Source organism: Schistocerca cancellata, chromosome 6 (genome assembly GCF_023864275.1).
Source record: "Schistocerca cancellata isolate TAMUIC-IGC-003103 chromosome 6, iqSchCanc2.1, whole genome shotgun sequence".
In the NCBI taxonomy this organism is placed as follows: domain Eukaryota; kingdom Metazoa; phylum Arthropoda; class Insecta; order Orthoptera; family Acrididae; genus Schistocerca; species Schistocerca cancellata.
The window spans coordinates 230,887,034-230,959,122 of NC_064631.1; the positions used below are offsets into that span (position 1 = coordinate 230,887,034).

The window sequence follows — 72,089 nt, forward strand, 5'->3', positions numbered from 1 at the left end:
AATACTTTTGTTGGGCATATTCAATCTTATAAGCTATATAATCCTTATAATACCGGTAGATCATGAACACAACATAAGAATAACCGTAGAACCTTTTTTTTCCTGTGCAAGGCATCCTTGCCTACGATTTATTTGATTAATATCCATCGCAAATTATTTTTAAACACCAACATAAGCAAAGTAGATCTCATGGCCATAACTTAAACTCATTACAATTTCCCAGCTGACGCCCATCTGGTACAATATCACAGTATTTTTAACACGTCTTTCGTTTGTTGTACATCGAGACATGGTGCAAGGGTCCTATCACTTACTTCCTCCTTAGTTTCAACTGGGCTATCACAGACCACTAACTCCGTGTAACTCCACAGGAAAAAATTTACTGTGGACATATATAAATGATTCTGTATTCTATATCTACATCTGTATTTACATTCCGCAGTCCACCTTCCGGTGTGTGACGGAGAGTACCTCTGGTGCCACTATCTGTCCCCCTTTTCCTGTTGCATTCACGAATGGTAAGTGCGAAAAATGACTGTCGGTAAAGCTTCGTATGACGTCTAATTTCTCTAAGTTTCTCACCAGGATCATTGTGCGAGAAGAACGTGTGACGAAGTGATATATTTCACAAATGTTCTTGGAACGCAAGCTCTCGGAACTTCAACAGTAAACCTCTCCGTGAAGTACAATATCTTTCTTGTAGTGTCTGCCGCTGGACTTTGTTGAACATCTCGATAATGCCCTCCCGCCGAGTAGACAATTCTCTGACGAAACTCTCCGCTCTTCTTTCGATCCTCTCTATCTCTTTTATTACTCCTATTTGGTGAGCGTCGCAGACTCATAAATATTACAGTGGGATTGGCGGGACGAATGTTTTGTAAGGTACTTCTTTCGTGGATGAATTACATTCACTTAAGACTCTCCAGACGAATCTCAATCAGTGAAGTGTACTGCTCTACGAATCAGTCACCAAGAGATCCTGCCCACATATTGATACTATAGCGAAACTGCTGCCCTGATGCCTTGATTCCGTCATCGCCCATGTATTTGCATCTGTCCACACGTAGTTGTTGTGATAATTTATTACCCCACTTTGTGTGATTAGACTTCATCCGTAAATAAAATAAAAGCTGTGAACTGCTGATCTTCGGCGATCTGTCTTAGAATCATATGGATGAACTGTGTGTGGCATGGTGGCCTTTCGGCTGAGAATTGCCCCCCCCCCCCCTCGATGTAAGAAAGATGAGTCAAATAACTGACCATGCAGACTTGGGCATAAAACAGTGTTCAATGCCTTCAGCAACTCCAGTTTTCCACACACGTTTCAGGATCATTTTTTTACTCGCTCCTCCACATCCGTCGCTCAAACTGAGCAAGCTCTACCGCCATCCTTTGTCCTTGCTAATGATGCACGTCTCAAAGACGTAGAAACAATTTGCTGAACGTTTTTTACGATGGAATTTGATTTCAAAGATGTTCAACATACATGACAAGCTTGTGTCTTTTAACAGTGGTGGCTAAACAATACTGAATACCACGTCTGATACTTTCCTCGAGGAATAGTACAACTCCATATTACAGCTTGCGTTGTTCACACTCCACGGAATAATTAATCTTGTTCTGATGCCAGTAAAACCGCATAATGAAACGTACATGGCGACTGATGTAGCAGACAGCTATTAAGTGCTACGACTAGCAACACCATTAGTATGGTTATGCGGGTTCCGGCTCACTTTGCACTGAAATGCGATATTGAACCTTGTAGTGCCTCTGTCTCAAAGTGCAAGGGATAGTGCGGTTTGTTTACATGCAGGGACAATGACTGAGCTGGTTTGAAGCCTCGCCAACTTATCAATGCCATAATCACTATCATGCGGAAAACCACTCCTCTTCACCCCTCTCCCCTCCACCCTCCCCCTCCACTTCCCCTTGCCCCCCTCTCACTTATCAACCTAATCTCACCATAGAATTATAATGAGGCAGCCATTCATAGCATTGTATATGAATGTAGCTGTGAAGTTACGAAAGCTTCATCTGAACTGCGAAAAAATGGCGCCAAGTTCAAAGCTGTGCAGAATATCCAAAAACTACTTATGTTTCACATAAATTGGCATGTTATGTTCGGAGACATTTGCTTCTGAATTATGTACACACGCACACACGCACACACACACACACACACACACACACACACACACACACACTCATTTCGTTCCAACTCTGTATATATTTTACTGTCTTGACATTCTACATCTACACCTACATGGATACTCTGCAAATCACATTTAAGTAACTGGCAGAGGGTTCATCGAACCACCTTCACACCTCTCTATTATTCCAATCTCGTATAGAGCGCAGAAAGAATGAACACATATATCTTTCCGTACGAGCTCTGATTTCCCTTAGTTTATCGTGCCGACCGGTCTTCCCTATGTAGGTCGGCGTCAACAAAATATTTTCGCATTCGGAGGAGAAAGTTGGTGACTGGAACTTCGTGAGAAGATTAAATTTTTCCCATCTGTCTAATCACTGTTTTCTAATTTATACACCACATTGAATTTTGTATCCCACTCTCTCTACATCAACTTCCTCATTAAATATCATCTCATATGTGTGCTCCATCAAGTTCAAAAATTTATAATACTGGATCTTCGTCGTTAGTAGCACACACGTACACATCGGGGAAACATGTTGTAAGCGTTAATGCAGCAACTTGCTGCTGAGAGACAACTCAGTGTCTAGTGTAAGAGAAAGAGATACACGATTTGCGACATAGTTGCAGTAGCGTTAACCAGTGATGCAAGAATTATTTATTTTATTACATATTCACCCGAGAATATTTTATTACAAATCTAGTTATGGCACAAATGGTTATTAATCAGGTTATTCATTTTGGTCAACGATGATCATCTTAAGATCTAAAAATAAGTATATGGAGGAGGTTTGATGTACAATGTTTCCAAATTACACAAAATGAACATTGAGAAATTACTATAATTAAAAATAAGACACAGCTTCTAACTTCTCAGTGGTGAAGGTAGCTGAAAATTTTGCCAGCTGGCCTGTTTAGAGACATGACAGATATCAAATACCGTCTACTTCTCTTGTATGAAGCACAAAAAACATATTAGAGAGGGTATAGGAGCAAAAAAGTACCCATACAAAAAATTCTCTGGACATACAAATTATTAACAATTTTACTTTCAATGTTTGTACATATAATGTTTCTGCATTCAATGTTCTTACATTCCAGCATGGGCTATTACATTCAGTCTAGCACCAACAAAGGGCAGTCAGAGTTTAAATTGTACAATTGTTTGTGCATTTTGTATTTTTATATAATTACAAAGATACCGAAAATCTGGCCAATAGATGGCGCTGTAAGTGTCAGAATATGCACACCAAGAAACGTTTGGCACATAGCTGTTCCACAGTTTGCGTCTTAGACGCTCAAATGAAAGGCTCCATTGTTGGTAGTACTCTTGTATAAGAAGACGACTGTGCGCTAGTGGGTGTGAAGAAGTTTCGGACACTCAACGGTATAAAAAATGGTGTTGGTCAAATATCTGCCAAGGATTTGGAGAAAATCATTACAAAATTTGAAAAGACAGGCGAACTGGGAGTGCAATGTGGCAGAGGAAGAAAAGTGGTTGGTCTGACGTCTGTCAATTCGATGTCTGTCTATGATGTGGCCACAGCTTTGTAAGAGAGTCCAGCAGTTGTATGCAAACGTGGAGTGCATAGGGAATTGCCTGACGGTTGGACATGCCTACAAGCACGGTGCGTGAAATCCTACAAAACATACTGCATTGCTGTCTGTCCAAAATCAGCCATGTTCAAGAGCTGATTCCTGCTGACCTGCTAGCAAGACAGACATTCTCTCTGAAATTTCTTTCTCGCACGGAAGTGAACAATGAAAGGCCATGGAACTTCATGTGGTCAGACGAAGCCCGTTTTCATCTCCAAGAACATGCCAGTACACAGAATTTCAGAATATGGGCAACGAATAATCCGCGTGCACATCAGCCGGTATAACTTCATTCTCCGAAGGTGACGATGTGGTGCGGGTTGATGGCGTCGTTTATTGTAGCGCCGCGTTTTTTGGAGGAGATGAGCCTTGCGGGTCCTGTTACTTGTACCATCAATGGTAAATGCTACAAGGGTATTTTGGGCACAAAGGTCAATCCAACTGTTCAACAGTGTGGATGTGAGTGTAGTATCATTTTTATACAAGACGACGTTCCTCCGTACATTTTCTAGCCAGTGAAGCCTCAGCTGCAGAGGGATTTCGGAAATGCTAGAAGTATCTGCCATCATTTCCCTACATCCTGGCCGTCCAGATCACCTGACCTTGTGTTGTTGTTGTGGTCTTCAGTCCCGAGACTGGTTTTATGCAGCTCTCCATGATACTCTATTCTGTGCAAACTTCTTCATCTCACAGTACCTACTGCAACCTACATCCGTCTGAATCGGCGTAGTGTATTCATCTCTTGGTCCCCCTCTGCCGGCCGCAGTGGCCGTGCGGTTAAAGGCGCTGCAGTCTGGAACCGCAAGACCGCTACGGTCGCAGGTTCGAATCCTGCCTCGGGCATGGATGTTTTTGATGTCCTTAGGTTAGTTAGGTTTAACTAGTTCTACGTTCTAGGGGACTAATGACCTCAGCAGTTGAGTCCCATAGTGCTCAGAGCCATTTGAACCATTTTTTTCTTGGTCTCCCTCTACGATTTTTATCCTCCACGCTGCCCTCCAATAATTAGTTGGTGATCCCCTGATGCCTCAGAACATGTCTTACCAACTGATCCCTTCTTCTAGTCAAGTTGTTCCACAAACTCCTCTTATCCACAATCCTATTTAATATCTCCTCATTAGTTATGTGATCTACCCATCTAATCTTCAGCTTTCTTCTGTAATACCACATTTCGAAAGCTTCTACTCTCTTCTTGTCCAAACTGTTTATCGTCCATGTTTCACTTCCATACATGGCTACACTCCATACAAATACTTTCAGACACGACTTCCTGACACTTAAATCTATACTCGATGTTAACAAATTTCTCTTCTTCAGAAACGCTTTCCTTGCCATTGCCAGTCTACATTTTATATCCTCTCTCCTTCGACCATCATCAATTATTTTGCTCCCCAAATAGCAAAACTCCTTTACTACTTTAAGTATCTCATTTCCTAATCTAATTCCTTCAGCATCACCCGAGTTAACTTGACTACATTCCATTATCCTCGTTTTGCTTTCGTTGATGTTCATCTTATATCCTCCTTTCAATACACTGTCCATTCCGTTCAGCTGCTCTTCCAAGTCCTTTGCTGTCTCTGACAGAATTACAATGTCATCGCCGAACCTCAAAGTTTTTATTTCTTCTCCATCGATTTTAATACCTACTCCGAATTTTTCTTTTGTTTCCTTCACTGCTTGCTCTATATAAAGATTGAATGACATCGGGGAGAGGCTACAACCCTGTCTCACTCCCTTCGCAACTACTTCTTCCCTTTCATGTTCCTCGACTCTTATAACTGCCATCTGGTTTCTGTACAAATTGTAAATAGCCTTTCGCTCCATGTATTTAACCCCTGCCACCTTCAGAATTTGAAAGAGATTATTCCAGTCAACGTTGTCAAAAGCTTTCTCTAAGTCTACAAATGCTAGAAACGTAGGTTTGCCTTTCCTTAATCTACACTCCTGGAAATGGAAAAAAGAACACATTGACACCGGTGTGTCAGACCCACCATACTTGCTCCGGACACTGCAAGAGGGCTGTACAAGCAATGTCCACACGCACGGCACAGCGGACACACCAGGAACCGCGGTGTTGGCCGTCGAATGGCGCTAGCTGCGCAGCATTTGTGCACCGCCGCATCAGTGTCAGCCAGTTTGCCGTGGCATACGGAGCTCCATCGCAGTCTTTAACACTGGTAACATGCCGCGACAGCGTGGACGTGAACCGTATGTACAGTTGACGGACTTTGAGCGAGGGCGTATAGTGGGCATGCGGGAGGCCGGGTGGACGTACCGCCGAATTGCTCAACACGTGGGGCGTGAGGTCTCCACAGTACATCGATGTTGTCGCCAGTGGTCGGCGGAAGGTGCACGTGCCCGTCGACCTGGGACCGGACCGCAGCGACGCACGGATGCACGCCAAGACCGTAGGATCCTACGCAGTGCCGTAGGGGACCGCACCGCCACTTCCCAGCAAATTAGGGACACTGTTGCTCCTGGGCTATCGGCGAGGACCATTCGCAACCGTCTCCATGAAGCTGGGCTACGGTCCCGCACACCGTTAGGCCGTCTTCCGCTCACGCCCCAACATCGTGCAGCCCGCCTCCAGTGGTGTCGCGACAGGCGTGAATGGAGGGACGAATGGAGACGTGTCGTCTTCAGCGATGAGAGTCGCTTCTGCCTTGGTGCCAATGATGGTCGTATGCGTGTTTGGCGCCGTGCAGGTGAGCGCCACAATCAGGACTGCATACGACCGAGGCACACAGGGCCAACACCCGGCATCATGGTGTGGGGAGCGATCTCCTACACTGGCCGTACACCACTGGTGATCGTCGAGGGGACACTGAATAGTGCACGGTACATCCAAACCGTCATCGAACCCATCGTTCTACCATTCCTAGACCGGCAAGGGAACTTGCTGTTCCAACAGGACAATGCACGTCCGCATGTATCCCGTGCCACCCAACGTGCTCTAGAAGGTGTAAGTCAACTACCCTGGCCAGCAAGATCTCCGGATCTGTCCCCCATTGAGCATGTTTGGGACTGGATGAAGCGTCGTCTCACGCGGTCTGCACGTCCAGCACGAACGCTGGTCCAACTGAGGCGCCAGGTGGAAATGGCATGGCAAGCCGTTCCACAGGACTACATCCAGCATCTCTACGATCGTCTCCATGGGAGAATAGCAGCCTGCATTGCTGCGAAAGGCGGATATACACTGTACTAGTACCGACATTGTGCATGCTCTGTTGCCTGTGTCTATGTGCCTGTGGTTCTGTCAGTGTGATCATGTGATGCATCTGACCCCAGGAATGTGTCAATAAAGTTTCCTCTTCATGGGACAATGAATTCACGGTGTTCTTATTTCAATTTCCAGGAGTGTAGCTTCTAAGATAAGTCATAGGGTTAGTATTGCCTCACGTGTTCCGATATTTCTACGGAATCCAAAATGATCTTCCCCGAGGTCACCTTCTACTAGTTTTTCCATTCGTCTGTAAAGAATCCGCGTTAGTATTTTGGAGCCATTACTTATTAAACTGATAGTTCGGTAATTTTCACATCTGGCAACACCTGCTTTCTTTGGGATTGGAATTATTATATTCTTCTTGACGTCTGAGGGAATTTCGCCTGTCTCATACATCTTGCTCACCAGATGGTAGAGTTTTGTCAGGAGTGGCTCTCCCAAGGCTGTCAGTAGTTCTAATCGAATGTTGTCTTCTTTCGACTTAGGTCGTTTAGTGTTCTGTCAAACTCTTCACGCTGTATCATATGTCCCATTTCATTTTCATCTACATCCTCTTCCATTTCAATAATATTGTCGTCAAGTACATCGCCCTAGTATATACCCTCTATATACTCCTACCACTTTCCTGCTTTCCCTTCTTTGCTTAGAACTGTGTTTCCATCTAAGCTCTTGATATTCATACAAGTGGTTCTCTTTTCTCCAAAGGTCTCTTTAATTTTCCCGTAGGCAGTATCTACCTTACCCCTAGTGAGGTAAGCCTCTACATCCTTACATTTTCCTCTATCCATTCCTGCTTAGCCATTTTGCACCTCCTGTCGATCTTATTTTTGAGACGTTTGTATTCCTTTTTTCCTGCTTCATTTACTGCATTTTGATATTTTCTCCTTTCATCAATTAAATTCAATATTTCTTCTGTTACCCAAGGAGTTCTACTAGCCCTCGTCTTTTTACCTACTTGATCCTCTGCAGCCTTCACTACTTCATCCCTCAAAGCTACCCATTCTTCTTCTACTGTATTTCTTTCCCCCATTTCTGTCATTTGTTCCCTTATGCTCTCCCTGAAACTCTGTACAACCTCTGGTCCTTTGAGTTTATCCACGTCCCATCTCCTTAAATTCCCATCTTTTTGCAATTTCTTCAGTTTTAATCTACAGTTCATAACCAACAGATTGTGGTCGGAGTCCACATCTGCCACTGGAAATGCCTTACAATTTAAAACCTGGTTCCTAAATCTCTGTCTTAACATTATATAATCTATCTGAAACCTGGAAGTATCTCCAGGCTTCTTCCTGACCTTAACCCTTGTGAATTCTGGCTGTGGGGTTATCTGAAAAATGTTATCTGAAAGATGTATTCAGTGCTCCAATTAGGAACAAAACTGAATTGAAGGCACGCTTTGCATAATGTATTCTTAAAGTGACCCGCGTGACACTCCGATTTGTTCTGGAAGATGCTGTTTTACGATTTCAACATGTGGCAGAAAACCGTGGTTACCATATTAAATATGCCTTGCGTGAGTCTCAAGGCAAACATACGTCATTTTGCTTTTTATTCAGTTTTCGACCCCAGGATTATTAAAAACCGATGTATTTTGCTTTTAGTGCGGTTTTTGGCATTAGAACAATTAAAAACCGATGTCATTTTGCTTTTTTATGCCTCAGGACAATTAAAAACACATTTTTCCCCTTCTGATGTGGTACAATCCTGCCGTAGTGTGTGGGCATACCTAACAACCAACGCCACAACTGTTGACAGTCGAACTCATGCAGTCATGCACATTGAAGGGTATGGATGGTTTAATGTGGAATTCAGATCACAGCAATTGTATATAAACTGAAGGTGGAGGGGGGAATCAGCGGCGACGAGCGAAAAAGTATGTGGGATTGGGATTAGAACTTGTTATCTCCTGCTTACTAGACGGTTGTATTCTTCGCCATATGGACACAGTGTTTATCGCAACTGTGTAGACTATCTCGGCACGCCTCACAGATCATCCACATTCCCAACTAGCGCCATCTCGGCACGCCTCACAGATCATCCACATTCCCAACTAGCGCCTCCTATCGGCAGTCCCCGTCCATGTCCGAAAGAACAGACACCATGCATTCATGCGACATATCATACATAGCCGTCGTATTGCAATTCATGTGTCATTACTAGCCGACCCAATTTACATTAAGACGCATACAGTGCTTAGAAATTTCCTTACAGCTTTTTTTTCCATGACGTTTCCACCTGCGTCAATAATGTGCTGTTAAAATTTGACGTCATTCTGAGCAGCGGTTCTCTTTCTACAGCGTTTTTAAATTTGAGTTTTAATTATGAATCCCTGTATACAAAGTACTTGAAACCAGAAGAACTCAAGATAATGAGAACATAATGGAGTATTTCTGTAAGAGTATGTGAATTCACATGAGTTACGTGGTTGGTAGTGTTCCCATGTTACAGTCTACAATTAGAGTTTCAATATAAAATTTACCTTTTCCACACATTCGCAAAATCACATTTTTCAGCTATCTACATTATTTGTATTTCTTAAACACACATACATATATTGCCCATTAGTTACATGCTCCATGTATTTACATTGAAATCAATAATAGATCATCAATTTTGATGTGATAGTGTTAACAAACCAATTTAATCACATAATCTAGGAGTATACTACATTTATCATCTGGCCAGATGAGCCTAGTTTGTGTTGTTTAATAACAGAAACTGCATGGGGCCTTGACTGAATTACGTACTGCACAGTCGTTTTAACTTGTATCTTTGTTGTAAACCTATTAACAGAAGAAAGTTTTATACCCTTTTCTCTATGCATTACGGCTCCATACTCCATCTCATGTGTACACACTTTTGCTCATACGTCGACAAATTGTGTAATAGGTTCACAGTCAAATTAGTCTTGGAGTAGCCCAACTACTATTTGCTGGCAGAATATTGTTTCTGTCATTTGGAGGAGACCTGAAGTATCAAACCTTTTATGGACATCATGCCTAATATTCTCGTAGATATTTGGAGTTGTAATGTGATAGATTAAGTCATCAGTGCCTCTGTAGCAAAGTTTTACATGATTTGCTGGAAATTTGTTGAACATGTATTACTTAAGGACAGATCCGAGCCAGGCGCCCTCCAGCGTGCATTCCAGTGACACAGAGCCACTGCCAGTTGCGGATTCAGTGGTCACAAGACAGAGCTCACTGGAGGATGGGTTGGAGATCTGTTGTGTTTCCGATGAAAGCTGGTTCTGCATCGGTGCCAGTGACGGCCGTGTGTTGATTGGGAGGCCAGCTGGAGGCCTGCGAACAACCTGTCTGCGTGCTAGACACACTGGATCTACATCTGGAGTTATGGTCTGGCGTGGAATTTCTTGTGACAGCAGGATCAGTCTCGTAATTTTCCCACCCACACAGAGTGCAAATTTGTACGTCAATTTGACGATTCGACTTATTGTGCTGCCATTCATGAACAGTACTCCAGGGGATGTCTTCCAACAGGATAACGTTCGCCAAAATACCGTTGTTGTAACCCAATGTGCTCTACAGTGTCGACATGTTGGCTTGGCCTGCTCAGTCACCAGATCTGTCTCAAATCGAACACGTATGGGACATCATGGGACACAGCTCCAGCGTCATCCAAAAGAGCATTAACCGTCCCTGTTTTGACTGACCAACTGCAACAGCCATGAAACTCCAGCCCACAAACGACATCCGGCACCTGTGCAAGACAATACACACACGTTCATATGCTTGCAATCAACACCCTGGAGTTAACACCCAGTTGTTATCGTACCAACAATTCACATTTGCAATTGCTTATCCCGCGTTAACATTAACCTGTGATATTGCAATGTTAACGTTTTAAATACACTCCTGGAAATTGAAATAAGAACACCGTGAATTCATTGTCCCAGGAAGGGGAAACTTTATTGACACATTCCTGGGGTCAGATACATCACATGATCACACTGACAGAACCACAGGCACATAGACACAGGCAACAGAGCATGCACAATGTCGGCACTAGTACAGTGTATATCCACCTTTCGCAGCAATGCAGGCTGCTATTCTCCCATGGAGACGATCGTAGAGATGCTGGATGTAGTCCTGTGGAACGGCTTGCCATGCCATTTCCACCTGGCGCCTCAGTTGGACCTGCGTTCGTGCTGGACGTGCAGACCGCGTGAGACGACGCTTCATCCAGTCCCAAACATGCTCAATGGGGGACAGATCCGGAGATCTTGCTGGACAGGGTAGTTGACTTACACCTTCTAGAGCACGTTGGATGGCACGGGATACATGCGGACGTGCATTGTCCTGTTGGAACAGAAAGTTCCCTTGCCGGTCTAGGAATGGTAGAACGATGGGTTCGATGACGGTTTGGATGTACCGTGCACTATTCAGTGTTCCCTCGACGATCACCAGTGGTGTACGGCCAGTGTAGGAGATCGCTCCCCACACCATGATGCCGGGTGTTAGTCCTGTGTGCCTCGGTCGTATGCAGTCCTGATTATGGCGCTCACCTGCACGGCGCCAAACACGCATACGACCATCATTGGCACCAAGGCAGAAGCGACTCTCATCGCTGAAGACGACACGTCTCCATTCGTCCCTCCATTCACGCCTGTCGCGACACCACTGGAGGCGGGCTGCACGATGTTGGGGCGTGAGTGGAAGACGGCCTAACGATGTGCGGGACCGTAGCCCAGCTTCATGGAGACGGTTGCGAATGGTCCTCGCCGATACCCCAGGAGCAACAGTGTCCCTAATTTGCTGGGAAGTGGCGGTGCGGTCCCTTACGGCACTGCGTAGAATCCTACGGTCTTGGCGTGCATCCGTGTGTCGCTGCGGTCCGGTCCCAGGTCGACGGGCACGTGCACCTTCCGCCGACCACTGGCGACAACATCGATGTACTGTGGAGACCTCACGCCCCACGTGTTGAGCAATTCGGCGGTACGTCCACCCGGCCTCCCGCATGCCCACTATACGCCCTCGCTCAAAGTCCGTCAACTGCACATACGATTCACGTCCACGCTGTCGCGGCATGCTACCAGTGTTAAAGACAGCGATGGAGCTCCGTAGCTAGCGCCATTCGACGGCCAACACCGCGGTTCCTGGTGTGTCCGCTGTGCCGTGCGTGTGATCATTGCTTGTACAGCCCTCTCGCAGTGTCCGGAGCAAGTATGGTGGGTCTGACACTCCAGTGTCAATGTGTTCTTTTTTCCATTTCCAGGAGTGTATGTTAACTAGAAAATGTATTCCCGAAAAGTCATTACTCTACATTAATTACTTTTTGTGTTGCAATTTTTTTTCGGTCAGTTTATTTCGCACACTGTTTACTTTCATGTTTACAGGATAAAACTGACCAGTTAAAACATGCAAAATCGTTAGACTAGGGGTTTGTTACTATGTGTTTGTTTGCCATTACTTTGGGCAGTTTCACCTGTATTCCAGCGCAAAACTCCTTTTTTCATTTACATTAACATGAAGTTGAGCTATTTCCTTCAACAGCTAACCATAATCTCCGTGCGAAAAGTCTCAAGTTTCTGTAACACATTGCCAGTTGCATTAGTCGAGTAGCAGTCATCACTAATTTCAGATGGCATTAAATTCGCATCCTTTGTATTGAGATACATTTGATTGTATTCGTATGGTTTTGGCAAGAGAAACTGGCAGACAGTAAACTACTGATTTTAAGAAGTTGGTTAATTAGTCGAGTTGTGTTTCTGAAAACTTGGAAATAGGCATGCAAGAAATGTATACGCTCTTTAACCGAACCCTGTTACCCATCACATCTTATCCATCCTCTTGGATCAGGGTACTAGACCACAGCTGCTTGCAGATTCTCCGCTAGTCGATTGAGATACTACTTGCTTGAATGAAAGCATGTCTGAGTTACAGCAAGTAGGTGAATTTGGTTGCATTATGAAAACCTGACATTGTCAGCTGGAGAGCAATCTTAAATTCAGTGTAAAGAAAGATTCACATACGAAGTCTTTTATGCCTTGATGGCATGTGAGCACACTGGATAACTAGTCTCATGATGAAAAGAGAGTAAAACTTTAAAAAAAGTATAACTGCGTTCTCCCGCAGAACAGATCATACAGGTGTGGTGTGCCGCATGTGTCTGGGATGAGTGCCGGGAACTGTGGAAAGGAATGCAACCCAGAAGCAGAAACATGCATAACAAATGCCTCAGTTGCGTTGTAATAGATGGCATGAAATCAGCATAATTCACAACAGAGGGGCTCGACAAGAAAGTGTGCTCTCTACAGTATTCCTTAAAATAATCATGGGCAACGTCATAAAGAAAGTTCTTCCAATCTTAACAGGAGATGATATGGAAATAATAGCATATGGAGATGATGTTATGATTTTGGAAGCAAACGAGCAGAAATTGTAACACCTAATTACTGGCAGAGAGCAGATGAAGAAGCAGGCACATAAGTAAGCTTTGCAAAAAATGGGGTAATGAAAAACTGCATGAAAAATAAAAGAAATGAAGGCTGTAAGTTGTAATGTAATAATCACGGAAGAAGTAGTAGATGCTTTCAAATATTTAGGAAGTAAGTTAACAAACAAAGGAAACATCAAGTTTGAAATTTCGAAGCGAACAGAAAATTGTTAAAAATTTAATTATTGTGTACCGCACATAACTAGAAAATTGGAAAATAACTGCGAAAGCAAAGATCTAGATCTACATGACTATCCTGAAATTCGCACTTAAGTGTCTGGCAGAGGATTCATCGAACCAGTTGCAAGCTATTTCTCTACCGTTCCTCTCTCGAACAGTATGCAGGAAAAACGAACTCGTAAATCTTTCCATGTGAACTCTCATTTCGCTTATTTTATTACAATGATCATATCTCCATATGTAGCTGGGCGCCAGCAAAATGTTTTCACATTCGGAGGAGAATGCTAATGACTGAAATTTCATTAGAAAATGCTGCCGCAACGGAAAAGTATTTTTTTTCTTAATGAGTGCCACCTCGACTCGCTTATCATATCCGTGGCAATCTCTCCCTTTTTCGCGATAATACATACCTTGCTGCCGTTCTTTGAACTTTTTCGATGTCCTCCATCAGTCTATCTGATGCGGATTCCGCATCGTGCATTAACACTCCAGAAGTCGACAGACAAGCCTAGTGTAGACAATCTCTTTAGTAGACCTGTTACCTCTTCTGTAAGTTCTGCCAGTGAATCGGAGTCTTTGGTTTGCTTTCCCCCACAACACTCTTTATGTGATCGTTCCAATTTAAATTATTCGTATTTGTAATCCCAAAGTATTTAGCTGAATTCGCAGATTCGTGTGATTTATCTTGTGACCGCAATTTAGCGGTGTGATTTGTCGGGTGAACGAGATTTAGTGGATTACTTTCAGTACTCATGTGGATCGCTTCACACTTTTCATTATTTTGAGTTTGTTGGCAATTTCTGCACCAGATATCTCGTCTGAATTATTTTTCAATTAGTTTTGAGCATCTGATGAGTTTACGAGACAGTAAACGCCAGCATCATCTGCAAACAATATCAGGGCTGCTCAGGTTCTCTTCTGAATCTTTTATGTGTATCAGGAACAGCAGAGGGTCTATAACACGTGCTCGGGGAACGTCGGATAACATTTCTGTTTTCCGTCAGTTACTATGACTGTGACCTTTCTGGCAGACGAGACAACTGAGACGACAGCCCATGGACACGCAATTTGATTAGAAGTCGCTTGTGAGGAACCTTGTCACAAGACTTCTGGAAATCTAAAATATATGGAATCAATTTGAGATCCCCCGCCGACAGCACATTACTTCGTGTGAATAGAAAGCTGGTCGTGTTTGCAAGAAAGACATTTTCTGAACCAGTGTTGGATATTTGTCTGTAAATCGTTATCTTCGAGGTAATTCGTAATTTTCGAGTACAGTGTATGTTCCAAATTCCTAACCCAAATCCACGTTAGTGATATGGGTACTTAATTGAGCGGACTACTCCATATGATCTGCCAGTTTTGACCTGTGAATCAGAAGGTCGGACTTGGACAAATAAAGAGCTGAGCAGAGTACAGGCTACAGAGACGCTTTTTTTACGGGGCATCGTGGATAAGAGAGAAGGGACAGCAAAAGAAGAAATGAGACAATACGAAATAGCTTCAGCCCAGTTCCTTAAAAGGATTATAGAGAGCGACAGGATTAAATAAGTTTCCTTTAATTTACGTCTATGGTCACAATCTTTTTTGTTTAACACATTACCGGTTTCGGTCTTTAATGACCATCATCAGATCTGCAGCAAAAACGAGAAAAATATAAATACACTCGCAAACTGTATACAGCTTAAGAACAATACATAGAGCATATTGAAAAGTAGTACTGACAAAACTTACATTTGTGCGCTTTAAAGATGAAGAGGCGTACCTGTTTCACAAAACCAAAGTCCTAATGTACTGCAGCCATAGTGGCATCGTCAAATGCTAAATGTGGAATCAGCACCAGCATCGTCAAATACATATAAATCACATCACATGCACGAGTCACGTTGTCAGTAAAACTACTGTTCAAAACAAACTGTCGTACAGTAGCCACAAGATGTTTGTGTTGTAAGTTGACGAGATGTCGCTAATGTCGACATACACTAGTTTTCAATAAGTAATTGAACCCGCGAAAATAAAAGGGGAATACAATACTTAAAGTCTGCAATAAGCTTATTTTTTTTTTTTACTTTATTGTAATTTTGAAACCTGAACAAACAGGTAGGCTGGCAGCAGCACAATACGCCGCTCTTCAGCCGAAGAGAGTACATGGAGATAAACAAAGAAGAGACATTACACAGAAAAACGGCGGGAAAAAACAGGAGACACAAGAATATAAAAGCACAAGAAGCCGTTCACACTTGATGACAATCCACACTAGGAACTGGAGACCCGACGCACAAACACTGAAGAAGACGATGTCACTGGTGAACAATGGAGCGTGACGGCGAAACGGAACACTAAACATGACGGCACACACGATACACTGATGGCGGTGATCTCCGGCGCGCGAATGTCCACTTAGCGTGTGCGAGTCCGGGGACCTGCCAAGAGGGCAACAGGGATGAGGAAGGGGAGAGGGGAGGAAAAGAGGATGCCACGGCTGAGGAGACGGGGACAGGAGGATAGGGACAGGGGAGGGGGGGGCCCGGGGGACGAGGGACGAGAAAAGGAGGAGGGAGGGAAAAGGGAGAGAAGGGAGGGAGGGTGCCCTGAGGAGCAAGCACAGGAGGAGGGCGGGAGGATCAAAGTTGGTAGGAGGGGTTGATGGAGGGGAGGAGGGCATCATCAGGGAGGGGGAGCTGGCGGAAGCCACCTTGGGAGAGGGTAAGGAGGGTGGAGATATGGAGACCGGGTGGGACATGGGAGTACAGGCGCGGCAGCGGGCGGGGTTGGGAGAGGATCGGGGAGACGAGCGGGTGAGGAGGATCGAGTTTACGGGAGGTGTATAGGATTCGTATCCTTTCGAGGAAGAGGAGGAGGTGGGGGAAGGGGATAAGTTCATACAGGATCCGCGTGGGGGAAGGGAGACGGATGCGATAGGCAAGGCGGAGAGCATGGCGTTCAAGGATTTGGAGGGATTTATAAAAGGAAGGGGGGGCGGAGATCCAGGCTGGATGGGCGTAACAGAGGATAGGGCGGATGAGGGACTTATAGGTGTGGAGGATGGTGGAGGGGTCCAGACCCCACGTTCGGCCGGAAAGGAGCTTGAGGAGACGGAGTCGGGAACGTGCCTTGGCTTGGATTGTCTGGAGATGGGGAGTCCAGGAGAGGCGACGGTCGAGGGTGACGCCAAGGTACTTAAGGGTGGGGGTGAGAGCGATGGGACGGCCATAAACGGTGAGATAGAAATCAAGGAGGCGGAAGGAGGGAGTGGTTTTGCCTACAATGATCGCCTGGGTTTTGGAAGGATTGACCTTGAGCAACCACTGGTTGCACCAAGCGGTGAACCGGTCAAGATGGGATTGGAGAAGGTGTTGGGAGCGTCGCAGGGTGGGGGCAAGGGCAAGGAAGGCGGTGTCATCGGCAAACTGGAGAAGGTGGACGGGGGGTGACGGCGGCGGCATGTCCGCCGTGTACAACAAGTACAGAAGGGGGGAGAGGACGGAGCCTTGGGGCACACCGGCGGAGGGGAAAAAGGTGTAGGAATCGGTGTTATGGATGGTGACATGGGAAGGACGGCGGGAGAGAAAGGAACCGATCAGACGAACGTAGTTAATGGGAAGGGCGAAGGTTTGGAGCTTGAAGAGGAGACCGGAATGCCATACGCGGTCATATGCGCGTTCGAGGTCAAGAGAGAGGAAGATTGCGGAGCGACGGGAATTGAGCTGTTCGGAAAGGAGATGAGTGAGGTGAAGGAGAAGATCGTCGGAAGAGAAGGACGGCCGAAAGCCACACTGGGTAACGGGGAGGAGGCGGTGCTGGCGGAGATGCTGGTGGATGCGGCGGGTGAGGATAGATTCCAGGACCTTGCTGAAGACCGAGGTAAGGCTGATGGGACGGTAGGAGGAGACGGCGGACGGCGGTTTGCCAGGTTTGAGGAACATGAGGATACGGGAGGTTTTCCACAGGTCGGGGTAGTAACCGGTGGACAGGACTACATTGTAGAGCCTGGCCAGGGTGGAGAGAAAAGAGACAGGAGCTTCACGAAGGTGACGGTAGGTGACACGATCGTGACCAGGAGCGGTGTTGCGTTTGGTGCGGAGTGTAGTGATGAGATCCTGTGTGGTGATGGGGGCATTAAGGTCCGTGTGTGGAATGTTGTCCAAGTACTGGAAACCAGGAGCGAGGGGAGGGACAGAGGTGTCAGTTCGATCGCGGATATCTGGGAAGAGGGAGTAATCGAACTGGGGATCATCAGGGATGGAAAACACATCGGACAGGTAGGAGGCAAAGTGATTGGCCTTACTAAGGGCGTCAGGGAAGGGGTGATCATCGTGGAGAAGAGGATAGTAGGGGGAGGGTTTAGTTCCGGTAAGGCGACGGAAGGCGGTCCAGAACTTGGACGAGTTTATAGGGAGGGTAGCATTTAAATGGGTGCATGTCTGTCGCCAGTCCCGGCGTTTCTTAGCTGCGAGCAAATTTCGAATGTGTCGCTGTAGTTGCCGGTGGCGTCGTAGGGTGTCCGGGTCACGCGTGTGGAGGAAGGCACGGTAGAGACGACGGGATTCACGGAGGAGGAGGACGGCCTGTGGTGGTAAGGTAGGACGGTGGGGGTGGATTGCAGCAGTAGGGACGTGGGCCTCCACGGCCTCAGACAAGGTCTGCTGGAGAAAGGAGGCGGCATGGGTGACATCATCGGGACGGCGGTAGGCGAGAGGGTGGCTATCGACCTGAGTGGAGAGGGTATCCCGGTAGGCATTCCAGTCGGCATGGGAATAGTCATGGATGTACTTAGGGGGAGGGTCAGGACGAGGGTCGGGGCGGGGGTGACGGCCGTCTGAAATGGTGAGGAGGACAGGGAGATGGTCGCTACCAAGAGGCTCCAGGACATCCACCGTAATGCGACCAAGGAGGTTGGGGGAGGAGAGAATAACATCGGGAGTGGAGTTGGATTCGGGACGGGTGTGCTGGGGGATGGGGATGAGGTCGCCTTGAAGGGAGGAGAGGAACCGATGCCACCGTCGTAACTGGGCAGCGGAGCGACTATGGATGTTGAGGTCGGCGGCGATCACATAGGAGGAGAAGGTACGGTCGATGTGGGAGAGGAAGTCGAAAGGAAGAGGGGCGTTGGGGCGGACATAGATGGTGGCACAGGTAATGGTAAGGCCGGGGAAGAAGAGACTAAGGATCAGGTGTTCGGTGGGGTCGGGAAGGAGAGGTTGGAGCCGAACGGGGATCTGGCGGTGGTGGCCAATGGCAACTCCGCCACGCGCAACTGGGAGGGGATTATCGGAGCGGTGGAGGAGATAGGGGGAGGTGTGGATGGAGTGGTGGGGTTGGAGGAAGGTTTCATTAAGGAGGAAGGCATCCACACGGTGGGTAGCAAGGGTGTGCAGGAAGAGGTTCTTGTTGGCGGGAAGGGAGCGGATATTGTTGAAAAGGATACGATGCTGTCGCGCCATGATAAGGACTTATACGAGGGTGTCAAGGCGGGAGAAGGTGAAATGGGCCTGGTTATTGGAAAAGGTGGCGTACATTTTAAGGTGGAATATGGAACGGGCGGCGAGGGAGATCTGTTGTAAGGTGTGGGGGCGCTGAAAGGGATGGACGTTTTGGAGGACAATGGTGAGGAACCTGATGATGTCCTCAGCAGTGGGGGGGGGACGAAGGGAATTGCCAGGAGGGGTGGGGGCGTCCAGGGGACGGACAGGTACGGTGAGTTCAGGAGTGGCGGGAGGGGGTCGGGCTTTACACTTTTGGGAGTAGGTGGGGTGGGGGAGGCTGCAGGTATTACAGGAGGGAGGGGATTGGAGGTTGGGGCACTGCCGGAGGAAGTGCGCTTGCCGACAATGCGGGCAGGTTGGGGCCTCGCGGCACTCTGCTGTTGGATGTGCATTGTAGCGCAGACATCTCTGGCAGCGCAGGGATTGAGGGGGGGAACGGGAGGGGTCGACCTTGTACCGCTGATTGAAGAGGAGGGCACCCTCCTTCAGGAGACGGTCAATGGAGGGGGCGTCCTCAGAAAAAACCCGCATAAGGCGGGTGGGGCCGGTCGCGTTGAAAATGCGGCGGACCGCCCGCACCTCCAGGGTGGGATGGGCCTTCAGCTCCGCCAGCACCTCCTCCTCCGTGATCGACGGACTAAGCCGAGTGATCACGGCGGTGAGGGTCGGCGGGCGACGCGGGGGTTGGGGTTGGCGGGTAGGAGATGGGGAGGGAGCAGGGGTGAGGGAGGCGTTAGGACCAAAACGGGTGATGGGGAGGCGGGAGAGGATGTCAGTATGGAGGGTCGGGCTGGGGGAGGAGATAAGAACAGAATCCCGTCTGGGAGTAAGGAGAGAGATGGGGGCGCCTGGGAAATGTTGGCGGAGGAGGAGGGAGAGATTCCGGGCCTCGAGGAAGGAAGGATCGGGACGGGACAGGAGATATTTGTAGAGACCGGGTGGGGAGGAGGAGGAGGAGGAGGGAGCGGGGCCTGGTGGGGAGACGTCCATGGCATTTTGGGGTGGGGATGGGGGGCAGGGTGGAGCCTTTTTAGGGGTAGAGGAAGTGGAGGCGCCACTAGGGCGTTTGACAGCGGCAGATGGGCGGGTGGTGACAAGAGGGACGGGAACGATGGGGAGGTGGTGGGAAGGGACAGGTCCCGGCACGGACGCAGCAGTCGGCGCCGGAGAAAGTGACTGTGGCAGTGATGGTGATGGCGACGATGATGACGGCGGTGGCGGTGGCGGCGGTGATGGCGATGGCGATGGCGACGGGGAGAGCTGGGCGTGGGCAGTGGCCCGACGGGCCACCACCCTAGCCGGAGCTGCAGTGACAGGCTGGGGGAGTGGGGGGAAAGGATCAGAACGAGAGGAGGAAGCGGGAGAGGGGGGCGACAAAGAGCGAGGGCGAAGGGATAGAGAGGAGGGGAGGGATGGAAGGAGGGGGGTGGGACTGGGCACACCAAGTGATAGTGGTGGAGGCGGCGGAAGGGGACGTATACACGATGGCGGTGGTGGTAGTAGTGACGGTGGTGGTGGGGGCGGACATGACGACAAGAAGAAGAAAGAAAAAACACAGCACTAAAAGGACAGGACACACACTGGGAGACGACGGACGGCGGACGGCGGACGGCGGACGGACGGCGGACGGACGGACGGACGGACGGACGGACGGGCGGCGACGGCGGCGACGGCGGCGGCGAGAGGCAGGGACGCTGCTGCCGCGGACGGGGCCGGGGCGGCGGCGGCGGCGGCGGCGGCGGCGGCGGCGGCGGCGGCTGCTGCTGCTGCTGGCTGGACTGCTGCTGGCTGGACTGCTGCTGCCACCGGAGGGCTGGCTGGCTGGCTGGCTGGCTGGCTGGCTGTGGGACCACTGCTGCAGGCCGGGACTGCGAACGGCTGCTGCTGCTGCTGCTGCTGCTGCTGCTGCTGCTTGCTGGCTGGCACCTGGAACCCCTAACACTTCGATTAGCGCGACAATTGCACTATCGAAGGGCGGTAACCTTTCGGTGTACCGCCGGAGATGCAATAAGCTTATGCACGCCTCTGTTATATATAGTGTGTTCGTAAGTTCACCTAGTATTGAGTGCACAACATATTTACTTCGTTTCCATACGTTTTACGCATGACTCTACTAGGTTCTTGTTCCTTCTTTATTCATTACATAGACTGCATTAATCAGATAATGTAGATCATCCACTCTTACGGAATTTTCTCATTCTTTTCTTGCAACGGAGTATCACAGGGAAAGAGGGGCCCTCTGCCGGTCACGTTCCTCCAACTACTTCCCGCCTGTGCGGAATTCTGGCGTTAGCGATAACAGAGGGCGCTGATTATGTGCAGAACTATATTTTCTTTTATTTGTGGCCCCTTTAGCGATTTGTTTTATGTTGTTTAATATTACCCGGTTCAATATCAACGGTGTTTAATATTTATGTCTTTGTCTAGAATATTGGCACTAGAGCATATGTCAACCACTGTTTTTTTTTTAAGTTTTCGTCTTTTTAACAATATTACTTCTGTCGTTTTCTTCTTTTTATTGCTTTTTATTACTGTACCACCTTTTATACTTTATAAATGTGGCTTTCGACCTTCCTTCTCTGCTGATGACCAACTCCTCCGCCTCACTCATCTCCTCTCCCTCCAGCTTAACTCCCGTCGCTCCGCAGTTTTTGTCTCCCTCGACCTCGAAAAGGCCTACGACCGTGTCTGGCATCCCGGTCTCCTGTTTAAACTCCAAACCTACGCCCTTCCTATCAACTACATCCGTCTGATGGCCTCCTTCCTCTCCCACCGCCCCTCCTATGTTACCATCCATAATGCCATTTCCCACACCTTCTACGCCTCTGCAGGTGTACCCCAGGGCTCTGTCCTCTCCCCTCTCCTCTACCTCCTGTACACGGAAGATATGCCCCAGCCCCCCCCCCCCCTACAGTACACCTCTTGCAATATGCTGATGACACCGCATTCCTCGCCCTCGCTCCTACCCTCCAACGGTCCCACCGCCTTCTCCAGAATCACCTTGACCTTTTTGCCGCATGGTGTAACCAGTGGCTCCTGAAAATCAATCCTTCCAAGACCCAGGCAATCATCATAGGTCGTACCACTCGCTCCTTCCGGCTCCTGGATTTCTCCCTTACTGACTGCGCCCGTCCTGTCTGCCTCACCCCCACCCTCACCTACCTTGGCCTCGCCATTGACCATCACCTCACCTGGATCCCTCATCTCCGCTACATCCAATCCAAAGCCCACAACCGCCTCCAACTCCTCAAACTCCTCTCTGGCCGGACATGGGGGTTGCACCCCTCTACCATCCTCCACACCTACAAATCCTTAATCCGTCCCATCCTCTGTTATGCCAGTCCTGCCTGGATATCTGCCCCCCCCCCCCCCAAATTCTATAAGTCCCTCCAGATCCTTGAGTGTCATGCACTCCACCTCACCTTTGTATACGCCTCCCGTCCCCCACACGGATCCTCTATGATCTCATTCCTTTCCCCCATCTGCTCCTATTCCTTGAACATATCCGCATACTCTACACCTCCTGCCGCCTTGATCCCCCTCACCCCCTGGTTGGTCCTCTCCTCTCCCATCCCCACCCCCTGCCACTTCTTCACTGTTGTGTCCCCCCCTACCCTCCATCTCTACACCCTTCATCTCCTTTCCCAAGGTGGCTTCCATCAACTCCCCCTCCTGGATGATGCCCTCTCTCCCTCCATTTATCCCTCCTATCGACTCTGATCCTCACTCCCCCTCCTTTCCTCTGTCCTTTTCCCGGGCTCCCTCTCCCCCCCTTCCATCCTCTTTTTTCCCCACCTCCCCTCTCTCTGCCCCCCTTCTCTCCCCCTAGTCCTTTTGCATTTCCCTCCTCTGCCTCCTCTCATTCCCTCTCGCGTCTGCTCTGCCCCTCTCCCGCTTTATGAGTCCTCTCCATCCTTGGTCCCCCCCTTTTCGTTTTTTCCTTCCTCCCTCCTTGTTCTTCCCCCTCCTCCAGGTCCCCCCCCCCATCTGCCTTTGGCTTGGGAGTGTCATCTTTGTGCCGCCATTTTCGTGCAGTGTTTTACAGTGAGTGTTCCGTGTTGTGTTTTTTGGGAAGTGTTGCGAACGGCCATCATACTGTCGGTGGGTGTGCTTTTTATCTCTTGTGAACAGAAACCAGACATTGTGTATGTACTATGTTACTTGTCTGATTCCTGTGTCTTTTACAAACATTGCCAACCCCTTTTGCTTTCTGTTTTAACTTTCCGCATTTTTCCGCCATTTTACACTTTAAGTCACCGTTTTATCGCCTGTTTTTCTTGTTTCTTTTCTTCTTCCATTTTTAGAAACAAAGTCTGTAGGCTGTAGAGCAGCGTACTAAGCTGCTGCCAGCCCGCCCCCTTTGGGGGGAATTGAAAATCAATAAAGGAAAAAAAAATTAACTATTGTATCCCCCTTTTATTTTCGCTGGTTCAATTAATTATTGAAAACTAGTGTATGTCGGCATTAGCGACATCTGGTCAACTTACAACACAAACATCTTGTGGCTACTGTACGGCAGCTTGTTTTAAACAGTAGTTTTACTGACAACATGACTCGTGCGTGTGATGTGATTTATATGTATTTGACGATGCTGGTGCTGATTCCGCATTTAACATTTGACGATGCCACTATGGCTGCAATACATTAGGACTTTGTTTTTATGAAACAGGTATGCGTCTTCATCTTTAAAGCGCACTAATGTAAATTTTGTCAGTACTACTTTTCAATATGCTCTATGTATTGTTCTTAAGCTGTATACAGTTTGCGAGTGTATTTATATTTTTCCCATTTTTGCTGCAGATCTGATGATGGTCATTAAAGACCAAAACTGGTAATGTGTTAAACAAAAAAGATTGTGACCATAGACGTAAAGTAAAGGAAACTTATTGCATATACATGTCACTGTGTTTTCTCGCGACGATGTCGCAGCTTGTGAGGATTAAATAGCTTGGCCACATTAAAGAAGAGTCCCAGAATCTGGACGAAGACCAATTGGAAAACCACAAACCAGACGGAGAGACTAGATGAAAGATAATGTGACAGACTGTGGTAGGAAAGGAAAGCCTGGAGAAAGCTCTGTGAACGACCGGCATAAATAGAAACGTTTCAAGGGGGAAAAGGAAATGTATTACAAACAATGTATTGCAAAATACTTTACAACAACATGAGTGAATCCAGCACGAGTTTTTCAACATCACGTTACACAGTCCTCCAAAGAAATTTGTGAATGAAATGCATTTTTTGAAACGTTTTGAAGTTCTGCGTCTTAAATTCCATGGTGCAATCTCTGGTAAAAACAGAGGTGCGAGATGTGTATTGTGTTGGTTGTACAGAAGCAGTGTCTGAAGAAGGGCTTGGTTGGGACAGAGCAGTGACTTCAAACTTGGTCTGGTCGTTGGATGTCGTCTGAGTAGCATATGTTAAGTGGAAATATGAAGGAACGATAACAGTTGCAACGAAACCAGGACCAAACAGACCTCACGTAGTGACGGACGAGGAGTGTCGAACATTGCAGAGGGTAGTTGTTAATCATCGGATGAAGTCAGCAATAGCAATCACTCGTCAGTTCCAAAGTGCTACCGGCAGTCCAGTTTTTCATAAAGACTGTGTATAGGCAGTTAAAAAGTATGGAGCGTAATGATCCAGCAGCTCTACACATTTCTGCAGTGAGTGCTGAGCGACGCTTGAGTTGGTGCAAGTAGCAATGCAACAGTGCCACTGGGCAGTGGATGACTGGGAACGAGTGATTTGGAGTGTGAATGTTAACTGCAGCCAGTGAAGTATCGATGATGTTACGACATGGGGGCGTTTTCGTGGGTAGGGAGTGGACCGATTAATGCACTTAAGAAAACGCTAAATGCAGAAAGATATGAAAACATTTGACAGTATTGTCTCCTGAGTACAGTGGAAATTCTGGAGAAATCGTAAAAAAAATCAAGTTTGTTGACTTTGCCATCCAAGAGAACTCATGACGACAAGATCGTATAAGAAACCTTCTAGTAATCGATTCAAATATAAAAAAATTCGTTTGTGATTTTGACTTCATGGATTTTCTGTCTCTAGCATAAACGAAAAAGGAATGATTGTCTGAAGGGCTAACTCATCATACAGAAAAGTCAAGCCAGTCTTTGCTGAAATCAGAAGCAAGGACGGTGACATTAAGAGTGCAGTGGGAATTATACTGTCGAATGCAGAAGAGAGAGCGGAGAATTGGAAAGAGTAGATTCAAGGGAGCTATGAGGGAAAGAACTTGACATGTGACATGACAGAAGAACGAACAGCAACCAACAGGGAAGAGATAGGGGATCCAGTATTAGATGCAGAATTTAAAAGTGTTTTGGACGATTTAAGATCAAGTAAAGCAGAAGACCTAGATAACAAAATGTTCAAATGTGTGTGAAATCCTATGGGACTTAACTGCTAAGGTTATCAGTCCCTAAGCTTACACACTACTTAACCTAAATTATCCTAACTACAAACACACACACCCATGCCCGAGGGAGGACTCGAACCTCCGCCAGGACCAGCCGCACAGTCCATAACTGCAACGCCTAGATAACAAAAATGGCTCTGAGCACAATGGGACTTAACATCTGAGGTCATCAGTCTCCTAGAACTTAGAACGACTTAAACCTAGCTAACCTAAGGACATCACACACATCCATGCCTGAGGCAGGATTCGAACCAGCGACCGTAGCTGTCTCGCTGTTCTAGACTGAAAGGCCTAGAACCTCTCGGCCACATCGGCCGGCGACCTAGATGACGTTCCATCGGAATTTCTAAAAATCATTGCGGGTAGTGGCAACGTAACGACTATTCACGTTGGCGTGTAGAATGTTTGAGACTTGCGATATACCATCATACTCTCGGAAAAATATCATCCAGACAGTTTCAAAGATAACAAGAGCCGACAAGTGAGACTATTATCGCACAATCACCTTAACATCTCATATATTCAGGTTGGTGAATAGAATAATATACAGAAGAATGGAAAAGAAAATTGAAGATCTGGTCGATGACGAGCAGTTTGGCTTTAGGTAGGGTAAAGGTACCAAAGAGTCAATTACGACGCGGCGGTTGATAACTGAAGGAAGACTGAAGAGAAATCAAGACATATTCATAGGATATGTCGATCTAAAACAGGCGTTCGACAGTGTTAAAGGTGCAAGGCGTTCGAAATTCTGAGAAACGTAGGGGTAAGCTACTGGGTAAGACGGGTAATATTTATTTTGTACAAAACCATGGGGAACGATAAGACTGGAAGACCAAGAACGAAACGCTCGGATTAAAAAGGGTGTAAGACAGGGATGTAGTCTTTCATCACAACTGTTGAATCTATATATCGAAGAAGCAATGACGTCAATAAAAGAAAGTTTCAAGAATGGGATTAAAATTCAGGGTGTAAGAATATCAATTATAAGATTCGCTGATGATAATGCTATCCTCAGCAAAAGTGAAGAAGAATTACTGGATGTGTTCAGTGGAATGAACACCTAATGAATATATATTATGGACTCAGAGCAAATCAAAGAAGGACGGAAGTAATTAGAAGTAGTAAAAATGAAAACAGAGAGAAACTTTGTATCATAATTTGGGTTCACGGAGTAGACGAACTTAAGGAATATTGGTACCTGGGCAGCAAAATAACCCTTGACGTAAGCAGCAAGGTGGACAGAAAAAGTTGTGAAAGCTGAACACATATCGTATTAATTTTACAATTTTAAAATTTTTGATAGGACAATCTTTTACTCGTTTTTTGCTGTAGCATGGGAACAACAGTAACATATGTGGCAGTGTTTATCTGTAACTATGTGGAAATATAACGAAAATGCACTTAATGTTCACGACTGAAATTATTTGTGCAGAAAGTCGCATGATAATGAAAGGAAATCTATCGAATGAAAGAAAATCTATCCGATTGCTGTCTGAAGTTTAAGATGACTGTTGAAAGACTCAGTTGTAGTTGCGTAGAGAAAATTCCGTTAGGGAAGGTAAAGGCAACACAGAGTCAGTTCTGACATTGCGGTCTCCTGCAAAATCTGTTTAGGAAATAGTTCAAGTAACTGCAGCACCTGGACGCATAACAGTTTAACGTGCAATGTAGCATCCCAGTTGGGTGCTGCCTTATCGCGGAGCAGGCTGGCGGCAGCTGACGAGTGTTTCGACGTCAAAGGTGCGCACACCTTGGATTACTCGGCACGCCTTAAAGGGCGGTAGTTAAATAATTCCCTTTTACCGCAAAACTGCGGCTAACCACGGCGCATAGTTGCACAGTTCCTTGACTATTTATCTCTGTTTCCTGTTGTAGAGATATAAAACACATCCCAAGGTTGAGTTTCCGCATATCTCAGAGTTCGCATTCCTGCAAGACCATGTTCCTTGAGAATGTGGAAAACTAAAATATGATGGCATGCCAATAAGATAGCACTTGGTTACTAATGTTGAATAAACTCATTTGTTGCCTATCCGAACTTTCTGACTCAGCATCGTCTTGCGTTATAAAAGTTGGAATACTCACTGCAGTAGTTTTGTTGCTATACCATCAGAGACATCGTCATCATCAAAGCTCCAGACATCTTTCATCGTTTTCTTCCTCATGTATCCAAAATGTAAGTATGACATGCGCTACGTACCACTAATGGAATCATCGCATACGTTTGCTTACCAATTACTTTTAATACAAGGAAATACTTGCATATTACTGACCTTGAGGCACTTTGGGAGCGTAATACATAGTGAGGAACTATTGGCACTGGAAATAGGGCTGCGCCAACCTACATTAAGTGTGAGATGTGTCTATAATTTTGGGGAGTTGTGCTGGTTCACTTGAACAACTACAAAACATATTCCTATCACGATTCTCGACTATCAATGACGGTAGACTTCACTTTATGAACAATGGCGCCATGTGCATGATTTACTGCAAAAGAGTGAACAACATGGCCATCGCTGAATTTGAAAATAGTATGACATAATTTTTTCTCGCATATATCTTATAGAAGCCCTCCGCGTGTAAAATAATATTTTCTGTTCAAAGAATATCTCGCAGTGGAATTTAAGAAACCTTAATACAGGATCTCAAAAAGTAGATTATTGTAGCCCCGTGGTTCGTTTGCAAGAGTATCTAGTTTTCACATATAAAATAAATGGTATTAGTTGTGACAGAAATGTTTTTTAGAAGTGATTATGGAAATAAAACATCCATTTAAGAGGAATTGTTTTAAAGATCCTGAACACTTTATTGCTTTAGGTATGAATGCATTTATTAACATTTCTCAGAAATAGATTGTCTACACTACCCTTGTCCGTCGTTTTCTCGAGTGCTGCTGCGCAATGTGGGGTCCACAAGAGATAAGACTGTTGGAGGATATCGAAAAAGTTCAGAGCACGGCACACTGGTAAGTATTATCATCAAATTTCTCCTCAGAATTTGAAAATATTTTGTTAATGCTCGCAGGAAGAAATTTAAGTATTCGTTTTTCCCACACGGTTTCAAGAGTAGAACGGTAGAGAAATATCTTACACCTGGTTCGATGAACCCTCTGCCAGGCACTTAAGTGCGAATTACAGAATAGTCAAGTAATGTAGAGCTTTGATTTGGAAGATATTTTCCAATTTATAATTGTATCTGATACACAGTATTAAAACTCTGAACAATTTTCTATCCTCCCCGAAATCTCATCCGTGGTATATCGTTTGCTGGTTCATTTACTACCTAGATATTTGAAAGCATCTACTACTTCTTGAATAATTTTTACATTACTACCTAACTCCTTCATTTCGTTAATTTTTCCTGCTGATTTCCTTTACCTCACGTTTTGCTAAGCTTCCTTCCATGCCTGCTTCTTACTCTCTGCGACATACTTGATCGTTTTTCCCATTTCTGCTTCTCTGCATATGACATGATTTTCCCATCATCTGCTGTTGGCCCTTGAAGAACTTTCTTTATGATGTTGTCTATAACTATATTAAAGATTACTGGAGACAGCACACTTGCTTGTAGAACCCCTCTATTCTAAACCATTCCGGTTTTTTCCATCTATTACGACGCAAGTGAGGGATTTGTTATACAAATTTCTGATTCTCAGTTCCGTTCATTTTGACAGTTGCAGTCTGTTGAGAAATTGTCATATCTTTTCTCTTCCAAGAGTGTCATACGTCCTTTTTATATCAATGACCAGCTTAGTGTCCACTGCTTCGCTTGCTTTTGCATAGTAATTACATCAAAACTAATTTCATAAACATAGATTAGGCCTACTGAAAAATTAATGTGTTAATGAACCATTTCTTTTTCTGTGCAATTCTTACAAAGTCAGTCTGTAGTATTAACTGTTAAATAGTTTTCCTTGATTTAGTTCACAAATTGGAACCTCTTCTAAACTTTTTACGTTAATTGAGGCTTCTAAAGCATGGTCTTTTCCGAATGTAGTTCTGACCAAAAAGCAACTCTGGCAGTTGGGGTCCAACGTTTTTGTTGATCTTGCCTTTTGCGTTCTTGTGGTGATATTTCCATAGAAACTTTCATCCTCTATCACATATTTCTTTGTATCCAACCAACAAGTCAAGTACCACTTTTATAGGATTTACCTTTTTCCTTAATACCGGGAAACACATTCTTAAAAATTCTCATCCCGATTTCATCTTCTTGGGGGTTGAATTTTCAAAAACGTTGAAACACGAACTTTTTTTATTTGTAAGCGACAAGTCAAATATCAGTCTTCATAGATATAGCTTTAAAAAAGCTTTAGTAATTCTTACATAAGCCAATGGCCTTACCACAGTGGTAACACCGGTTCCCGTCAGATCACTGAAGTTAAGCGTTGTCGGGCTGGGCTAGCACTTGGATGGGTGACCATCCGGTCTGCCGAGCGCTGTTGGCAAGTGGGGTGCACTCACCCCTTGTGAGGCAAACTGAGGAGCTACTTGATTGGGAAGTAGCGGCTCCACACTCAGAAACTGACCTGCGGCCGCGAGAGCGGTGTGCTGACCACATGCCCCTCCATATCCGCATCCAGTGACGCCTGTGGACTGAGGATAAGGCGGTCAGTTGGTACCTTTGGGCCTTCATGGCCTGTGCGGGAGGAGTTTAGTTTTAGTTTAGTTCTTTGATAATGATTAATTTTTAAAAAAACTTTCAACCACTACTTCAACCCCTTATTGTTTGAATTTCCAAAAACACATTTCCAAAAACAAACAAAAAAAACATAATTTTAATATCTGACAGAAACCAAATATCAATTTTCGTAGTCGTAGCTTCAAAACTGTTGACAACAACATATTTTCAAAAAGACTTTCATCCCCTATTTCACCCCATTAAGTACTGAATTTCCAAGAACAGTGAAATCCATACTTCTTTATTTCCAGCAAAGAAGCCAAATGAAAATTTCCATACATTTAACTTTAAACATGTTTGCGTGCTGAAAAATTTCCATAAAAGCTTCCGTCCCCTATTTCACCCACACAGAGGTTGAATTTCCGAAAACAGTGAAACATGTATTTTTTAACATTAATTTTTTATTTGTAAGTGAGAAGACAAATTCAAATTTTAATAGAAATAGCTTTAAAAATACTTTCATAATTATATATTTTCATAAAACATTTCATCCCTTATATCACGCCCTTAACGACTGAATTTCCAAAACCACTGAAACACGTATTTTTTTATTTCTAATCAAGAAGCCAAATACCAATATTCATAGACGTAGCATTAAAACACTTTAGCAGTTCGTTAACAATGATTTAGCTCCCAAAAATCTTTCACAAACTATTCCACCCCCAGAGAAATAGGCTATAAATGTGCAAGAATGTTTAAACACATAGTTCTTTATTTCTAATCGAGAAAGAAAATACCTATTTTCGTAGGTTGTCTTAATAGTGATATATTGTCAAAGTATGTTTCTTCTCTTATTTCAAAGAAACCCTCCTTAAACGACCCCTGCAGATTAAGATCCACACTCTCTGCAAATTTCAAGTTCTATTCTTAGTGGTTTGGGCTGATCGATGATGAGTCAATCAGTCGGGACGTTGCCTTTTATATGTAGAGATGGGTATTTATGAAACTGAAATGTTTCTATTTCAGTATGACAAACCGGTTAATTCTTATATTAAGGGTATAGTATTCATACAGGGTGATTCAAAAAGAATACCACAACTTTAAAAATGTGTATTTAATGAAAGAAACATAATATAACCTTCTGTTATACATCATTACAAAGAGTATTTAAAAAGGTTTTTTTTTTTTCACTCAAAAACAAGTTCAGAGATGTTCAATATGGCCCCCTCCAGACACTCGAGCAATATCAACCCGATACTCCAACTCGTTCCTCGGGTAGTTGACGTTCAGGTAGTTACGGACAGATAAGTGCCAATGTGGTGGCGCTCCATCCTGCTGAAATATGAATTGTTGTGCTTCTTGTTCGAGCTGAGGGAACAGCCAATTCTCTAACATCTCCAGATACTGTAGTCCAGTTACAATAGCACCTTCGAATAAAAAGGGACCAAAAACTTTATTGGCTGAAATGGCACAGAAAACGTTCACCTTAGGCGAGTCACGTTCATACTGAGTTGTTTCCCGCGGATTCTCATACTTCGTTCGAAATGCACGCTGTACAACTGTCGTCGATTCACTTCTGCCGTACTCAATAACACAAAAAGCTTTCTGTTGAGCGGTCGCCATCTTAGCATCAACTGACGCTGACGCCTAGTCAACAGCGCTTCAAGCGAACAAATGTACAACTAAATGAAACTTTATAGATCCCTTAATTCGCCGACAGATAGTGCTTAGCTCTTCCTTTTGTCGTTGCAGAGTTTTAAATTCCTGAAGTTGTGGTATTCTTTTTGAATCACCCTGTATTTTATACAGTTTGCCATTTTATTGGGGGGAGATACAGCAGTGTGTGTGACGGAATAAAATGTCAAACAATCAGCCGGAGTTCCCGGTGCCGTGCTACGAGTCGATAGGTCACCTCTGGCTTGCGACTGGGCCAGAGGGCGAGTATGTATGGTGAACTGGGGCTCTGGTGGGGTCTCTCGAAATTTGACTGGCAAGGACGGTGGTGGTGGCAGCAGGAAGCAAGCGGCTCCAGGTGAGCTGAGTCTGACACGTGTTGCGGAGTCGTGTTGACCATTCTTGGATCCCTAGTTCACCACTGAGCTGGTCCTTCAGGCATGCAGAGAAATGTTTGGCGGAAGTTGGAAGACAGCAAGTTAAACGATCAGTCCGGTACAACCCCACCGAAACAGGAGACGACAAATGGCAGCAGGCGGACTATTGCTGCTTTAGGGGCGCATTCCTCTGTGTGGCTCCAGTTCCAGGAACAACAGTGGTTGACATCATCAACCGGGAAGCACCCTTCTACGAGTCTCCAGTAAAGATACCGGGTGTGCAAGTATTGGACCGATTCGCTAGAATTCATCTGTCGTGTGGTGTCCTTCCTTGTGTAGCTTTCATGTCGTGCAGTCCTGCCTGGGCATCTCCCGATGTTTATTTCCCTAGAGCATAGTTGCTAACTTATCGCCTTTGCTGTATGAACTTTTCTGGCACCAAACTGTCACTATTGCGACTGTAACCTGTCGTCTCGTTTTGGCTATACCCAGTCTCCTACTCGGAAAGTCCTTCTGGTATGTTTATTTGTTTTTTATTTGATACCATTATCTTGATATTGTGAGTGTACAAGCTGTGGGGGGAGATTAGAGCGGCAGTTTCCCGCCGCAGAGCACATGGCTCGTGCTTGCTACGGGGCCGTGGCGAGTGGGTTGGGTTGGGTTGGGTTGTTCGGGGTAGGAGACCAGACAGCGAGGTCATCGGGCTCATAGGATTAGGGAAGAACGAGGACGGAAGTCAGCCGTGCCCTTTTAAAGGAACCATCCCAGCATTTGCCTGGAGCGATTTAGGGAAATCACGGAAAAACTAAATCAGGACGGTCGGACGCGGATTTGGACCGTCTTCCTCCCGAATGCGAGTCCAGTGTGCTAGCCATTGCGCCATCTCGCTCGGTCCTTGGCGAGTGGCTAGCGTTTACGCGGCCATGGAAAAAACCAGAGCGCTTGGCATGGGCGCATATGGCCGTTTTTTCGCCCTTAGAGGAATTTGTATTCCAGGGGAAAATTGATAAAAATAAAACTAACAGTGTCACGCAGGTGCGAGTTGGCACTCATGGACAGAAGAATGTGTAGAGCTAAATTACCTAGACGCGCCACAAAAATATGTAATAGTTTAAATGTTATTGTAGTCTTAAAAACTATAAATTTATGAAAGTTCAAAAGCTAATATTTCGGCAATGCTTTGGCCGAGTAATATAAAAAAAAGTGTCTACGGATGCAGCTAGTAGAGCTGCATCGAGAAATCATAGCCGATTTAGCACAATCTGTACCGTTTCTCAATGAGAGGTCGGAATATGGGATTCGACAGAGATAAGCTGTGTTTTTGGTAATAACTAAATTTAAAGAGACGAAACCAGCGGCACCATTCTAAGGTTTAAAGAGGCAGATGAGTAATTAAGTATGTATTTTTATTTGTTTATTTATATTTAGTATAAAAAATCCGGGAAAAGCAAAATCGCGCCACAAGAACATTATTTCTGAGAAAAACGGTCGCAAATACAAAAAATTGGACTCATTTCCCAGAAAAGTTCCATATTTTTTCAATGTATCATATATGTTTTGCATTTGGTTTTAGAATTTTCGTAATTTTTGGCAAACATTATTATCAGTTAGGGAGTCGTTTCGAGGGTATACGTGTAGCGACTTTCGGAAACGACCAAGATGAGCGCAGTATAGTGGATTAGGACAGCAGACAACAGTGTATTTTGTGAACTGTGAACAGACTGCCGAGTGTCGTGATCGCGACATGTGAATTTTATAGTGAACTGTTGTAGCCTCAGTTGTTAACGGCCGCCCTCACGTAAAGGCCCCTCAGACTGCATTTTATGTGTTTAGTGAATATTTTGAAAACTTCCGTGAAAAAACAGAAATAAACTACTTGTTAAAATTATAAATCAACGTGAGTGACTCAATACTTTTAATTTTCACCGCAATACCTGCCTGCATTGTTTCCTTACATTTTATTTCAGCTTAAAAATTGAGTTTAAGACAGGTGTGAGCTGGCACCCTACGACGAAAACCGAAGCCAAACTTGAGACCAGCCACATCTCTGGGCCGCTCAACTAGCTGAGTATTCGTGCCATGGCACGTGGGGGCTCGAACCTAACTATTTAACAACGGTAGGTGGTGACCAGTACCGTCGTAATACACATTGAAGCGCCAAAGAAACTGGTATAGGCATGCGTATTCAAATACAGAGGTATGTAAACAGACATATGACGGAACCGCGGGTAGCAACCCCTGTATAAGAAAAAAAGTGTCTGGTACAGTTGATAGATCGGTTACTGCTGCTACTATGGCAGGTGATCAAGATTTAAGAGAGTTTGAACATGGTGTTATAGTCGCCGCACAAGCAATGGGACACAGCATCTCTGAGGTAGCGATGAAGTGGGGATTTTCCCGTACGATCAGCCGGAAAAATATCCTGCAAGAACAGAACTAACAACGCTGAGGAGAATTGTTCAACGTGACAGAAGTGCAGCCCTCCCGCATATTGCAGCAGATTTCAATGCTGGGCCATCAACAAGTGTCAGCGTGCGAACCATTCAATGAAACACAATCGATATGGTCTTTCGGGGCCGAAGGCCCACTCGTGTATCCGTGATGATTGCACAACACGAAGCTTTACGCCTCGGCTGGGCCCGTCAACACCTCCATTGGACTGTTGATGACTGGAAATATGTTGCCTGGTCGAACGAGTTTCGTTTCAAGTTGTATTGAGTGGATGGACGTGTACGGGTATGCAGACAATCTCAAGAATCTATGGACCCTGCATGTCAGCAGGGGACTGCTCAAGGTGGTGGAGGTTCTGTAATGGTGTGGAGCGTGTGCTGTTGGAGTGATACGGGACCCCTGATGCATCTAGATACGACTGTGACAGGTGATGCGTACTTAAGCATCCTGTCGGATCACTTGCATCCATTCATGTACTTTATGCATTCCGAGGGACTTGGGTAATTCCAGCAGGACAATGCGACACTTCACACTTCCAGAATTTCTGCATAGTGGATCTAGGATCGCTTCTGCAGGCCACCAAACTTCCCAGACCCGAACATTAATGAACATATGTGGGATGCCTTGCAAAGTGCTGTTCAGAAGAGATCTCCATCCCGTCTTACTGTTATGAATTTACGGACAGCCGTGCAGGGTTCACGGTATCAGTTCCCCCCAGAACTATTTCAGACATTAGTCGAACCCGTGCCACGTTGTGTTGCAGCACATCTGGGTGCTCGCGGGGCCCCTACACGATATTAGGCAGGTTTTTCCTTTGGCTCTTCAGTGTAAGTATTATATTTGATGGTTTATAAATTTAAAGTGTATTACTGACGGCCTTCACACCTAGTATTTGAATTTCACAACTTACCTGTTCTGCTAGTGAAGAAACTGTTTACTGCGTAATAATCTGCCGCAGTTACTTGCCTTGCATACAGAAAGTGTTCTACGTGTGAATGTGAACATGCCAGTTCCCTTTTATCGTATTCACATCGGGAGAGATATATTCCTTTACCTAAGCTGTCAAACAATTGGTTCAAATGGCTCTGAACACTATGGGACTTAACATCTGAGGTCATCAGTCCCCTAGAACTTAGAACTACTTAAACCTAACTAACATAAGGAGATCACACACATCCATGCCCGAGGCAGGATTGGAACCTGCGACCGTAGCAGTCTCGCGGTTCCTGACTGAAGCGCCCAGAATCGCTCGGCCACCGCGGCCGGCCTAACATGTCAGAAAAAGAAGTTGACATATGGTGCTGCATGATCGAGGGCATCTCTTGTCTTAAAATCGAATTTTGTGCGTGTCTTACATGCAGCTAATCTCAGTTGCTCAGGCGGCCTATTGTGAGGTGTTCCGGTTCACAGCGACGTTACAGTCTATGTTGTTTAGGCTCGTCCACTTCTGGACTTGCCCTGGGAATTTAATGATAGATTTTACGAAATGTCATGTTCTCGAGATTCGATGCCTTATTTAAAATATTCACTCTTTTAGAGATTTGATGCCTTCTTTAAAGTATTTACTGCCCTCGAGATTTGATGCTTTATTTAAAAGTAGTTACTGTGCTGAAGATTTGATGGCTCTTCTCCCGATTTCATTCCTCATTCAAAGTATTTGTTATTAATTCATGTTTGATCTTCCCTAGATTAACTACTATATTTTTCAGAATTTGCTGTTCTTGAGATTTACTTTTCAGTTTGAATTTAACCAGCTGCTCCTGTAATGTTACAGCGTCTTAATTAAGGTAGTTGTTCTCTTTAGATACAACATTATTGTCTTGAAGCTTATATGTGCCTGTGTTTTAACTTAATCTGTATTTTTAAATAGATAGCATTTATTGCTGTTCTTGTCTTGAATGCTGATTTTTTGTAGTGTGTGCCATAAATGTGAGATGAAATTTGATGATGAGGCAGACAAGGAGAGAAAGAGAGAGAGACGGAGACAGAGAGAGAAAGAGAAAGAGAGACAGAGAGAAAGAAAGATGGGGGGGGGGGGCGGAGAGGGACAGATGACGCAATTTAAGTAAATACTGTATTTTTGAACATGTCACCAAATCGTGCGAACCGTACGTCATTTTTTCGGAAATTCTGTGTATCTTGGCGCCATTTTTAATAATTTCTAAAGAAGATAACATGATTTTACAGGTACGTTCTGATTGGCTGCCTCCTTTTATTACAAACTAAAATAGTATGCAGAGATCGTCTGTATATGGGAGGGAGGTGAAGAGGGAAGAGAGTGGGAGAGGAAGATAAAAGGTATGCTTCTCACATTATTAATAAGTGGAAGGGGTTACTGCCATCCTAGATTGTGACGTCATTGTCCCTGCATCTAGGCAACCATCACCAGCTCTTGCACTTGAAGTCAATGGTATCACAAAAATCTATTCCGATATTTACGTGCAATATGAGTCGATATTTACGTGCAATATGAGCCAGCGTCACAGTCAAAGGACTAACTACAAAGACAAACAAAACGAACAGGAAATGCTCAGGTTCTCTTCTGAAACTTTTATGTATATCAGGAACAGCAGAGGGTCTATAACACGTGCTCGGGGAACGTCGGATAACATTTCTGTTTTCCGTCAGTTACTATGGCTGTGACCTTTCTGGCAGACGAGACAACTGAGACGACAGCCCATGGACACGCAATTTGGTTAGAAGTCGCTTGTAAAGAACCTTGTCACAAGACTTCTGGAAATCTAAAATATATGGAATCAATTTGAGATCCTCCGCCGACAGCACATTACTTCGTGTGAATAGAAAGCTGGTCGTGTTTGCAAGAAAGACATTTTCTGAACCAGTGTTGGATATTTGTCTGTAAATCGTTATCTTCGAGGTAATTCGTAATTTTCGAGTACAGTGTATGTTCCAAATTCCTAACCCAAATCCACGTTAGTGATATTGGTACTTAATTGAGCGGACTACTCCAAATGATCTGCCAGTTTTGACCTGTGAATCAGAAGGTCGGACTTGGACAAATAAAGAGCTGAGCAGAGTACAGGCTACAGAGACGCTTTTTTTACGGGGCATCGTGGATAAGAGAGAAGGGACAGCAAAAGAAGAAATGAGACAATACGAAAATAGCTTCAGCCCAGTTCCTTAAAAGGATTATAGAGAGCGACAGGATTAAATAAGTTTCCTTTAATTTACGTCTATGGTCACAATCTTTTTTGTTTAACACATTACCGGTTTCGGTCTTTAATGACCATCATCAGATCTGCAGCAAAAACGAGAAAAATATAAATACACTCGCAAACTGTATACAGCTTAAGAACAATACATAGAGCATATTGAAAAGTAGTACTGACAAAACTTACATTTGTGCGCTTTAAAGATGAAGAGGCGTACCTGTTTCATAAAAACAAAGTCCTAATGTACTGCAGCCATAGTGGCATCGTCAAATGCTAAATGTGGAATCAGCACCAGCATCGTCAAATACATATAAATCACATCACATGCACGAGTCACGTTGTCAGTAAAATTACTGTTCAAAACAAGCTGCCGTACAGTAGCCACAAGATGCTTGTGTTGTAAGTTGACCAGATGTCGCTAATGTCGACATACACTAGTTTTCAATAAGTAATTGAACCCGCGAAAATAAAAGGGGAATACAACACTTAAAATATGCAATAAGCTTATGCACGCCTCTGTTATATATAGTGTGTTCGTAAGTTCACCTAGTATTGAGTGCACAACATATTTACTTCGTTTCCATACGTTTTACGCATGACTCTAGTAGGTTCTTGTTCCTTCTTTATTCATTACATAGACTGCATTAATCAGATAATGTAGATCATCCACTCTTACGGAATTTTCTCATTCTTTTCTTGCAACGGAGTATCACAGGGAACGAGGGGCCCTCTGCCGGTCACGTTCCTCCAACTACTTCCCGCCTGTGCGGAATTCTGGCGTTAGCGATAACAGAGGGCGCTGATTATGTGCAGAACTATATTTTCTTTCATTTGTGGCCCCTTTAGCGATTTGTTTTATGTTGTTTAATATTACCCGGTTCAATATCAACGGTGTTTAATATTTATGTCTTTGTCTAGAATATTGGCACTAGAGCATATGTCAACCACTGTTTTTTAAGTTTTCGTCTTTTTAACAATATTACTTCTGTCGTTTTCTTCTTTTTATTGCTTTTTATTACTGTACCACCTTTTATACTTTATAAGCTTATTGCAGACTTTAACTATTCCCCAGCACCCAATGTGGCTTTCGACCTTCCTTCTCTGCTGATGACCAACTCCTCCGCCTCACTCATCTCCTCTCCCTCCAGCTTAACTCCCGTCGCTCCGCAATTTTTGTCTCCCTCGACCTCGAAAAGGCCTACGACCGTGTCTGGCATCCCGGTCTCCTGTTTAAACTCCAAACCTACGCCCTTCCTATCAACTACATCCGTCTGATGGCCTCCTTCCTCTCCCACCGCCCCTCCTATGTTACCATCCATAATGCCATTTCCCACACCTTCTACGCCTCTGCAGGTGTACCGCAGGGCTCTGTCCTCTCCCCTCTCCTCTACCTCCTGTACACGGCAGATATGCCCCAACCCCCCCCCCCCTCCAGTACACCTCTTGCAATATGCTGATGACACCGCATTCCTCGCCCTTGCTCCTACCCTCCAACGGTCCCACCGCCTTCTCCAGAATCACCTTGACCTCGCCGCATGGTGTAACCAGTGGCTCCTGAAAATCAATCCTTCCAAGACCCAGGCAATCATCATAGGTCGTACCACTCGCTCCTTCCGGCTCCTGGATTTCTCCCTTACTGACTGCGCCCGTCCTGTCTGCCTCACCCCCACCCTCACCTACCTTGGCCTCGCCATTGACCGTCACCTCACCTGGATCCATCATCTCCGCTACATCCAATCCAAAGCCCACAACCGCCTCCAACTCCTCAAACTCCTCTCTGGCCAGACATGGGGGTTGCACCCCTCTACCATCCTCCACACCTACAAATCCTTAATCCGTCCCATCCTCTGTTATGCCAGTCCTGCCTGGATATCTGCCCCCCCCCCCAAATTCTATAGGTCCCTCCAGATCCTTGAGCGTCATGCTAATGTTGAATAAACTCATTTGTTGCCTATCCGAACTTTCTGACTCAGCATCGTCTTGCGTTATAAAAGTTGGAATACTCACTGCAGTAGTTTTGTTGCTATACCATCAGAGACATCGTCATCATCAAAGCTCCAGACATCTTTCATCGTTTTCTTCTTCATGTATCCAAAATGTAAGTATGACATGCGCTACGTACCACTAATGGAATCATCGCATACGTTTGCTTACCAATTACTTTTAATACAAGGAAATACTTGCATATTACTGACCTTGAGGCACTTTGGGAGCGTAATACATAGTGAGGAACTATTGGCACTGGAAATAGGGCTGCACCAACCTACATTAAGTGTGAGATGTGTCTATAATTTTGGGGAGTTGTGCTGGTTCACTTGAACAACTACAAAACATATTCCTATCACGATTCTCGACTATCAATGACGGTAGACTTCACTTTATGAACAATGGCGCCATGTGCACGATTTACTGCAAAAGAGTGAACAACATGGCCATCGCTGAATTCGAAAATAGTATGACATAATTTTTTCTCGCATATATCTTATAGAAACCCTCCGCGTGTAAAATAATATTTTCTGTTCAAAGAATATCTCGCAGTGGAATTTAAGAAACCTTAATACAGGATCTCAAAAAGTAGATTATTGTAGCCCCGTGGTTCATTTGCAAGAGTATCTAGTTTTCACATATAAAATAAATGGTATTAGTTGTGACAGAAATGTTTTTTAGAAGTGATTATGGAAATAAAACATCCATTTAAGAGGAATTGTTTTAAAGATCCTGAACACTTTATTGCTTTAGGTATGAATGCATTTATTAACATTTCTCAGAAATAGATTGTCTACACTACCCTTGTCCGTCGTTTTCTCGAGTGCTGCTGCGCAATGTGGGGTCCACAAGAGATAAGACTGTTGGAGGATATCGAAAAAGTTCAGAGCACGGCACACTGGTAAGTATTATCATCAAATTTCTCCTCAGAATTTGAAAATATTTTGTTAATGCTCGCAGGAAGAAATTTAAGTATTCGTTTTTCCCACACGGTTTCAAGAGTAGAACGGTAGAGAAATATCTTACACCTGGTTCGATGAACCCTCTGCCAGGCACTTAAGTGCGAATTACAGAATAGTCAAGTAATGTAGAGCTTTGATTTGGAAGATATTTTCCAATTTATAATTGTATCTGATACACAGTATTAAAACTCTGAACAATTTTCTATCCTCCCCGAAATCTCATCCGTGGTATATCGTTTGCTGGTTCATTTACTACCTAGATATTTGAAAGCATCTACTACTTCTTGAATAATTTTTACATTACTACCTAACTCCTTCATTTCGTTAATTTTTCCTGCTGATTTCCTTTACCTCACGTTTTGCTAAGCTTCCTTCCATGCCTGCTTCTTACTCTCTGCGACATACTTGATCGTTTTTCCCATTTCTGCTTCTCTGCATATGACATGATTTTCCCATCATCTGCTGTTGGCCCTTGAAGAACTTTCTTTATGATGTTGTCTATAACTATATTAAAGATTACTGGAGACAGCACACTTGCTTGTAGAACCCCTCTATTCTAAACCATTCCGGTTTTTTCCATCTATTACGACGCAAGTGAGGGATTTGTTATACAAATTTCTGATTCTCAGTTCCGTTCATTTTGACAGTTGCAGTCTGTTGAGAAATTGTCATATCTTTTCTCTTCCAAGAGTGTCATACGTCCTTTTTATATCAATGACCAGCTTAGTGTCCACTGCTTCGCTTGCTTTTGCATAGTAATTACATCAAAACTAATTTCATAAACATAGATTAGGCCTACTGAAAAATTAATGTGTTAATGAACCATTTCTTTTTCTGTGCAATTCTTACAAAGTCAGTCTGTAGTATTAACTGTTAAATAGTTTTCCTTGATTTAGTTCACAAATTGGAACCTCTTCTAAACTTTTTACGTTAATTGAGGCTTCTAAAGCATGGTCTTTTCCGAATGTAGTTCTGACCAAAAAGCAACTCTGGCAGTTGGGGTCCAACGTTTTTGTTGATCTTGCCTTTTGCGTTCTTGTGGTGATATTTCCATAGAAACTTTCATCCTCTATCACATATTTCTTTGTATCCAACCAACAAGTCAAGTACCACTTTTATAGGATTTACCTTTTTCCTTAATACCGGGAAACACATTCTTAAAAATTCTCATCCCGATTTCATCTTCTTGGGGGTTGAATTTTCAAAAACGTTGAAACACGAACTTTTTTTATTTGTAAGCGACAAGTCAAATATCAGTCTTCATAGATATAGCTTTAAAAAAGCTTTAGTAATTCTTACATAAGCCAATGGCCTTACCACAGTGGTAACACCGGTTCCCGTCAGATCACTGAAGTTAAGCGTTGTCGGGCTGGGCTAGCACTTGGATGGGTGACCATCCGGTCTGCCGAGCGCTGTTGGCAAGTGGGGTGCACTCACCCCTTGTGAGGCAAACTGAGGAGCTACTTGATTGGGAAGTAGCGGCTCCACACTCAGAAACTGACCTGCGGCCGCGAGAGCGGTGTGCTGACCACATGCCCCTCCATATCCGCATCCAGTGACGCCTGTGGACTGAGGATAAGGCGGTCAGTTGGTACCTTTGGGCCTTCATGGCCTGTGCGGGAGGAGTTTAGTTTTAGTTTAGTTCTTTGATAATGATTAATTTTTAAAAAACTTTCAACCACTACTTCAACCCCTTATTGTTTGAATTTCCAAAAACACATTTCCAAAAACAAACAAAAAAAACATAATTTTAATATCTGACAGAAACCAAATATCAATTTTCGTAGTCGTAGCTTCAAAACTGTTGACAACAACATATTTTCAAAAAGACTTTCATCCCCTATTTCACCCCATTAAGTACTGAATTTCCAAGAACAGTGAAATCCATACTTCTTTATTTCCAGCAAAGAAGCCAAATGAAAATTTCCATACATTTAACTTTAAACATGTTTGCGTGCTGAAAAATTTCCATAAAAGCTTCCGTCCCCTATTTCACCCACACAGAGGTTGAATTTCCGAAAACAGTGAAACATGTATTTTTTTAACATTAATTTTTTATTTGTAAGTGAGAAGACAAATTCAAATTTTAATAGAAATAGCTTTAAAAATACTTTCATAATTATATATTTTCATAAAACATTTCATCCCTTATATCACGCCCTTAACGACTGAATTTCCAAAACCACTGAAACACGTATTTTTTTATTTCTAATCAAGAAGCCAAATACCAATATTCATAGACGTAGCATTAAAACACTTTAGCAGTTCGTTAACAATGATTTAGCTCCCAAAAATCTTTCACAAACTATTCCACCCCCAGAGAAATAGGCTATAAATGTGCAAGAATGTTTAAACACATAGTTCTTTATTTCTAATCGAGAAAGAAAATACCTATTTTCGTAGGTTGTCTTAATAGTGATATATTGTCAAAGTATGTTTCTTCTCTTATTTCAAAGAAACCCTCCTTAAACGACCCCTGCAGATTAAGATCCACACTCTCTGCAAATTTCAAGTTCTATTCTTAGTGGTTTGGGCTGATCGATGATGAGTCAATCAGTCGGGACGTTGCCTTTTATATGTAGAGATGGGTATTTATGAAACTGAAATGTTTCTATTTCAGTATGACAAACCGGTTAATTCTTATATTAAGGGTATAGTATTCATACAGGGTGATTCAAAAAGAATACCACAACTTTAAAAATGTGTATTTAATGAAAGAAACATAATATAACCTTCTGTTATACATCATTACAAAGAGTATTTAAAAAGGTTTTTTTTTCACTCACAAACAAGTTCAGAGATGTTCAATATGGCCCCCTCCAGACACTCGAGCAATATCAACCTGATACTCCAACTCGTTCCTCGGGTAGTTGACGTTCAGGTAGTTACGGACAGATAAGTGCCAATGTGGTGGCGCTCCATCCTGCTGAAATATGAATTGTTGTGCTTCTTGTTCGAGCTGAGGGAACAGCCAATTCTCTAACATCTCCAGATACTGTAGTCCAGTTACAATAGCACCTTCGAATAAAAAGGGACCAAAAACTTTATTGGCTGAAATGGCACAGAAAACGTTCACCTTAGGCGAGTCACGTTCATACTGAGTTGTTTCCCGCGGATTCTCATACTTCGTTCGAAATGCACGCTGTACAACTGTCGTCGATTCACTTCTGCCGTACTCAATAACACAAAAAGCTTTCTGTTGAGCGGTCGCCATCTTAGCATCAACTGACGCTGACGCCTAGTCAACAGCGCTTCAAGCGAACAAATGTACAACTAAATGAAACTTTATAGATCCCTTAATTCGCCGACAGATAGTGCTTAGCTCTTCCTTTTGTCGTTGCAGAGTTTTAAATTCCTGAAGTTGTGGTATTCTTTTTGAATCACCCTGTATTTTATACAGTTTGCCATTTTATTGGGGGGAGATACAGCAGTGTGTGTGACGGAATAAAATGTCAAACAATCAGCCGGAGTTCCCGGTGCCGTGCTACGAGTCGATAGGTCACCTCTGGCTTGCGACTGGGCCAGAGGGCGAGTATGTATGGTGAACTGGGGCTCTGGTGGGGTCTCTCGAAATTTGACTGGCAAGGACGGTGGTGGTGGCAGCAGGAAGCAAGCGGCTCCAGGTGAGCTGAGTCTGACACGTGTTGCGGAGTCGTGTTGACCATTCTTGGATCCCTAGTTCACCACTGAGCTGGTCCTTCAGGCATGCAGAGAAATGTTTGGCGGAAGTTGGAAGACAGCAAGTTAAACGATCAGTCCGGTACAACCCCACCGAAACAGGAGACGACAAATGGCAGCAGGCGGACTATTGCTGCTTTAGGGGCGCATTCCTCTGTGTGGCTCCAGTTCCAGGAACAACAGTGGTTGACATCATCAACCGGGAAGCACCCTTCTACGAGTCTCCAGTAAAGATACCGGGTGTGCAAGTATTGGACCGATTCGCTAGAATTCATCTGTCGTGTGGTGTCCTTCCTTGTGTAGCTTTCATGTCGTGCAGTCCTGCCTGGGCATCTCCCGATGTTTATTTCCCTAGAGCATAGTTGCTAACTTATCGCCTTTGCTGTATGAACTTTTCTGGCACCAAACTGTCACTATTGCGACTGTAACCTGTCGTCTCGTTTTGGCTATACCCAGTCTCCTACTCGGAAAGTCCTTCTGGTATGTTTATTTGTTTTTTATTTGATACCATTATCTTGATATTGTGAGTGTACAAGCTGTGGGGGGAGATTAGAGCGGCAGTTTCCCGCCGCAGAGCACATGGCTCGTGCTTGCTACGGGGCCGTGGCGAGTGGGTTGGGTTGGGTTGGGTTGTTCGGGGTAGGAGACCAGACAGCGAGGTCATCGGGCTCATAGGATTAGGGAAGAACGAGGACGGAAGTCAGCCGTGCCCTTTTAAAGGAACCATCCCAGCATTTGCCTGGAGCGATTTAGGGAAATCACGGAAAAACTAAATCAGGACGGTCGGACGCGGATTTGGACCGTCTTCCTCCCGAATGCGAGTCCAGTGTGCTAGCCATTGCGCCATCTCGCTCGGTCCTTGGCGAGTGGCTAGCGTTTACGCGGCCATGGAAAAAACCAGAGCGCTTGGCATGGGCGCATATGGCCGTTTTTTCGCCCTTAGAGGAATTTGTATTCCAGGGGAAAATTGATAAAAATAAAACTAACAGTGTCACGCAGGTGCGAGTTGGCACTCATGGACAGAAGAATGTGTAGAGCTAAATTACCTAGACGCGCCACAAAAATATGTAATAGTTTAAATGTTATTGTAGTCTTAAAAACTATAAATTTATGAAAGTTCAAAAGCTAATATTTCGGCAATGCTTTGGCCGAGTAATATAAAAAAAAGTGTCTACGGATGCAGCTAGTAGAGCTGCATCGAGAAATCATAGCCGATTTAGCACAATCTGTACCGTTTCTCAATGAGAGGTCGGAATATGGGATTCGACAGAGATAAGCTGTGTTTTTGGTAATAACTAAATTTAAAGAGACGAAACCAGCGGCACCATTCTAAGGTTTAAAGAGGCAGATGAGTAATTAAGTATGTATTTTTATTTGTTTATTTATATTTAGTATAAAAAATCCGGGAAAAGCAAAATCGCGCCACAAGAACATTATTTCTGAGAAAAACGGTCGCAAATACAAAAAATTGGACTCATTTCCCAGAAAAGTTCCATATTTTTTCAATGTATCATATATGTTTTGCATTTGGTTTTAGAATTTTCGTAATTTTTGGCAAACATTATTATCAGTTAGGGAGTCGTTTCGAGGGTATACGTGTAGCGACTTTCGGAAACGACCAAGATGAGCGCAGTATAGTGGATTAGGACAGCAGACAACAGTGTATTTTGTGAACTGTGAACAGACTGCCGAGTGTCGTGATCGCGACATGTGAATTTTATAGTGAACTGTTGTAGCCTCAGTTGTTAACGGCCGCCCTCACGTAAAGGCCCCTCAGACTGCATTTTATGTGTTTAGTGAATATTTTGAAAACTTCCGTGAAAAAACAGAAATAAACTACTTGTTAAAATTATAAATCAACGTGAGTGACTCAATACTTTTAATTTTCACCGCAATACCTGCCTGCATTGTTTCCTTACATTTTATTTCAGCTTAAAAATTGAGTTTAAGACAGGTGTGAGCTGGCACCCTACGACGAAAACCGAAGCCAAACTTGAGACCAGCCACATCTCTGGGCCGCTCAACTAGCTGAGTATTCGTGCCATGGCACGTGGGGGCTCGAACCTAACTATTTAACAACGGTAGGTGGTGACCAGTACCGTCGTAATACACATTGAAGCGCCAAAGAAACTGGTATAGGCATGCGTATTCAAATACAGAGGTATGTAAACAGACATATGACGGAACCGCGGGTAGCAACCCCTGTATAAGAAAAAAAGTGTCTGGTACAGTTGATAGATAGGTTACTGCTGCTACTATGGCAGGTGATCAAGATTTAAGAGAGTTTGAACATGGTGTTATAGTCGCCGCACAAGCAATGGGACACAGCATCTCTGAGGTAGCGATGAAGTGGGGATTTTCCCGTACGATCAGCCGGAAAAATATCCTGCAAGAACAGAACTAACAACGCTGAGGAGAATTGTTCAACGTGACAGAAGTGCAGCCCTCCCGCATATTGCAGCAGATTTCAATGCTGGGCCATCAACAAGTGTCAGCGTGCGAACCATTCAATGAAACACAATCGATATGGTCTTTCGGGGCCGAAGGCCCACTCGTGTATCCGTGATGATTGCACAACACGAAGCTTTACGCCTCGGCTGGGCCCGTCAACACCTCCATTGGACTGTTGATGACTGGAAATATGTTGCCTGGTCGAACGAGTTTCGTTTCAAGTTGTATTGAGTGGATGGACGTGTACGGGTATGCAGACAATCTCAAGAATCTATGGACCCTGCATGTCAGCAGGGGACTGCTCAAGGTGGTGGAGGTTCTGTAATGGTGTGGAGCGTGTGCTGTTGGAGTGATACGGGACCCCTGATGCATCTAGATACGACTGTGACAGGTGATGCGTACTTAAGCATCCTGTCGGATCACCTGCATCCATTCATGTACTTTATGCATTCCGAGGGACTTGGGTAATTCCAGCAGGACAATGCGACACTTCACACTTCCAGAATTTCTGCATAGTGGATCTAGGATCGCTTCTGCAGGCCACCAAACTTCCCAGACCTGAACATTAATGAACATATGTGGGATGCCTTGCAAAGTGCTGTTCAGAAGAGATCTCCATCCCGTCTTACTGTTATGAATTTACGGACAGCCGTGCAGGGTTCACGGTATCAGTTCCCCCCAGAACTATTTCAGACATTAGTCGAACCCGTGCCACGTTGTGTTGCAGCACATCTGGGTGCTCGCGGGGCCCCTACACGATATTAGGCAGGTTTTTCCTTTGGCTCTTCAGTGTAAGTATTATATTTGATGGTTTATAAATTTAAAGTGTATTACTGACGGCCTTCACACCTAGTATTTGAATTTCACAACTTACCTGTTCTGCTAGTGAAGAAACTGTTTACTGCGTAATAATCTGCCGCAGTTACTTGCCTTGCATACAGAAAGTGTTCTACGTGTGAATGTGAACATGCCAGTTCCCTTTTATCGTATTCACATCGGGAGAGATATATTCCTTTACCTAAGCTGTCAAACAATTGGTTCAAATGGCTCTGAACACTATGGGACTTAACATCTGAGGTCATCAGTCCCCTAGAACTTAGAACTACTTAAACCTAACTAACATAAGGAGATCACACACATCCATGCCCGAGGCAGGATTGGAACCTGCGACCGTAGCAGTCTCGCGGTTCCTGACTGAAGCGCCCAGAATCGCTCGGCCACCGCGGCCGGCCTAACATGTCAGAAAAAGAAGTTGACATATGGTGCTGCATGATCGAGGGCATCTCTTGTCTTAAAATCGAATTTTGTGCGTGTCTTACATGCAGCTAATCTCAGTTGCTCAGGCGGCCTATTGTGAGGTGTTCCGGTTCACAGCGACGTTACAGTCTATGTTGTTTAGGCTCGTCCACTTCTGGACTTGCCCTGGGAATTTAATGATAGATTTTACGAAATGTCATGTTCTCGAGATTCGATGCCTTATTTAAAATATTCACTCTTTTAGAGATTTGATGCCTTCTTTAAAGTATTTACTGCCCTCGAGATTTGATGCTTTATTTAAAAGTAGTTACTGTGCTGAAGATTTGATGGCTCTTCTCCCGATTTCATTCCTCATTCAAAGTATTTGTTATTAATTCATGTTTGATCTTCCCTAGATTAACTACTATATTTTTCAGAATTTGCTGTTCTTGAGATTTACTTTTCAGTTTGAATTTAACCAGCTGCTCCTGTAATGTTACAGCGTCTTAATTAAGGTAGTTGTTCTCTTTAGATAAAACATTATTGTCTTAAAGCTTATATGTGCCTGTGTTTTAACTTAATCTGTATTTTTAAATAGATAGCATTTATTGCTGTTCTTGTCTTGAATGCTGATTTTTTGTAGTGTGTGCCATAAATGTGAGATGAAATTTGATGATGAGGCAGACAAGGAGAGAAAGAGAGAGAGACGGAGACAGAGAGAGAAAGAGAAAGAGAGACAGAGAGAAAGAAAGATGGGGGGGGGGGGGGCGGAGAGGGACAGATGACGCAATTTAAGTAAATACTGTATTTTTGAACATGTCACCAAATCGTGCGAACCGTACGTCATTTTTTCGGAAATTCTGTGTATCTTGGCGCCATTTTTAATAATTTCTAAAGAAGATAACATGATTTTACAGGTACGTTCTGATTGACTGCCTCCTTTTATTACAAACTAAAATAGTATGCAGAGATCGTCTGTATATGGGAGGGAGGTGAAGAGGGAAGAGAGTGGGAGAGGAAGATAAAAGGTATGCTTCTCACATTATTATGATGACAGTGATGACGACGTCATTAATAAGTGGGTGGGGTTACTGCCATCCTAGATTGTGACGTCATTGTCCCTGCATCTAGGCAACCATCACCAGCTCTTGCACTTGAAGTCAATGGTATCACAAAAATCTATTCCGATATTTACGTGCAATATGAGTCGATATTTACGTGCAATATGAGCCAGCGTCACAGTCAAAGGACTAACTACAAAGACAAACGAAACGAACAGGAAATGAGCAGCGAACATTTGTAGGAAGTCAAGTTGCACCAGAGTGCTGACCGCTCTCTCGTACTCGACACAAAGTAAGGACGAGTGTTACGCACAGAAAATAGATAAAGCATATTGCCCAATGTTGTTTTTTAAATGCATGTATACTGGTCGCAATGATAATACAGGTTATAACAGTACCTCCACTAGCTGTTAATTAGTTCAAAAATTATCACACCGCGCACTCAAAGTATGATCTTTTTATTGCGCAACTAAAAGGTCTTTAATGTGGCAGGTATTGCTACATCAATTGATTACAGTCACTGAATAAAATAAACAATAACATCACTTATCTTGTATTTGCAATCCAACGACGATCTCGCTCTGGCTTTGGCTCGTAATTAAAAGTGTTGTCTAGGTAGCATGACTGTCGCTGTTGGTATGAAAGGCACTAGGATGTTAATTACGCCGACTTGAAGAACTTACGAAGACAGTCTTTCAGGATTAATTTGATGATTTGTGTTGTTCATTGCAATGTGCTTCATACTCTTTTTTAAACACTGGTCACTTGAAAATACTTTTTGACACTCACTTTTCACAAAAATTCACATTTATTAAACTTTTTATACTTTCGCATGTTCAAAACATTACTTCATCATACAATTTCGCAGCCGTTACTGCTCTTAATAAAACTCACAACATTTTTCATTGTCCACAACTCGGACTCATCTTTACATTTCCAACACAAAGTCAAGGCTGTTCATATTCAACATAAAAATTTGACTACTCTGTGCGCTTCCGCGCCAAAAGACACAAGTAAGCATCAAAGATAACAATAAGTACAAAGATATTCACACTAGATATTATATCGATTTCAACATTTCAAAATATCGACGTACACAGATATATAAATGAAGCCAAAATATGAGACGTTACGTAGAAAAATATTCATTAATCTACGGTAACGAAAAATAGGGTTGGCGGGTGGTAATGGTTTCGCAAATAAAGATCCATTACAAGGTGAACTACTACCTCTGCTGAAGGCAGAATGACCATTACTTGAAACAGTGTAATGGTGGTTGCAAAGTATAGTTCGGCTGTAAACATGTCAAGACTGTTGTTGACAACTGTACTTAAAGAAAGGATTAAGTCCCCTGATGCACACAACTTCCGTGCGCCAAACATATGGTACCAGAAATCATGCATGTGAAGATTCAGTCGCAGGAATGTGATATTCATAAGAAAGTAATGAAATTGCTCCCTGAATGGGGATGTAATAAATTCAAGTGCCCTAATATTCGGATGGATAAATACGAACCCAATTCTGTACCTTGCTTCGAAGATCACGCACCTCACCAAGGCAAGAACTTATTGTCTCAACGTAGAAAGTGCTCACGTCCTGAAATACGGTAAATATCGCCACGACAAAATGAATCAGAAAATAGGCCTTATTTACGGTATACTGGCTAAAGTACGACAGACTCTTATTTCAATTCTGCAAAAATCTTACTCACCCATAATAGTGTCTTAACACACCTGCATCTCTCTAGCACCAGCTACAGGGTAGCACTATCCGTCAAACGCAAAATTTCTTTACCAGGCACGTGAGACATTAGAATCTCGCTTGCCGGAACTGGTCCCCTCAAAGAGTAACTATTGGCCAATTACTTGGCGTAGTCAAACACAATCATGCCTTCAAAGATCGACCGGTACAGAATAGAATGTCTTTGCAACGTATCACCGATTTAAGGAAACACAAAAGTAAAACCAGCACAGAAAGTTACTATCGTAAAAGATTGCTGAAAGCTGTGAATATGACAGACAACTTTCAATCAATGACTGAACTCTGCACAAAAATCTGACAACGTGGCCACATATCGGGAAAATTACAGTTGAATACGAAAATGGAACAGGGAAAGGGATAGGGGATAGATATAGAAGGAAAATACTAGAGGAGTCCTGTTGTGGAGTGGGATAGGTGGGAAAGAGTTAACATTGGTACGAGGGATAATATTTGGGCGGATCTCATTGTCTTGGAGACGGAGTTGGTTAAAATTGCGTTGGGATATGGATTGTGTGCAGGTGGGGTTATTGGAATCTAGTTTGCGGATGTCACTGGTGGAGAGCTGCCTAACTATCTTGGGGTATGTGTACACTAGACTTGGCCACTGTTTCTATGTTTCGATACAGTGTATCGATACGTGGAATTGTTTCAGTGTTTCGGAACGGCTGTGGGTCACTGTTTCGAAACAGTGGGGTTTCATTCCGCCGCTGTCTCGGATAACCGCACCAGATTCGATCTCGAGCCAGACACAGAAACTGTATCGTTGTTTCAAAATAAGGCTGTTTCAGTCCTCCTGCGCTTGGAACGGACTAACTGTATCGAAACAGTGATGTTTCATTCCGCTCTGTGTCGTACGAGATTCGGGCTCGGCACAGATACTGAAACACAACATAACACTTAATGAAACACTTTCAAGAGTGGCGAAATATTTTTAACATGCTGACTGTCCTATTACGAAATGGCGTAACATCTGCTTTATAAACACTAACCAAACAATAAAACAACGCATACTATTCTCATTCAAAATAATAAATATGTGAAAATCATTCGATTAAATTACACTTTTTTTTTCATAACATACGCTTCTCTTTTCATGTAAGGCAATCGTATTAAGAAACGCAAGTAAGCCTACAACATTTTGAATAAAAGAAGGCGTAGAGTGAAGTTATTAGACATATACATAAATTTGATCTAGGTATAATTGCCAAGCAATCTGTTTGACATATCACTGATAGTTTAGTGGTGAACGGGAAGGGCTGGGAAACATGGTGACTTTATAGTAACGGTTCGAAACACCTTGAAAGACAAAATTTTTTTCTGTTATATTTTGTTATTTATTCGAATTATTTGGCGTTATTTGTGAGTCTATAGTCACTGTGCCTATTATCCACAATGATTCCCTTTGTGTGCATGGAAATTATCAGGATGGGTATATTACCCATACTAACGGAATGTGGGAATCCCAGTAGCATATCCGTTGTTTCTGCAGTTTGCTCCTACCTCCAGTACCGTTCGCGGTGGTTCTTCTGTCTTCAGCTATGGCTGTCCTCAGCCAATTGAAAAGTATGTAAGTCACACAACACGAAAGCAGCGCATTTGCTGCAGGAAATACGCAACTGCCAAGACGCCCAAGTGATAGTTTCATACTTTCTGCGAAATGATTAGCGCTCTCGCACCTCATTTGTGTTTATATGGACATACTTATACAGTAGGCATTCAAGATGATAACATGTGTAGGTTTATTAGATTACAAAACACATAGTGTTTCACTGTTTCGAAACAGCGTACCGAAACATTACAGTGTACTGTTTCATTTGTTTCGAAACAGTTAAGTGTTCCAGTTTTCCCATCTCTAGTGTACACTGACAATGATGTCACTGTACTGCATGTTGAAGGTGTGGCGGTGACATACCAAGTCCTGTATTTTTTTCCAACAATGGGAGCAACATATAGTATCATATCTGGTTATTTACCAGCGGACATACCAGTTCTGAAAGTGAGCACATAACGTGCAAGCTTCAACTGTCAAAGACTATAAGTAGAAAAGAAACCATCTAGTGGCCTGTGAAGAGTATACTTGAAAACATCTGCAGGAGGAGAGCACTTACCTCATATAGCGTATCGACAAATTCCCCCGCGGGACGGCGGCAGCTGGAAGAGAGCCGAAAATGTGCCGCGGTGGGCGCCTGCGATTTCATTAAGAGAAAGAGGAGCGGCTGTGATGCTATCTGCCGGCAGGCGATTCAATTACGGCGCTGAGCGATGTGCGCCTGTCGACGTCACGTCGCTCTCACGGCCATGCCCGGCCCGAGGAGGCTGGTCACGCGACCTCCGACCGACATTCTGGGCGCCCTTCTCGTGTTCCGCAGGCTAAGCTCCTCATGTTATTTACGCTAACGGATACCCACATCCGATGTAATTTCACTCGCCTACAGTACACTATTTTACGGCATTTTGTAGATCTTTGTTCCACAGTACACCAGCGGAATGTTCAATAAACAGTACGGCACCTTACGATCCTAAGGCGGGTTAATACAAAGCAGTGAGGCTTATTAATGAGAACACAAAAAAATGTTTCAAGAGCACCCCAGAAGGGGTAGTATGGGATTAGATATATCTAGGAAGAGATACTGAAGTCAAATTCAATGTATTCAATAGCAAATTTGTGTCAATATTTGAAAGTTTCTACACACAAAAAAAATATATCCAGAGAATCCCTTAAAAAACTAGTAAGCTTTGGATAACTAACGGAATGAAAGATTTGTGTAAGAGGAAGAGGGAAATTTATGGAAAGACCAGAGTACGTCAAGATGCTACAGTACTTGCATAATACAGAAAAAAATGTTATACTTTATGAAAAGTCATGAAAATGTCCAGAACCATGCACCTCTTCACAGGAAAAAAATGCCGATAATAAGATTAAAAGTATATGGGATAATGTCAGACGGGAGACAGGACAGCCAGTGCACAAGATTTCTAACAGTGGTGTGACTGCATTATCAATCACAACCTGCAAGTACTTTTAACAATCACTTTCTAAACGTAGAAACAAATGTAGAATTAAATGGTTCAGTTGAAAATGCAAGACAATACGTTAAAAATCTCTGTTGATCCATCATAGACTGGGGACGTCGACTTGTTAAGTAACTGTCAAAATGAATGAAATTCTCCAACAGTACTGTAACCAAGATGTTACTTTATTTTATTTTGAAGGCTACTAGTTTCGGCATTCCACTATGCCGTTTCCAGGCCCCATATGCATCTCTCCAAATAAACGATAATGTCAATAGTGCCATAAATCCCTGGATGTCGCGAATACAGTCGTTTCACTAGACGTGATTGCTTCAAATGAAGCACTAGTGAAACGATTGAATTCACGACATCCAGGGACATATGGCACTATATAAAATTATCGTTTACTTGGAGAGATGCATAAGGAGCCTGAAGATGGCGTAGCGGAATGCCGAAACTGGTAGCCTTGAAAATAAAGTAAAAGAACATCTCAGTTACGTGGCTGTAGGGAAATTTCAATAATATTGACAAATACATTAAAAAGTCATCCCACAAAACTTAGAACAACTAGAAGTAGCACCAGCATCCTTCACTGAAATACTGAAATTAATACAACTGTAAAAGCAAAAGCTGATTAGATGGAATTTTGAACAGAATTCTTAAAAGTTGTCCCAACTTAATATGTAATACTGATATGTAGGGAATTTTTCCAGACAGATTAAAACATACAATTAGTAAATCACTACATGAGAAAGGGGACAAGTCAGACTTCGACAGTTACCATTCAATTTCCTAACGGCCATCTTTTTCCATAATATTTAGGAAAATTGTGTACTGAAGAGTAGCGGCATACTCGAGTGCAAACAATTTACTAAGCTTATCACAGCTTTGATTCCAGAACGAAAGCTCAATTAATAATACTATTTATACATTCACTCATCAAATAGTAAGAGTCTTAAATAATACCATATTCCCAGTTGATATTTTTTGTGATCTGTCCAAGGCGTTTTATTCTGTAGATCATTTTACTCTCTTACAAAAATTCAAGTATTATGGAATTGATAACTTCACACAGAGGTGGTTTGAATTACACATAATTAACAGAAAGCAAAGAGTTTTACTGAATAATCAGACAATGTCAGAAAGGTAGAAAATTTTAGTGTTAGGGGGAAAAAATCACAATGGGAGACCCACAGGGTTCAATTTTGGATCTGTTCCTATTCCTTATATGTGAATGACCCTCCACATACTATTCAATGAACAAAATTATTACTTTTTGCTGACAATACTAGTTTTACAGTAAATCCTATCACAGAGAATACAACAGAAGAGTTTGTAAAAGACATTATCTGAAAAAAATTATTAACTGGTTCACTGAAAATAGACTGTCTCTAAATTCTGGAAAAAAAACAAAAAACGCACTACATTGAGATCTATGGAACAAATGATCAGAAAAATAATTGATGTAGCACATGAGCAGAAATCAGTAGATAGGATAGAATGCTCCTGATTTCCGGGTGTATGTATTAATGAAAACTTAAAGTGGAAGAAGCATATTACTGAGCTTCTCAAACAATTAAGTGCAGCTACTTCTATTCTTCGTACAATTACTTATCTTGGAAACAAACAAATCAACCTCCTGCCATATTTTGCATATTTAAACTCATTAATGTGACACAGGATAAGTTTCTGGAGTAACTCGTCACTAGAAAGAAAGTACTGGCTGCAGAAAAGAGAGCAGTAAGAATAATGTGTAATGGTCACCCACAGTCATTATGTAGGTATCTCTTTAAGGAGGTAGACATTTTATTTGCGCCGTCACAATTCACACATTCCCTAGTGAAATTACATATAAATAGTCTATCACAATTTGAGAAGACGAGTGATGTACATACCTACAACACTAGAGGGAAAAATGACTTTGTTACAGGCTGTTAAAGCTGTCAGTGGCTCAGAAAGTTCAATATGCAGCAACAAAAATTTTTGACTGTTTGCCCAATTACGTAAAATATCTACAAAGTAACGAAGAAAGTTTTAAATCTAATTTACAATCATTTCTCCCAGACAAGTCTTCCTGTTTCATTGCTGATTTTTTACTTAAAACAAGGTAGAAACAAAGAATGCCGCATAGCTGTATGAGTAGGACTAAAAACAATAATGTGTTCAATAATATTAACTTTAATCATGTACATACATTCTATAAACATTATTTCCTCATCATTTCGATCAAAGAATCATTCAAATAATTTATAGAACATGTTACTAACTAACAAGAGGAAATTCGTTTCACAAATGCAGCGAGATTGTACCTGACCAATGTCATTTGTTGTCGGCCATTGCAATCACGAATCAGGGGTCAATTTGATTAAGTAGCAAATTATACATTCCTCCTTTGACTGCTAGTTAGAGTGGAAAATAATTGACGTTAACTGAGTAATGTTATTTTTCATAATTACTGCTGTGCAGTTTTAATGTATACGAACAAAAATGTAACAGCAAGCTACACCAAAATCAATACACAAACTATCTATTTTCAGAAACACTACTACCGTCAGAAATGCGGCCCCCACCTTGGACGACAGGTGGCGTACTTTCTATGTACTTTTTGTAATTAAAGTCTCGACGGCAACGATCTCGGAATGTCTCGTAGTTTCACCGCTCTCTGTACATTTTCCTCTTTCGCTACCCCTTCTCTCTGTGGCGAAATAAATAAAAAAAATTTAATTGATTGGTTTTTTGAAAAGAGGAAAAATTACGGACATGGAACTGTAACTTTAGAATTTTTGAAGGGCTTTTTTACGGACTGTATTGACCGGCTTGAATGCGGACAAATTCAGTGCGGCGTGAAATATGCCTGTAATATAATTTACCATTTCGATTAATTACATTTTGAATTCGACGTCATTGTTGATTTAATCAGAGTTCTCACCTTAGACGTAGAATTAGTCCTTCTGCCACAATATTAATTCATTAGTCGCCATCGGTGTTCTTCTCTTTGTTGACCGTGTGTATCTTCCTGAGTCGGCATCGGTTCACTTCACGAAGACGGTGGAAATCAAGGAATACAATGCTACGTCGCTTTAAATAATTTTCGTAACACTTCGATACTTCTCACTATTTTTTATTCATAACACAATAAGACTTGCTGTGCTCGTCGCACAAACCATAATTACTAACTATATGGCTGCCTTTCCGCACACTCCAAAAATCACGTCCATCCTCCACAAGGCAACAATCGAAAGTGTCCCTTAGCTCCTTGGAGTATGAAACAAAAGAGAATCCAATGTGAACATTACAAAGATTATAATCTACATGCCTCTCAGTTTAATCTTTGGCGCAGCTTTTAAGGTATTGTATGTCTCTGCGTCGGAATGTGTCATTACATCTCTCTCTCTCCCTCTCTCTCTGTCTCTCTCTCTCTCTCTCTGTCGCACTCGCGAGCGCTCTCGTGAATGTAGAGCTGAAAGAATAACTCGTGAGTTTCTAAGTACTAACAATAAATCAGCTATCGCGTTAACTGTGCATAGGTTGTTCAAAAGAATGGGTTACAATTGCCGAACAGCTCCCAATAAGCTAAGCTACACATCATTGTACGCAATGCTAAGCGGCGCTTGAGATGGTGCACAGAGCAACGCCACTGTGCGGTGGATTACTGGAAACGAGTGATTTGAGGTGATAGATCGCGCTATACCCTGTTTAAATCGGATGGAAGGGTTTGTGTTCGGCGAATGCCAGTAGATCGTTACCTGCCACCATGTCTAGTGCCAACAGTGAAGTACGGAGGTGGTGTTACAGTATGGAGGTGTTTTTCTGGTTATGGTGTGGCCAGTTATTGCACTTGAGTAAACGCTAAATACGGAATGATATGAACGCGTTTTACAACAATGTGTACTGTGCACAGTAGAGGAAGAGTGCGGAGATGACGATTGTATCAGCACCCTGCCATAAACCAGCATCTGTGAAGTAATAACTTGAGGACAATAACATCCCTGAAATGGAATAATATGCCCTACCTTTGGGAAGAGTTCGTCTTCACCCCAGACCCTAGTATTCAGCAGTTCAACCTTCTCTGGTTTCGGCTCTTGAGGAAAAATAGTATGCCATTCCCCACACACAAAGAAAGCCAAGCTCAACCTATCACAAAAGTCGCTTGTTGGTAGCCCATATATTAATGTCCACTGAAAGGTGCCCGAATGCTTTTGATCATATAATATATATCTCTAGGCTTCTAAAAAATTGCCGAGATACTCTTCTGCTAATACTTCTCACCATATTTTCGTTGTGTTTCTTGCGGATGTGGTTCTGATTCGTTGTGGGTTGTGTTTCCGCGACAGTGATGGAGACATTATTGATAACTACGTTGGGTGCTCACGTGCGTCTTCGATATTCGTTGGGGCTTGTTGCTCGGTCGGTGGAGTAGTTCTATGTGACTTTAAAACGTGGGTGTCACAGCGGCCGCGATCTGCGTTGCTTGCTATGGGTTCTTATCCAATTCGACCTGATGAAGTCCGGTGAGCATAAATAGGGCACTGAGTTGAAACGTCCGGCGATGGATCGTTTTGCCGGAAGGGTTTGTGTAACATCAGTAACTATCGAAGCGTAGGCGAGCATCCTTGACGCAAATGTTACTGTTCGATCGGTTTGAGACAAATGAGTTTTCTGGGGAGCCGAACTTGGGAAATTGTGTTGCGTATCGCACAGTGCATGGCTGATTGACATATAACATTTCTCCACGAACCGTAAAATACGACCAAATGTGCCTTTTCAAGGCAGAGCATAAAATCCAATCTCTGTTATCTAGTGTATCACACACTTTTCCAAATGTACTTACAAAACTTTGATGTTCCGTAGTTGTCCAAAAACCATTTGGTATTTCGGAAGGCATATTGTAAACTATGGCGGCAGTTACCCCTGCTTTACTTACACTTCACGTGTAAATTTGAAAATCTGCTGTAGCGTTGAATCTGTTAACAATTCCTTCACAGTGAACTTCCAATACGCAGCGACTTTTGGAATACCGTAATGCAAACTATGCCTTACACTTAGTGCAATAATACCATTTTTGATAAAGAATCATCTGTACTCGCATTGCTAAATTTTTCATCTTTAGGATTAAAACAAGAAAAAATTTCATCTCTGGAGAAAGTAAAATACTTTATTTGTGAGTCAATATATATTTTAACACCGTTCAGGTCTCTTTTACACTGAGGCGTTGTCCAGTTCTTGATGGCTAATGCGGTGGTAACTCGCCTTAGTTGGTATTCAGAGTAGCCCATTTTTCCGACTGCTATGCTTATCCCCATAACTTCCGTATTTTGGTTTGTGTATTCTGCAAGTGATAATGTAGCGAATACTCCTACGTGTTGAGATTAATCTAAATCCTTTTACCTTCTTCATCTTATTGGTTTTTATGTGTATTGGATTCTGGCAATGTTTCGTTTTCCATCTTACTTGTATGTCCTTCCCATTGTCTTCCGTACTAATATACTTCCAGTTCAAGTCACCAGCTCCACTTTTGTTTTTATCTTTTGTTGCTAGTAGTTACAGAATTAGTTTTGCCGATTCGTGGATCACTTTCGCAAGGATGGTAGAAATTTCATGATAATGTAGTTTCAGAAGAAGAAGAAGAAGAAGAAAAAGGATCAGGCTAAATGCAAACAGGCATTTACATCTTCATCTACTTCTTTACAGATATTCCGCAAGACACCGTACGGTGTGTAGCGGAGGGTACACTCTACCACTACCTACTGCCCTCTATCACTACTAGTCGTTTCCGTTCCTCTTCCGCTCACAAAGAAAGCGACTACCGTTTATACGCCTCCGTGCGAGCCCTAATTTCTCTTATCTTTTGTTCGTGAACGTTACGCGAAATGTACGTTAGTAGCAGCAGAATCGTTAAGCAGTCAGCCTGAAAAGCCTGTTCTCTAATGGTTTCAATAATATTCCTCGAAAAGAACGTCGCCTTCCTTCCAGGGGTCCCATCTGAGTTCCCGAAGCATCTTCTTAATACTTGCGTGCCGCTCGAACCTGCCGATAACATTTCTGTCACCGCACCTCTGAATTGGTTGAATGTCTTTCTGTAATCCGACTGGCTACGGACCCCTAACATTCAAGCATTTCTCTATAATGGGTGGCACTAGTGTCCTAATTCCGATCACCTTTAGAAATGAACCACGCTTTCCTACAATTCCTGAAATACAATAAATTGGAGTGGTCTATTCCCTTTACATGATACATGGTTATTCCATTTCATGTGGCTTCGCGACGTTACCCCTACATATTTAATCGACGTGAATGTGTCAAACCGCATGACTACTAATGCTGTATTCGAACATTACGGTTTTTTGTTCCTCCTCATCCGTATTAACTTACATTTTTCTACTTTTAGAGTCAACTACCATTCATCACACCAGCTACAGATTTTGTCTAAGCCATCTTATATCTTCCTGCACTCGCTCAACGGCGACAAAAGTCCGTGCACCACAGCATCATAACAAACAGCCACATCGATGCTCACCTTCTCCGCCAGAGCATTCATGTTTATAAAATATAACAACTTCATATCATACTTCCCTGACTCCTGACAATATCCTTGTCTCCGATGAACAGATTCAGGCACAAAGAAGAGGCAAACAAATATGACCATCACTCACCGCGAGGACGAATACCGCCTGGTGACATTGCGGGCACATGACGCCGTAAGGTCTCTCTCGGTTCCCAGAGTTCCGGAACCTGTACAGAAAATTGGAATAGAAATCAACATAAGCATCATTTCCACACTTTTTATTCCTCATGAAAACCACAAATAGTACGTTGTGCCACCGTAGAGCGAGACCTTCAGAGATGATGGTCCAGATTGCTGTACACTCCAACACATCTAATAAACAGTAGCACGTCCTTTTGCGTTGATGCATGCCTGTATTCGTCGTGGCATACTATCCGCAAGTTCTTCAAGGCAGTGTTGATCCTCAACGGCGATTCGGCGTAGACCCCTCAGAGTAGTTGGTGGGTCACGTCTTCTATAAACAGCCCATTTCAATCCACCCCATACATGTTCGATAGGGATTATGTCTGGAGAACATGCTGGTCACTCTAGTCGAGCGATGTCTTTATGCTGAAGGAAGTAATTCACGAGATTTGCACGGTAGGAGCACGAATTATAGGCAATATATTGTCGACGTGGTTGCTCTATTGGTCGGAGGAAGGCACTGACGTATTGTACAGCTGTTACGGCGCCTTCCATAACCACCAGGGGCGTACGCCGGCCCCACATAATGCCACCCCAAAACAGCTGGGAACCTCACCCTTGCTGCACTTGCTGGACAATGTGTCTAAGGCGTTAGCCTGACAGGGTTGCCTCCAAACACATCTCCCGACGGTTGTTTGGTTGAAGACATATGCGACACTCATCGGTGAAGAGAACGTGATACCAATCCTGAGCGGTCCATTCGGCATGTTGTTGGGCCTATGTGTACTGCGCTGCCTAGTATCGTGGTTACAAAGATGGACCTGGCCATGGACGTCTGGAGTGAAGTTGCGCATCATGCAGCCTATTGTGCACAGTTTGAGTCGTAACACGATGTCCTGTGGCTGCACGAAAAGCAGCCGGTGGGGCCGTGCGGTTGTAGGCGCTTCATCCTGGAACCGCGTGACCGCTACGGTCGCAGGTTCGAATCCTGCCTCGGGTATGGATGTGTGTGATGTCCTTAGGTTAGTTAGGTTTAAGTAGTTCTAAGTTCTAGGGGACTGATGACCACAGATGTTAAGTCCCATAGTGCTCAGAGCCATTTGAACCATTTTTTTGCACGAAAAGCGTTATTCAACATGGTGGCGTTGCTGTCATGGCTCCTTCGCGGCATAATCCGTAGGTAGCGGTCATCCAGTGCAGTAGTAGTCCTTGGGCGGCCTGAGCGAGGCATGTCATCGACTGTTCCTGTCTCTCTGCATCTCCTCCATCTCCTCCATGTCCGAACAACATCGCTTTGGTTCACTCCGAGACGTCTGAACACTTCCCTTGTTGAGAGCCCTTCCTGGCACAAAGTAACAATGCGGACGCGATCGAACCGCGATATTGGCCGTCTAAGCATGGTTGAACTACAGACAACATGAGCCGTATACCTCCTTCCTGGTGGAATGACTGGAACTGATCGGTTGTTGGACCCCCTCCGTCTAAAAGGCGGTGCTCATGCATGGTTGTTTGCATGTTTGGGTGGGTTTAGTGACATCTGTGAATAGTCTATGGGACTGCGTCTGTGATACAATATCCATAGTCAATGTCTGTCTTCAGGAGTTCTGGAAACCGGGGTGATGCAAAACTTTTTTGATGTGTGTATTATAAGGCAAGCAGAGATCAATATGTAATCATTCTGGTGACGAAATGAGCCGCACATATTGAGAACACTGACAATAAGATGCAGCAGGATTATAGGAGATGCGTTAAGGCGTCAGGGAATCATCTTCATGGAACTAAAGAGAACTGTAGAGGGAAAAGACTTTAGAGGAAGACAGGGATTGGAATACTTCTGACAGGTAACTGAGGACGTAGTGTGCAAGTGCCACTCTCAGATGAAGAACTGATGGGGGGGGGGGGGGGGGGGTCTGCATGAAACCAGGCAGAAGATCGGTAATTCAAAAAAGAAAGTGGGAAATCCGCTGACGTAAGTCACTTTCATAAAAGACCATTGTTATGGTCCAACGCCTGCAAACAAGCGTGTAGTAAATGGTGAAGCTGGTCGGTTGTTAGCGTGCTACCGTCCTTAGCAACTGTGGAAAGTGGTTGAAGGACGGTGGCGCCACGAGATGACGACTAGGTGTTAAACGTTCACACCTCATCACAGAAAATGGAGGTCGGAGGTTGCCGTTTCTGGGAAGCAGACTAGGCGACGATCTGTGACAGATCTGTCAACAGAGTACAATGCTGGTGGAGGCGAAAGTGTTTTGGAGCGCACCGTTCAGTTCACATAGTTCAACATGAGGCTGCGCAGGAGACGACTTACACATGTTTCAGTGTTGAACCAACGACATCGTCAGTTACTGTTCATCGAGATTGGACCATAGATTAATGGAATCATGTCGCCTGGTCCAATGAGTCCTCTTTCTTGCAACGCCACGTCGACGGTCGTGCCTGGATAAGTCGTCAACTAGGCGAATGGCTACTCGGAACATCCAGGACACCACGGACCCTGGCTGGTTCCGGCAATATAATGCAATAGGGGAAATTCTCGCGGGTGTCATGCTCCTTTGGTAATAATCGTAGGTCCCTGACAGCTGTAGACTGTTAGTGTTGGAGTCTTCAATCCAAGTCTCAACTGACAAATTTATTTTTCCTCAATTAGATTCAGCATCTAATTAATTATTCGACGTATCCATCTAATCTTCAGTTTATATTCTGTTCTTTTCTGAACTGTGTATCGTTCACACTTCACTTCCGTACAGAGCCACATTGCAACAGTTAAACAGTGTGGACAGAAAGTTGGAAAGTGTGCGTCTCACGGGAAGCGTGCCAGAGCTAAATAAATGTCGTGTGACTAGGGCCTCCTGTTGGGTAAACAATTTGCCGGGTGCAAGTCTTTCGATTTGACGCCACTGCGGCGACTTGCGCATCGATGAGGTTGAAATGATGATAATTACGACAACACAACACCCAATCCCTGAGCGGAGAAAATCTCCGACCGAACCGGGAATCGAATTCGGGCACTGGTTCCTGTAGATTTCGATCATTCTTATGATCAAGTGGATCATGCGTATCTCGCGGCGGTGATGAACAGGATGGGTGTCTCGCCATTATTCACCACTGCAGTGATGCGGCTGTCGCACGGCGCTAGATCAGCGATGGTGATCAACGGAGGGAGAACTGAGTATTTTAAGACCTTAAGATCAGTCAGACAGTGTTGCCTCTTGTCGATCCTCCTATATGCGGTCACCTTAGAACCGTGCCTCGCAGACCTTCGCCGCCGTCTTACCGGTATCTCCCTGGGCATCCACCATTAAATCGCAGAGCATACGCGGATTACATTGTAGTCCTCGTCCGGAATGATGGGGAGACTCAATCAGCACTGGATTGGCTACAGACTATGGGATGGCAGCTGGCAGCGAGGTCAACTTCCGAAAATCACAATTCGTGCATGTGGGGCGTGGACTAGAACCAGGAACGGAAGGACCCTTACCTGTGGTGCAAATCCTCCGCTGTTTGGATACCACCTTTCATAAGGAGACGGAGGGAACGGCTGCGGACAACTACCGACGGCTGTTACTCAGAATCCGCACGTCAGTAAGACTAAACGCCCTACGGCCGATGGATATGCTGCAGAGCGTGTTACTCGTCAACCTTTATCTCGCGCCCATGATGTGCCACCTGACACCTACCCTTTACGTGCACTATGGCTGTGAGGATTCAGGCAGCTTTTGGGTACTATGTAAGCCTGGGACAGCTCTTTAAGGTACACTGCAACACGCTTACCCTCCCAGAGCGAGAAGGGGGCGTTGGTTTAGTGAACGTGCACGAGAAGGCGCGTGCCATGTATATTAATACTAGGCTAAAACGGTGACGCAACAGGAATAACTCGCTTACGGGGACGATAATCGAAGAACTAGTACCAACATCTCATCTTCCCCCCAGCCTGTGTTGGCCATATATCGCCCCCATTAACGTGCGTGCTCACGTACATCGTTGAACACAGTTATAGTCGAGAGCGTTTACCGACATCCTGACAGTCGACATCGAAGGACGTGTACCATCTGCTTCTTCGACAGATCCCCCGGAACAGGTGGAACGGAAACGCCCAGCCGTTAATTGGCACGTGGTGTTGTGGACGGTACACCACCCCCACCTACCTACAACAGACAGGTCAACATGGTACATTGTAGTGCACCGAAAATACCCTACGAATGATGAAAAGTACGCAATAGATTTGGCGGATTCTCCTATGTGTGAGCAATGCGACGTGCTGGATACGGACGACCACCGGCTGGTCTGCGGCCAGGCAATGGCTGTCTGCACTCTAGCAAGGAAGATAATATCGTCCATGCCGCGCACTGTCTATACAGTAATATCTTCCGACATAGTATTTTTTCCAGAGGAAAAATATTTTCCGCGTCATAAGACGAACGCAGTGTCGTGGATCACAGGTATGACGGTCCATTACATATACAGGGTGAGTCACCTAACGTTACCGCTGGATATATTTCGTAAACCACATCAAATACTGACGAAACGATTCCACAGACCGAACGTGAGGAGAGGGGCTAGTGTAATTGTTTAATACAAACCATACAAAAATGCACGGAAGTATGTTTTTTAACACAAACCTACGTTTTTTTTAATGGAACCCCGTTAGTTTTGTTAGCACATCTGAACATATAAACAAATACGTAATCAGTGCCGTTTGTTGCATTGTAAAATGTTAATTACATCCGGAGATATTGTAACCTAAAGTTGACGCTTGAGTACCACTCCTCCGCTGTTCGATCGTGTGTATCGGAGAGCACCGAATTACGGAGGGATCCAAAGGGAACGGTGATGGACCTTAGGTACAGAAGAGACTGGAACAGCACATTACGTCCACATGCTAACACCTATTTATTGGTCTTTTTCACTGACGCACATTTACATTACCATGAGGGGTGAGGTACACGTACACACGTGGTTTCCGTTTTCAATTACGGAGTGGAATAGGGTGTGTCCCGAGATGTCAGGCCAATAGATGTTCAATGTGGTGGCCATCATTTGCTACACACAATTGCAATCTCTGGCGTATTGAATGTCGTACACGCCGCAGTACATCTGGTGCAATGTGCCGCAGGCTGCCACAATACGTTGTTTCATATCCTCTGGGGTTGTAAGCACATCACGGTACATATTCTCCTTTAACGTACCCCACAGAAAGAAGTCCAGAGGTGTAAGATCAGGAGAACGGGCTGGCCAATTTATGCGTCCTCCGGGTCCTATGAAACGCCCGTCGAACATCCTGTCAAGGGTCAGCCTAGTGTTAATTGCGGAATGTGCAGGTGCACCATCATGCTGATACCACATACGTCGACGCGTTTCCAATGGGACATTTTCGAGCAAAGTTGGCAGATCATTCTGTAGAAACGCGATGTATGTTGCAGTGCTCTCCGATACAAACGATCGATCAGCGGAGGAGTGGTACTCAAGCGTCAACTTTAGGTTGCAATATCTCCGGATGTAATTAACATTTTACAATGCAACAAACGGCACTGATTACGTATTTGTTTATATGTTCAGATGTGCTAACAAAACTAACGTGGTTCCATTTAAAAAAAACGTAGGTTTGTGTTAAAAAACATACTTCCGTGCATTTTTGTATGGTGTGTATTAAACAATTACACTAGCCCCTCTCCTCACGTTCGGTCTGTGGAATCGGTTTGTCAGTATTTGATGTGGTTTACGAAATATATCCAGCGGTAACGTTAGGTGACTCACCTTGTATAGAGACACACTTCTGAACGTACTTGATTACTGGCAATACTTGCAAGATGGACACACAAAACTGTTACGGATACGAAAGTACAAGGACTGGTATGCCAATTTCCTAGTAAAGGTTTTTGCAGACCTGCCATATACTTGCGGTGTGCCGGGTTCGCAGAGATGAGCGGCGGTGCTGACGTTGTGAAACCGACCAAGTTAAGTGATCAGCTAAGGACAACTACACGAGTATGCGACCTAGGAAGAACTAACACTTGCACAGCTATCAACGGAATGTTACTTCGAATTTGGTTTTAATATCTATAAATACTTTTTTAAGGGTATCGGATGTGGCCCCACTTTGACTTTGTTGTTATTTCATGCTGCATGGTAGGACGGCAGCGAGGTTCCTTCCAGGACAGTTATAAGTATAAGGACGTACTATGGTTTTGTGAATAATAAAGATTTCTCCTTATCCTAACTTCCTTAAAAAAAAAAAAGAAAGAAAGTACAAGCTGCTTTCGTTCGCCTTTTGGAAAAAAGGATGGTAGAGCACCTACCCGCAAAAAAAGAAAAAAAAGATGGCGCATACGACTGCAGTGAAAAAGGTAATTAAAAAATCAATGATAAAAAATTTTAAAAAGTTGGATAGAGCGTCTTCCATGTAAACAGGAGGTCCCGGGTTCGAGTCCTGTTCGGGGCACACATTTTTCAATTGTCGCCGTTGATATTTATCATTCCTGTAACCAGATAAAGGTCTGGATTGTATGATAATTTCATTCTTCGGGAGCTGCAAGATCACCAATGGTATCTGTACAGATACCAGCTTCATATAACAATGGTCTAATCCATGCCATGCAGAATCGCTTACGTGTTGCATTTCAGAAGTGGACAATTAGCTACTAAGCGCGTCTAGTTTAACAAGGCTCGCACAGGTTGTCAGCCGTGGCCTTATAGCAGGAGTCATCTCAGCATCTGCCTTAAGTCATTTAGGGAAACCAAGGACAACGTAATTGAGGAATTGGAGATTCTCCATAATATAAGATCAGTCTATTTAAAGCAGCGCAGCCTCATACGGATTAACTCTAGTGTACAATAGTACCTTACTTAGAGAATTTTGCAAAGAAGTTATTTTACTATGTAAAGAGCTAATGCTACACTGTTCAACGATTTGACGATACCAATAACTCGTTGTATATTGCCTTTTGTATGTGTTTAACGCAGAATTGCGTGCTAAGTGTAATCTCCATCCTATGTATCAGTACTCCCTGACGCTGGTGGATCGATCTCTCCCAGCACGCAGTACAACTTCAGTAACGACCTACCGATCGACCATGGAGGGTGCGGCCTGCTGCGTGGTTTGGCGTGGTGCTGGCTGTCTGTGGCTGGGAACATCAAGTAGAGCCTGAGGAAGAACGCACCAGGGCCTGGTGAACATCTTTCATGTGGGACACGGGCCGTGCTGCGTGGGGCGCTGGCGCAGGCCGGACTATGTAATGCGTTCAGTTAGCTCTCTTTGTGAGACGTCCGCGGGTTGTCTGTTTGCACCATACAGCACTGCCTAATCGTTCACCTTGACAAGTGCGAATCAAACCGTGGAAGAACCGCGGGGTCGCGACCACTTCCTCTCACGTAAAAAAATAAGTGCGCTTAAATTTTCGCTTAATACATTGATCTGACAGAAGTCATGGGATAAAAGGGCAGTGCATTGGCGGAACTGTTGAAACGTCCCCTTAAAAAAATTATAAATGACTGTGCTTAAACTGGCACACAATATTTTTTTTTAGCGCAACGCAATCTGACTTTCAAAAATCCCTACAAAAGAATGGCCCTGACTAACAATAACATATACCTTTCATGAATCACTTACCTCACAAAAATCTTCGTTACTCGAACTACTGCAATACAGCGTGCGCCAATACTGCCAGCTGAATAAAAGATTCTAACCACTGAAGGCACTAACTACTGATAGGCATAGTTAGCAAATGAAAGATTTGATAGAGAACAAACAATGTATTTACCTTAATAGTGTTCAAAAGTCATTATGTATCAGTTCATGACATCCAGTCTTACAAATTTACTGTCTCTGATGCACACACGTCCAGATCATCCGCTCTCAAAACTTCGCCATCTCTCTCCCCACATCCACCATTGCTGGTGGCTCACCTCCAACTGCGCAACGCTACGCGCTGTTCACATCCAGCTGCCCAACACTACAATAGCGAATGTTTCAACAATGCAAACCAGCCACAGATTACACACAGAACAGTCAGTTATTTTCATATAGAGCGCTACATGCCGTTACCAACATAAAAACCTAAGCAGCCTACTTACATAGCCCCCATGCTCCCCTCAAAAAATTTTACAAATTGTTTTGGGCAGTGGCCAATACAGATATGAAAAAAAATTTTCATAATTACAATAACAAAGAAATCAAATGCACACACTTATTGACTCAATGTTGGTCAAAAGCAAAAATTGTTCTTATAAAGACAGTCCTGATCGTTTATCACAATGGTAATTACAGCGTTTTCTTTCACAAAGTCTGAGCAGTAAAAGAAAATGCACACGGAAGTAGTGGATTTCCATGCAGTCTTGAAGAAGTAGTGTAGTCCTTCCAACAAAAAGACAGTGCTAACTCTTGACATGCATACAGGGAATGGGCCACAACTGAGCAAACCCACAGCAGAGTCAGTCCAAGTTTTGAAGAATATTGGTAGGTAGGTCATCACAGGGTAGACCCACTGTAGTCCTGGTAGAGATTATGATATTGGTGGGCCACCAGGGGTGCAGACCCACTGCAGTCCTTGTAGAAATAAGAGTATTGGTGGGCCATCAAAGATGCAGACCCACTGTAGTCCTTGTAGAGATGGCCAGCAGCCATCTGTTGCGACTGTGCAGGTGCACAATCACCATCGAAGAGTCTTGATTACAATATAGCGAGTCCATAAACCAACACTTGTGCACTCACAAAGTTTTTGGAATTGTCCTTAGTACCAGCAATGTTGTTAACCAGTCCCTTGCTGAATTATTAACACACGTGCAAACACTAACAATCCCAACTTCTCACATATTGTGCATATATTATGACCAAAAGAAACGTGTGCAGTGAAATGAAACTTCATTTGAAGAACTGGTGTCTATACAATTATAAATTTACAATGTAAGAATACAATTGCAAAGGTACAAAATACATAATTAAAGAACATAACAATACAGATAACATTTGTAGTAATATGGGCTTTACAAAAGAATCGAAATAACATATACATCAGTGTTACAGGAATTATGACATAAGTAAATACATAAAAGGTCAGAATAACTTTCGAAACATCAACTTCAAACGTGAGCATTAAAACAAAACAGAATAAATAATGTCTAAACATCTTTAGAAAGTAAATAACATATTATAAATGCAAATTATATTTGAGGATAACAATGTTCCTCATCAAAGCGAATGTAGCTGAGTATTAGAAAAATTCTACAACATAAGTCTTATCAGATAAACACATAAAGACAGGAAGAACACAAATACACAAGATACACAGACACATAGTGGAATAACACAAAAGGACAGGTCAGGGTTTGTTGTCAGTGTGACGTTTGGTACTGCAGTCCAACCCAGAACTTCATTCCATAGATCTTTCCTCTTATTTCAACATTTGTTCCCACAAAAAATTCCTATCCAAGCATGCTTTCTGTATTCTATTCATACCCTCTTTCAAAATATGTAGTTATTCTCCACTGTACACTACTTTTTTGGCCAAACCATTTTCTTATAGCTTCTCAATGCATTTCTTCCAATTCATCACAACTCGTTCTCTTATATAGCCTACCCCATCTTAAGGTAACTTAAATCTACTGAGCTCAGATGCGTAAACTAAGGTATGAGGCAATGCAGCAGCACAAAATAATTAACATAAAGAGCAATGACAAAAATGCAAAGTGGCAAAGCAATCAGCAATATATCTAAATTAGCAAAGCTAATGCAACATTACAACTAATATGACCCAATGTGCAGCAACAAGAAAAATAAATCAGTAGTAAAACTGGCTTAACAGAGTAATACAAAGTGAAATTTAGTAGCACTATGCCTGGCAAACAGCAGCAGCAAATGCAATAACTTATATCTAAGCATGACAACCCCACAAGCAGAAAAAATTGTACACTAAAGACAACAATGCAGATGAGGGAAATGTGTATTCACATCTTAGTGTCTATGTCATTAAAGTGGTGCACCACAACTTATTCTACAAAAAAAAAAAAAATAAAAAATAAATACCAAGTACTTGAAAAGAAAATTTTGTATGCAGTTACTGTTATTAGTCCCTTACTGTTCTTTCCTTTCCAAGTGCTCCTTTCTCAAAGAATCTGGATCATAAAATTAATATTTAATAGATTTGTTGACAGAAAGTGTCCACATTAGCAAATGCATCTAATTTTATTTTATAAAACCAATGCTGCAACACAGCTGGAAACCAGATATCAAATGAAACAAGCAACTATGTAAAGCAAAGCATAAAAACATCATTTAATAGCCATGTGGCATTTCATAAGTCAGTAGAAATTCTCTCAACTCTCGTAGAAAGACACTTGTCATAATCAGGTGTGCAGATGTAAGAATATTTCCCATCAAGTCATAAGCATTTCAGTAAGTAGCACAAAGTACGAGTAATCATTTCCAGGTAATGAGCGTGTCGTATTTGCGATGCTTTCTACAAAGGAATGTCAATAGCGAGATTAATGGCCTCTTTTTTCTCCACCTAGTGGCTGTTTCTCCAGGTGGCTGACACAGCTGGACTCCCAGAACGCATTACGTCAAGGTCACTTACCTTTCTTACCGAAATATTTACGGCAGGAGTTTGCGCTACAGTGACAGTCTCATATAAAAAAAAAAATTCACAGGTCGAGAATTTGCGTTACAAATGTGTAGAAAAAAATGCTGTAAATATAACAGTGTCCAAAAAATTTTCGCCGGCATTGTGATACATTCACACATATACTCAAATTTCATAACTCTTAAAGTACGATTCTTCGTTTCCTACATCCTTTTTCACAAAACGGGGTCCCTAAACACTATTCATTATTCCTTGCCTTATTACACATATACATATTCGTCGACACTTCTTCAATATTTCATCACAATAAATATGTCACACAATCAAATTCCTCATATAGCATCAGCTTATTGATCATAAACATACCTCAACAGCATAATACACATCGTCGTCGTAATAATAACGTCATAAAAACTCAGCCAAATCTCAAAAACGTCGTAGCTTTCTGCAATAATTTCAAAACCTAAAAAAATTCTCTGCTCATTTCAATAGTGTCATCTACCTCAATCGCACTTTAAAATCATGATCCCATACCAAACACATCATTCAAAGCTCTCATACTATCACAAAAAAAATATGAACAGTTCACAAAGTACAGACAAAATACAATTTCATAAGTGTGAAGTTACCCAAATGTGTAATTACGTAAACATCAGTCACTGTCACAGTAAATGATCAGATAGCTGTGTATTTTATGTGTTAGATAATTATGGTACCGATGTGTAAAGTTGTATAAGGAAATACCATATTAGCTAGGGCTCCTTGTGCCTGCCAAACACACGGTACACAGGCGTGTACCCCCCTGAGGATTAATGTAATTATACCCTTAGGTGTTACAGATTACAGCAATGGAATGAAA

General features: G+C 43.5%; 2 pseudogenes; both read left to right on the forward strand.

Annotated features, from left to right (window-relative positions):
* The first annotated feature begins 29,855 nt into the window (after positions 1 to 29,855).
* Positions 29,856 to 29,973, forward strand: LOC126089530 (5S ribosomal RNA; annotated as a pseudogene).
* A 12,099-nt stretch (positions 29,974 to 42,072) lies between these two features.
* Positions 42,073 to 42,190, forward strand: LOC126089532 (5S ribosomal RNA; annotated as a pseudogene).
* Positions 42,191 to 72,089: the final 29,899 nt, after the last annotated feature.